Consider the following 69,085-nt stretch of genomic DNA (forward strand, 5'->3'; position numbering starts at 1 on the left):
AGCGGGACTGGTGCCTGCTCTGTAAGTGCTTCCACCACAGCTCAGACGAACCAATCTCCAAACTCCTTGGAGCAGGACGAGAGCTCGCAGAGCCCTTGTAGTGCTCCTTTTTGGGGCGGGGTGGGGGGGTAGCTCAGGACAGCTACAGAAATCGGGCACCCTGACGAGCAAAACACCTGAGCTGTTCGGATTGGGTTTGGTTGGGAAGGTTTTGCTGAAAAATACAGATTTGTCTGTTACAGGGCAATAGCGTATGAAGTGAAACAGAGCTCGTCCTGGGTATGGCCAGCAGACTCCATGACGGGGTGTATGGAGGTGTCCGTTCCCCAGCAGGATGGGGAAGGGCCGGCAGGCTCTGTGCGTTTTCAAACCCCATTTCAGTCTGGGCATCACTTGCTGGGAGAGGCATCAGTGTTTTCCTGCCATCTGGCAAACCTTCTCCGTGCAACTGGATTTTCCTCCTCCTCAGCACCCCCCACACCACCCGGCAGCTCCTCTGTCAGCCACAACTTTCTCCCCTCCGGTGGCGGCAGCTGCTGCTGGGAGCTGCGGAAGAGCCGAGCGAGGTTTTCCCACTGCTCCCAGGGGCTGGTCCCGGCGTGCAGGCAGCCTTTCCCCATGAGTCAGCGGCACCTGCCTGCTGCAGGTTTGTTTCGACACCTCTCCCCAGCCCGTCCTTCGCCCCAGCGCTGAGGCAGCGCTCTGCCTGCGATGCTGCCTGCACCTTCACCGCATTTTCGGGTACCGCAGCCGCTCCCCTGCCGCCCCGCGGTGCCGGGAAGCCGAAAGCCATGGGTCTGCAGGGCCGGGGCCATCAACATCCCCACCAGAGAGCCTGGACGCCATGATGGTGGCCATGACCAGTAGCAAGAGGCATGTCTGTCCCAGGAGGCGAGCGATGGGCTGCCGGCAAGTGGGGGGCTGCTGACTCAGAGCCCTGCCTGGGGCTCCCATCACACATCACGAGTACTGTCCCCATGGGAAGAGACCAAGGTCCCCACCTAACCCTCGGAGCAGCAGCTGCAGCAGCGGAGGAGGGGATATCGCCAAGCCACAAATTTTATTGCCTGTTGTTCCCATAAACTCCAAGCTGAGTTTCTCAAACGCTTTGAGTTTATGATGTTTAGTGTGTGTCAGACCTGGTTCTCATACTGTCCCAGGTAGTTTGCTGTGTCTAAGATGACTCAGGACTTCAATAGAGTTCAGTATTTAATTCTCAATGAAGTAATCCGTTTCTGTAGCTACTCCAGAGCTCTTTCTGCCTCCCAAGGATGATTCATCCAAGGAGAAAAGGTGCTGCGCCTGCCCTGAGAAGTAAATGCAAAAAGCACCTGCGGAAAACCTGTGCTTTTCCAAAGAGTTTAAAGCAACTGTTCATGCCAAAAAGCCCCCGGCAGGACACACGTCCCATGTTATCCACCAGAGAGGCCCTACAGGCACGCTGCAGGGGAATGCTTTGCCCTCAATCAAATATTTTCCTTATTAGAACTGCAGTTATCGGGTATAAAGTTTGACCAGTCAATACACCTACTTTCTTGCAGAATTAGCACCACTTGGTTTATTTTAAAAGGCTTTTGTTTTGCTCTGGAAAGCCTTTAAAAATGCAAGGCTTTCTGAAATCACCACTGGTTGAAGCGTCGTCTGCATTACAGCTCGCACCGAGGTCTGGCTCTGCTCTGCTGCAAGGCTTTGTCTGCCTTGTGAATTCCCAGGGAAAGATCCGGGATCCAGCCTGCGGCATCCCTGCGACACCGCTTCTGGCTGCCACCGTGATGGGAATGGTGGCCGCTGACGAGCATCGAGGACGCGGCCACCCTTGGAGGCCATGCCCCTTCAGCCCATCCCGAGCTGTGCCGGCTGCTGGTGCCTTCCCCAGCTGCAGGACCCAGGTGCAGTCGATGCCCCGGGCAGCAGCTGTGGGGGCTTTCCTTCCTTTCCAGGGGGGTGCCTGCTGATTTAACCCAGCTGCTGGGGCTGTAGGGCTGCTGGGAGAGGGGCAGAGGCACTTGAGCAGCATGAGAGGAAGAGGAGTCCCTGTGTGAGCAGTGGGGAGGGTCCTGTTCCCATTCTGGCAGCGAGGTGAGATCCCACAACCCCTCCTGGGCACTGCTGTGAGCAGCAGCGAGCAAGCCCTGCAGTCCCTGTGGAGAGCTGCAGTTTGTTGAGCACCCTTTCCCACACGGGTACAGGCAAGGAACAGAAGAATTGTGGTAGGTCCCCCTTTGCAATGTTTGCTTGCTTTTCTCAGGGAGATGTTTTGTTGCCCCCCTCCACTGACTCCAGTGTTCATAGGAGGCTGTGCTTTGTAAGAGACAGAGCCAAAACTGACCCTAGCAACTATCTGTGTGAACGTCTTTAGGTGCTACTGAGCCAAACCAGCTCCTATATAAAGAAGCAACAAACTGGAAAGAAAGGAGCTTATTGTAAGACACTCTCTAGCTCTGAAGTTTGCTGTTATTTCCACCACTGCTGTAGTCCTGACAGCTCACACCTGCGATGCCAAGGGGAAGGTGGCCCTGGTGCGCATGTGCCTTTTGTAGGGTACCACAGTGTTTTTTCTCTAGGCCTGTTGCAAATGGGGCAGGTCTAGCGTAAGGAGTGCCGTTATTAGTTGGTGCTGTGTCAGAGGGGTGATGGGGACAAGCAGCGGTTTGTTCTGAGCACCTCACCTTCGCGCGCTAGAGAAGGGGCAGTGGGGCAGAGAAACCCTAATTATCGCTTCTCCTCTGTTCTCCAAGGAACTGTCTGGGGACACCTGAGGTTCCAGCATTTTTGGTCACCTTGCTGGCTAATGCTGCTTTCTCACCCACTTGCAGCCCTGGCTCTCCCAGCCAGGTGGAGCAGCACCCTGCCACGCAGCCCCTCCTCGGCAGAGGAGCCCTGGGCGCCTGGCTGGGGGGCGCAGTGCTGCTGAGCACCTGGCAGCCCCAGGGCAGGCACAAGCAAGTCCCATAATCTCTTGAGATGCCTGGAAGTAACTCGCATACTGATGATTTTAAAAAAAAAAAAATAAAAGAAGGCAAGCAATTATTAAAAAATATATCTTTATTTTTTTCAGTTTATCAGCTATTTAAATAATCCAGATAAAATATGTTTTATTGCACATTAAAGAACCTTTCTGGATTCTCACTGTCCTATATAAAATAAGCTTATGTAGAGAAAGGAAAAGACAGACATTCTTACTTAGACACACACACACTCTCAATCGCTCTTGCTCTACAAAAACCCTAAGCAGCCAACCTGGTGTAGGCTATATTCATCCTCAACGTCTATACAGTGTGCTCTGGGCAGCTAAGAATTGGCTACGGCAGGAAAGAGGCAGGCGCAGGACTGGGGGCAAGGGGAGAGGTGTTGTCACCGCAGCTGGGTGCCCCTGAGGTCTCCCCACAGGCAGCCTCTGCGGTGCAGGGAGGGACCGGCATGGTGCAAGTGGCACGGCTCAGTGCACTAGAGGCAAAATGCGGGTGTTGAGGCAGCACGGTGGAATGGAGGGGGTGTAAGCGAGGTGGAGGACGTACCGGTGGGGGAGAGGTACCCTCTGGCCACCTCCCTGCAGGGCTGTGTGTGGTGCCCAAGGCAGCTCCAGCCGCTGCTGCAGCCTCGCGTGGCTCCGGCCCTTCCCTGGGCCCTGCCAGCTCCAGGGTGGTGAACTGGGCACCTGCAGGAGGGAAGTCCTTGCCTGGGGTTGAGCAGGAAAAGAGCAGCCACCTCCCTTTGAGGCTTCTGGGAAGTCACGTGGGGCCGAGGCCATGCGCTGCTTAACGAGCTCCTCTGAGGTTATGTTTAATGGAAGGCTTGAGCGATGTAAAATGAAACAAGCTTGCAGAGCGTGCAGCTCATTATTGCAATTCGAATTAGATTTCATGCCCTTTTCAGATGATTCTTTTGGGATGACTTACATTTTCCTACTTAAGCTCTGTAATGACTTCCTCTACAAGCACATCTATAGCTATCCTAACTTTCCACCTCAGAACAAAGAGCTCCTCAGGCCACCTTTGGAATCAAAATTCAAGTTGAGAGCTTTCTTTTTATCCTTTTTGTGCTCTTCCCAAATCTCTGTCATTCCCCTTCCTACAAATGTCATGCTGTGTTCCTGAAAGCCCTGGGTTTTTCCCACAAGTCAAGCCACACAGCAGAGAGCAATTAGCATTAATACTCAATGTGGCATCAATCTTCTGCTGTGGAGTAATTCCTGCCCACTTGCAATGGGGTGTGTGCAGTTGGTTGCTAATGTATGCCTCTGTCTGGCAAGACATCCCAGCTCAGCGCCACATCCTGCTCCAGCCGTCTCCTGCAATGATTAACTTGAGAACTGATGTTGCTTGAAGTTCCTAATGTCTCTGAGCCCTTGGCTTTTGTGTCTGAGCTTTGCTCAGAGAAGCTTTGACTGCAAGTTCAATCCCTGAATAAGGGTCTGACTCAACAGCCCTTCAGTGCTCGTTTGGATGCGTGCCTTTCACCCCTGGACGCGTGGGCCCAGCACCCACCTCTTATTTTGGCACCTGGATGGGTGGATAAATAAGCATCAGTGTTGCCCAACCTCTAGTGTATCGGGCAGCTGCTCTGTGAAGGCAGTCTCTAGCCGCAAAGTGCTGTAATTAGGGGGGGGAGTCCTGGGTAAGGGGTTGTCCTGGGGCAGCGGCAGGCGGAGGGCGGTGTTGAAGGTGGGCAGGTCCTCATCGATGCAGACTGGGTTATCGTGGCCCTGCCTCTCCAGATCGCCAGCCTCCGGTGGCTTCCCCGACCGGTCCCTTTTTCGGTCATTCCACCATTTCTTTGCCTTTTGCCATTGGCGCCGCATTACGATGGAAAGGGAATCAATGAAGAAGACCTCGACGATCTCAATGACGCAAACGACTGAGCAGCTCATCCAAAGGCCCAGCTGGCCTCCGAAGTTGGAAAGAAGAATGACAAGCTGGAAGAGAAGACAGCACAAGGTTATCGGCTCCTGCGGACACTGGACGTGCATCCACAGCACCGTTATGGCATGCAGGGAGGCTGCCCCAAGCTGGGGCACCCAGGGTTTGCTGTGAGCGCTACCAAATGCAGTGGGCCCTTCCTCTGCTGCTCAGAGCTGCGCTGACTGCAGGCAGCCCAGATTGAGATGGGACAATTTGAAAAGCGGCGCCAGATAAAAGGGCTGCAAAGAGCAGGACTGGGTGCCCTGGGGTGCATCATCCGTGGATGGTTTCCTGCCCCTGCCTGGATGGGACCACTCCCCCAGCCAGATGAAAACTTCCAGCCTGTCTGGGAGGAAGAGCCGCGTCTTCCTGGGGCTGACCGGGGAACTGCTGCGCTCACGTACCGTGTTGGCAGGATTCTCCGAAATGAATCTCTCGTTCAGGTCTTTGTAAAACACCATGAGGTTTGCGAGGTCCGTCCTGAGAGGAGAAACCGAAGGCAAGCTGAGGTTTAGTAAAACAATAACATGAAACATACTGAAAAACTATGCAAATAACCAGTTGGACCAGTAGGGTTGGGCTGCTCTAAGGGAACTTTTTTCCCAATTGCCATCATTAGGGCTGCTGAGATTATATCGGAGCTTGAGGTGCAAGCTAGCAATGGACTTACTTGTTCAGTTTCTTATTGATTTTTTGCCCTTTGTCCCAAGAGAGAACTCGAAGCATCCAGTCCTGGAAAAAATACAGAAAATACTGCTATAGCTGTGTGCGCTTCTGTAGAAACCCCCTGGAAAGGGAGCTCATGCTCCACACCTCCTCAGACCAGCTTGGGTGCCAAAACCGAATGTGAATGATGGGCCAGCTGTCCCTGAGGGGATGTCGCAGTTCACAAGCCAAATTTTAGTTTAATGGTCAACTCCTGGAGGGGAAGCCCTGACCTGGACACTACAGACTGAGCCTCTGGGAGGAGCGCCATTGAAGTGCTAGCTAATACCCCAGGGGCCCCCTGCTTCTGCACTGAACCTCTGGGCTTATTTAATGCCTTGTTGTGCCGTGCCGCAGGCAGGGCTGAGCGCAACTAGGAACTGACCTCTGACACGGTGGATGGCCACTGGGCGATGCTGGTGGTGAGCGCCCACTCCTTGAAGCTGGAGAGAAAAGCAGGCTGTCAATTGTGAGCTCCAACTCCCACGCACACACAGCATTTTACCTCTGGTTGTGGGTAGGACTTACCTGCAGGCGTCTTTGCAGATTTGCTGGCAGCCCAGCTGCTCCTTCACAAACTTTTCGTGCAGTCTGTAGTAGCAGTACACTGCAAGAAAGGAGCAGGACAATGAGTATGAGAAGCCAGGAAGAAAAACAATGACTTTTTGCTACCTGTGCTGGAGTGGGGTTTCTGGAGTGCAGGTGGCCTTTGTGGCCATCACCTTCGTGGTGGGGATAAAAAGATTTACCCTATAAATATTGCAAAATACTCTTGAGAAGTGGCTCTCACTTGCTATAGGCGTGAATAATTGCCTCACCTGGTCAAGTCCTCCACTCAACACTTCAGTGGTGTGGTGTGTGCAAATGACAAGCAATTAGGAAAACTGTCAGAAACAAGTCAATCTAAACAAGAGAGGCAGTTTCAGGCTCTGCGGTATGGGGTCTTAAGTAGTCTAAGGGAGATTCGCCTCTTCCTAGCATGCTGTCTGGCTTGGATGGGTGCTGGGTGCAGGTAGGGCTGTGCCAACTGGGGACGGTGCTGTGGAGGGATGTGGCTGGCAGTGGGTGGTTGAGGCGCGTGCAGTGCAGGAGGTGTTTGAATACTTACTCCAGTTGGGGTTTTTCTTGTAGTTGCAGTACTCCGCCCCGGCAGGTAAGGGCTGTGCGTACTGGGCACAGCCACATGAGTCCACCATGGCCTTCTGAAAGCAGGAGTGCAGGCAAATCTGGGGGACATAAACAAAGAGCTGGTGTCTAAGAAGCACAGGCCACTGTGCTTCTGCAACGCTAAGGTTCAGGCTCCAATGCACCTAAAACCATCCTCTGTTTATGACAGTAGCAATAGGATGGGAATCCCATTTCCCTGGGCCTTCAGGCTCTGTTGCTAGTGAATACAAATACAGGCAGAAAGTGTCATGGAGGGTTTAGGGTCCAGTGCAAGAAATAAGAATAAAATCCTCTCTGAGGGGGGGTTCTGTGAATGTGCCCATTTCCCCTATAGCCATCAAAAGCTTCAGTGTTGCAGTTGCTCCTTCTATAGCTAAGGAGGCTTTTGATGTGCCATGGCACATGGTCCATGAATCAACAACTAGGTGTGAGAAGTGACTCACTGGTGAACATGGTCACAGCTTTGACCAAATTTTGTTGGTACATATTTGGAGACCTGAAGTTGCAAGGATTAATAGGGCAGTAGAGACAGTGTTTTGTGCTAAAACACTTAATCGGTTTGAACAAGCAGGAACTGAACTTCTCTTTTGGAAATCTCACTCGTCAAGCCTTTTGGTCCCAGTCCCAGCCCTTGTTAGTCCCAGTTTCGGTGAAGTACTGTTATTAAAAACCTGACATAATGCCTGTGTGATCCTACCTGGCAATACATCACAGCAGGTTTCGGGTATAATACCCCATAAAATAAAAATCCAGCTTAGGCACAGGCTTTGCAGTAGGCAGCAGCTAATACAATTATAATTCAAGGGGAGAGTGCCAGAACAACTGACACTCTCCAAGAGGACCCAATTACAAAAACCATGTAAAATTAGTGGAAACTTACTCTGCAAACAAACATCCTGCTATCTGGATACTGATTAGATGGTATCTGTTATTCTTGGAGTCCTAAAGGTCACAATTTCTGGCTTCAAGGGTTACTAAGCTGCAACATTTACTTGGCCAATATTTTCCAGTCTCACATTGCTTGAAAATTGCCTAATGAGCTAATGTTCTCTCTTTATCTAACAGGGTGCCTAAGGGAACTTCAAACATGAACCACTTAGGAATAAAACTTGGATTTTAAAAAGTGCTGTGGCATTTTACATCAGTGGTTAAAAGCAGCAACCCTGTGCCTGGACTGCTCAAAATCTCAGATTCTGAACTACGCGATATCGTAGAGCTTTTTATAAAGGTAGCTTTCAAGCAACTGATAAAAACAAATGAAACGTATTTACCTGGAGTGAGTAGCTCTTGTTGTAGAGATTTTCTACTGGTATGTCAGCACCAGTCTCCGTACAGTCACTGTAGGGTTTGCTCAGCTTGCGAGACCGAGTCTGAGAACCAGAAAAGAACAAATCTTGTTTTTTGGAGTTCACAGAGAAATCAAAGTATTAGGCGGCAGTTCATCAAGATTCTGAAACTGTAAGTGATGGGGCAGGTTTGAACAGCATGTTTACCTTTTGCCATCTCAAGTGATTTGTCAGTCACTTGTCAAAACAAGGGCTTTTTTTGTTTTTAATATCCATTTCCCAAAGCACTGCTCCGGCTGGATTATCTGCTCTCTTCCTTGAAAACCTCTGCAGGAACGCAGAGATGGTGTAATTGTAACAGTGAGGACTTTTCAAAGCAGAGTAACTTGTGCATATGTTTTCTATCATTACCAAGTCCTAGAGGCTATGCATCATTTATCCTGGATGTGTGTTTGTGTTTTGAGGGAAGGGGGGTTGTTGGTTGGGGATTTTTGGGGATGTTTTTCTTTCTGAAGACCAACACCTTCCCGAGCTGTTGTTGCACTGGCCGCTCCTGTTCCGTGGGTAAAACAGCACTTCAGGCTCTGCTAGTGCTCAGCACCTCTCTAAAATCACTTTAAATCAAATGTTTATATCTCCTTCAGGACTTTTTCCAGGTACTGCTTTGACCCTTCCTCTCCGATGAATGCTAACACCTTTTCCTGTTCTGCAATCTCTGTCTGGAGAAAAGAGCTCTGAAATGCCAAGTGCTGCGCCTGCAAGGTCTGCTGAAACCAGGGCTGGGAGCCCCCAAATTCACTAGACCTGATTCCAGATACGTTGGCTGCTTCCTGCAGACTGCCTTACCCGGCTCAGCCCTAAACCCTGACTATCTTTCTGCAGTAATTATCCACTTTATAACAAAGAAAATGGCCTGAAACCACAAGAAACATGATCCATTTAAGTATCCATTCACCTATCTTTCTCTACAGAGTTTAAAATTAGGGGCTGATCCTACAAAGGATCAATTTAGTAGGAACCTGAGAAACGCCTGCTTACCTTTAAGACACTGACTACAAATCTAGAGGTTACTGAGGTCAAACCTGATAGCGAGCATTACCATTTTTGTCTGCAGCAATGGAAGGCTACGGGCATTTACGGTGCACGTCAGCTCTCTTAGAAAGATGCTCAAATCTCTCTTTGGAGGGAACGCAGAAATAACATGATTTCAATATTAGAGATGGATTACTTCTGAAAACTGAATGAAATCAGCTTTTAATATGCTTTTAACTTCTGCAGACAACCTAATGCCAGGACACCTGCCCCTGTCTGCTGCTGTATCTTCTAGCAGATGATAGATCCTTTCTATAGATTTTTTTGTTGTTGTTGTTGTTGTTGTAGCTTATACTCCTACAAAAGCTTACTTGTTCATTCAGGTACCGAAATAATTTCCAAACTAAATATTTAACTAAAGCACTGAAACTCCTACCAAGCAATGCCTTGTTTGCATTCCAAACATCTTGGAATATTTTTGGAGGCGGGGGGGGGGAAGTCCTAGTACACAGCAGAAATACATAAGCGATAACCTAGACACTGACGTTTGCATTTGGAAAACAGCAACTGCCACGCTCAAGCCTGTAGCTTGAGCCTGTCCACTGTGTCCTCCTGAATATATTTGGATGTGGGTACAAGGACTGATGCAGCACCTCGGTGGTGCAGTCCTGCCAGATAATCGTAACTCCCCCTCCACAGGGTCTCTGGAGTCTTCCGTTACTGGCAGTACAGTGATCACCAGCTTTTGTTTTGAGCCTAGAAATTGTGTCCGGCTTCTATTTTGGCTGGTACATTAGGATGCAATCAGATTGCTTCCTCATGCCAAATCTTTTAAACATAGCCACCGAGATAAGCTCAGTCTTGTTTTTTATACTATGTGCAACAGTCCAAATCTACTGTGCCAGGAAAATATTACATTAAATATTGAGACTCTGCCTGCAGTGACTTTCTCCTGCACAGTGTAATAGTTATAAAGGAAATAGTCTTGTGAGACTTTTGCCTCCTTTACACCGTTCTGGTTCTGATACCTTCTCCTCGCTTTTTGTTTGCCAGGTAGCATTTATCCCCACTGGTTAGACCAAGCAGTTGTTGCCACAGCTTTCCAGACAGCTGGAAGATAGTTAACTATTTGCGCATTTTAAAAACCGTCAGTCCTGTTTTTAATGTCTTTTCTAATGCGTGGACTATCTAGATCTGGCACACCCAGCCAGGGCAGATAAGCAGGCTGGCTGATACATTTGACCCAACCATCAGTGAAGAAAAGGCAGAACTAAAACGCTCACTTAACAGCCCATCCAGATGAAAGAGGAAAGTCTGGCTTGCCAGATGGCACTGCTTTCACTTCTCTACCACGGAAAGGAGCCCCTTGGGTCAAAAGCCTCCCCTGCACTACACTAATTGGGGAAATCTGGAGCTTCAGCCCTCCCTGCCCCTGCTGACAGCAAAGGCAAGACACTTCACTGAGCTACCAAAGGCAGAGTCACTGCCCACAAGGTTTTCTTTACAGCGGGGATAGCAAGAAACCCAGCAAAACGACTTACACCCACAAAACAGTTAAATGGGTTGCTCTGCAGCCGTCTCTATGGACCTGACCCTAACGCGGGTTACCCGCAGCTCAAGCTCGTTCTCTTCCACCCCCGGAACCTGCGTGGGATGCAAACCCGTCTGCTTATTGCTAAAGTGAAACAGGTCACTTGACAACACGTTTCTGTGGTTTGGATTTTGCTGTGAAAACAAAACAAAGAAATCCCCTGGAAAGCCAAGGGGTTGGAGAACAAACAAAATCCCGGTAGCCGTTTGGTTTATGAAGACCTGATTTTCCTACAGTCTCCGTGCAAAAGGAAACTTTGTTGAGAGAAGCGCTACCACAGGATTTTCCTCGGAATGCTTCAGCTGCTCGTGTGAGGTATTAGATGCCCTCCAGCTACTGGCTACGTTCAAACATCCCATCGGTTCACATTTACATCTGTTTCAAGGAAAAGGCACCCTGCAACTGGAAACAAGATTGCTGTCACTCACAAAGTGCATCCCTATGGAGGTGGCTGCTGCAGTCTCAATTTCTGTGCCGATGTCTTCAATGAAGGGATATTCGTTTTGGTCATGGACGATGATCTTGGCTCCTGTTGATGTCACCAGGAAGGGGTTGTAGTCTGCTTCATCTATATACAGAACAACTTGCAATCCTGAAGAACAGAGGCCAAGGCAGGAGCAGAGTTACACCAGAACCCAGAGACATTTTTTTTCTGGTTAGGAAGGGCAACACAGTTTACTTAATATTATCTGGCCTGAAGCAGAACTCTAACAACCAAGCAAAGCCTTTGCAGTGCTAGACTGAGACACTTGCAGCAAGTAATGTCCCTCCACAGCCCCAAGTACAGCAAACAAATAATGTCTTGGTAGAACGAGGCTGAAACTTACTTTAAAAAGTTATATAACTGGGAAACAGTAATTTCAGATGGAAAACATTAGTGATGCAATGATATTATCTTTGTATTCTCTGGCAATAGTTTGCACTAGTTCAAACAAGCATTTCCCCAATCAGCTTGCACATCTAGAGCCAACACATCAATCACCCTCCAGTAGGATCCAGTTCGCTGAACCGCTTGTTATCTAACAGTTCCTCTGCAAACTCGGTTTCCTTACCGTACTCGCTGCCTCCAGTCGAGGTGCTCAGGATCGTCCCGTTCTCTCCACTGTTGAAGGTATAGCAATTGCCATGCAGCGGATGATGGAAACGAGTGAAGTGCCTGAAAGAAAGAAAATATTGTTACATTGCCCTCTGCAGTTTTAACTGACTGTGGGAGAAAATCAACAGATTTAGGCTTTTTGTTTTGGCACAGACATAGCAAGACTGGATTTTTTTTTTTTTTTTTTGGCAAGCAATTTATTTTGCTGAAAAGTGTGGGTCTTTTTCTTGAAACTGCATCATATATGATCTGGTTTAATAGCATCGGAAAATTAAAAGTTTAGGAGGCTTTCATGTGGGAATGGGGGCTGAGGGGGTGGAGAAGCGGATTTATAGAACTAGCAGGAAGGTGGCAGTGGAGGGGACGGAGTCCTCTTTCATTCAACAGCCAAGCGTCTAAAGGAACACAAATCTTCATTTTTCAGAAAAGATGTCATAGCCACCGTCATGCAGGGGAGGCTGAGGACACACCCTCGTGATTCAAGCCCATTCATGTCTTTCCTGTGAACATCTCCTCCCACTTCAGCAAATGCCTTCATTCCAAGAAAAGATGTTATTTATGCATTTGCAGGATTACAGACCCAAGCAAAATGCCTTCAGTAACGATTCAGCGATACCTGCTAAATTCAGAGTTAGAGCGCAGCTTGCTTTGCGCATGGCAGTGGGGAAATCGCTAAACCTGTGTACAAGTGCAATCTCATCCCCACAACTGTCATCCGCAGTAGGAAGGGATGTCACTCCTGCTACCAGGACACACAAGAATTTCACTGCCACAATCATAAGCAGGTAGATTTGATCTGCCAAAAACCATGGGTTTATCTGAAGTGTGGACAGCAGAAACACTAAGATGAATTAAATTAAAGAGCGTAATTAGAGTTCATGAAGATGCAAATATTTGCTTCCATTTAAAAATGGAAACGGTTCCTGCTGGAATTCAGCAAATACCAAATATTCAATGCCTATGTATCATGTACTTGGAAATAAGCTGTTAAACTGGCAGGTATTTTCTGTGCACTGACCTTTTGTCACAAGATAGGCCATCAAAGAAACATGTCAGCAGAAGGTCATCGGCAGAATAACTCAATTTCTCTTTAGTCTCCAGGGGAATTTGTGCCATGATGTTCATGTAATGCAGCTTGTACCATTCTTGGATAGCATTAACACCAGAACTGAATGTATAAAGTGCACACTCACTGCTGTTGTTTGCATCGCACTGATAATTACAAAGGGGAAAAAGCGTTTCAGATGAAATGAAATTATGTATTCTACAAGGTATGTGTGATACTGTTTCTCTTCCACAGTAATAAGCAGGTATGAAGTTATAGTGGCAGCAAGGGGACAGAAGGGCATCAAAGACTTTTCATTCAGGGCTAAGAGATACGATCTAATGTTTCAGGCCCAAAGGAAAGGTCATGGAGGGCACCAAGTCTATTTGAGTAGACTTCAGGAAGGCACTTCTCTTCCAGAGAGCTGGAGATGAATCTGCAGGCAGCCACGGAGGCATGGCAGAATGGGCAAAAGAGCAGAGGGAGCGTTATTCACTCTAAAGCCACCTAAGCAAGCAATAAAACTGGCCGGAGGGATACCAACCCAAAACACCCCTTTACTGCCCCACAAGGAACTTGCTGGCCAAGGAAGAGTGACACTCACCAGCTGAAAGCCGATGATATCATTTGAGTCCCCGGAGTTCACTATGGACGAATCCTTGTGAAAGACACTGCCCTCTATTTTCCTCTTCTGGCCACTGCGAAGGTCAGTCGCTGTCTTAGAGAAGTCCTCAAACTTCAGCAGAGGGATCTGTTTGAAGAAGTCACTCCCAGTGCTGTTCCCCTCATCCACAGACCGGCGCACCTTGGACTTGCCCTCTGAAAATCCGTAGAAAGTCTCCAAAGCTTTTTTTGTCTCTTTGTCCAATTCAGATAAATAGTCTTTCATGGAACTGTACCTGCATTAGAGACAATGTGATAGAAAGTGACATCTCATCTCACCTCACCACCTAGATGCCGAGTTTTGCTCGCTGCGCTGTGAATCTCATCGCTCAGGGCAGAATTCTTTGTCGCAGACTCACATTGATCTCTCTTTCTATCACATCAGTTTACATTGGAGTGGGCAAATACAGCTATAACCTCGGAGAGATCTCAGAGCAAGGACCATCAGAAGCAAGGCAGACTGAACTACTGAGAAAGCCCTCACAGACTCCCAAGCTCCTTGAAGGTTGTGTTAGCAAGCCCGAGGAGGCACAGCATATGGAAATACAACTTCTGCACCTGTGCCAAGAGACACGGGAGAGCTGGATCTCTGGCACGGACTGGGGTGGGTAGCTGGCAGCAGAACACACATCAACGTAAAGTGTAATTTGGCAGGAGAAAAAGTATTGACGATTGATAATGTCAAAGCAGCCTATAAGGGAAGAAAGGGGCCACAGAGGAGTGACAAATATTCCCTGACCGTTCTTCAGGAGACAGCGTTGTTTATAATCCTGGAACTTCAGTCTTAGGAAAAAGGGAATTTGAAGAGAACCACAGAGCCAACCAAGGACTGTCTGGAGCAGAAAACTAGATCGACCGAGTCTAGCTCAGCAGGCAGCAAGCGGAGGGTGTGATTATAATCCACATGTGTCTGAAGAGCATCAGCACAGAGGTGGATACGTTACTCAAAGTGCCGTAGAGGGGAAACCCCTACTTGGGAAAGACTGCTGCTGACTAAAGCCTGGGAAGGGATTTGGTGCTGGGCTGGTGAGGGGATGATGAACTCGCCAGGAGTCCCTGGTGGCTGGTGACCACCCTGTCCTCCCCGCCAACACCCGCTGGCCGCCCGGCACCCCGTGCCTTACTTGTAGGGGTTGATGTTGCAGATGGTGACGGCGGGGAAGGGCAGCTTCTGGAACTGGACGGTGACAGAGACCGAGGCGCTGTAGTAGTTCATGAGGAGCTCGGCGCACTGCCAGAGGATCAGCCCCACGGCGCTGAGGGTCAGCAGGATCCAGATGAACCTGCGCAGGCGGCCGCGGGAGACCACGATGCGGCGGCAGCCGTGGGTGTTGGTGTTGAGGCAGTACCACCGCATCAGCTCGCTCAGCGTCGGCGCCTGCGGGCCCTTCACCGGCAGCGTCCTCTTGATGCGGGCCGTGATCTTCTTCCCGGGGGCCATGGCACCGGCGGCACCTGCGGAGGGACAGACAGACCGGGCGCATGAGCTGGGGTCCCGGCGCCCTCCCTCCGCCTCACCGCCGGAACTGCCACCGCCCGCCCCCGCGCTGACAGGGCCCCGGCGCCGCGAACCGGCATGTCGTCGTCCTCCCCCCTCCTCCCCGCCTCACCTCGGTCGCCCTCCGGGTCCGGCGGGGCCATGCTGCGTTCCCGGCCCCGGCGCCGCTGCCGATGGCGCGGCGGGCGGCCGCCCCGCCACCTACCCCAGCCGGCCTCCCGCCCCGCCCCTCCCCGCCGCCCGCCCACCGCCCCCGCTCCGCAGCCGTGCAGCGCCGCCCCACGGCGGGGCTGACAGGAGCGGTGGGGCCGGCCGGGCACCCCCCGCCTCCCCGGGGTAGAGTCCTGCGGGAGCCCCGTGGGTGGCAGGGCGCGGTGCCAGCCCGCTGGCCGTGCCACGGGAGGGGACGGGACAGTGGCGGGGCGGGGTCCCGGCCGCCCCCCCTCCGCCCCGCTGCCAGCAACAAAGATGGCGGCGCAGTGGCGGCGCCTGCCCGCCGCTAAGGTGGCGGCGCGGTCAGGTGACCGCCCGCCCCGCCCCGCCCGCTGCATGGCGGCGCCGTGAGGCCGGCGAGCCGCGGCGGCTGCGGCCCGGCGGGCGGGCGGGATGCGGCGGCCGGCGGGCTGAGCTGAGCGGCCGGGCGGGCGAAGGAGGGGGGTGGGATGCGCGCTGCGCCGCGCAGCCATGTCGCGGGTGAGCGGCCCCGGGCCGGCCGGCAGCGCCAAGGAGAAGCGCTCCTTCAGCAAGCGGCTCTTCCGCGGGCGAGCGGCGGGCGGTGGCGCGGGCTCGGCCCCGTCCCCCGCCGCCGCCCCGGCCCCTTCCCCGTCCGGGCGGTCGCTCGGCGGGTTCATGAGCCGAGTGCTGAAGACCCTCTCCACCCTCTCGCACTACAGCAGCGAGCCAGAGCCCCGCGGCCCGCACGCCCCGCGCCTGCCCCCACCGCAGGCTGCCGGCGGCCTGGGCAGCTGCTTCCCACCGGGCCCGCCGCACAGTCCCGAGCCCCCGCCGCGGCCCGCCGGCGGCCCGGAGGCCGTGCCCGGCGTGGCGGGGCTGCGCAACCACGGCAACACCTGCTTCATGAACGCCATCCTGCAGTGCCTCAGCAACACCGAGCTCTTCGCCGAGTTCCTGGCGCTGGAGCAGTTCCGCGGTGGGCAGACCCCCGCCGCCGCCGCCGACGGCCCGCCACCCGCCCCCGGCGAGGTCACCGAGCAGCTGGCGCAGCTGGTGCGGGCGCTCTGGACGCTGGAGTACACCCCGCAGCACAGCCGCGACTTCAAGGTGAGCAGGGCGGCCGGGCCTCTTGGAGCCCTGGCTGCCGGCGGCGATGGCCGCCTCATCTCTTTGAGGTGGGAAGGCCGAGCGCGAGGCAGCCACACTGACCAGGCCTTGTCCACCCGGGAGCAGCATGGAACCAGCCCTCGAGTGCCCTTCCTCCTCCGTGTGGGGACAGCACGGCACCTCAGTGTCCCTTGCCTGGCCGCTGCGCTTGGGGCTGGCCTCCGTGCATCACACTGGCCATGGTGTGGGGCCTTGTTGCTGGTCCGAGCGCTCACACGGCGTGAAAAGGCCTCGCCAGCTGCGCACTGGTAGCTCTGGAGAGCTGCTCCGCCATCCTTCAGGAGAGGCAGACCCCCAGCCACACGTAGTCTGGCCGAGTGACGGCCTTGCGTGTCCTCACCATGGCGGCCACCCCTCGGCTCTGCAGTTGTCCCTGGGGTGAGCACCTGTAGTTGGGATACTGCCGCTCTGTCTTTCCTGACGGTGTTGAAAGCTGGCTAATGCCTCTGCTGCTTTTTACTGGTGAAAGTGTCCATTTTGCTGTTTCATACCTCTGCCGTGCTGCATTTAGAAAAGTTGCGACTAATTGTTGTTGCGACGCTGGAGCTGGGAGTGTGCACAGGAGGAGGAGGAGGAGGATGCTGTTGAGAGGTGCGATTCCCAGCCTCCCCGAGCACATGGGAGTTTGGGTTGATTTAGGGAGCGCGTTGCAGGAGTACAGGATTGTAACCTTCTGCTCGTACTAGGTGGTGGGTAATAACGTGGCATTCTCCGTGCTGGAGCCCTCGCACCGTGGTTTGATCCGACAGTGCTGTCTTCTGCACTGCCCTGCTGCCAGCAGCGCGCCCACCCTGGGAGCTGTTGTAGCAGAGCGCATGGCTGTTGCACCTATGGTTTAAAAACGGTCTTGCAATGCTTTTGGATGAAATAAGACACAACTGTTTTAAAAGTGCTCCAGGCCTACCTCGCTTCTTGAAACAGTAAGGGTGTTGTGAAGTTTTGTTGTAATGGTGATTCCCTGGCGTATAAAACTGCTTGACTGCGTGAAAGAATGAGGGGGTAGGTGGTAGCTTCCACACCATTAACTTGAAGACCTTTGCTTTAGGGGAATTTTTCTTGCAGAGTGAGCTGGAGAGGGGATGCATAGATGCATGAAAATTCAGCAAGAATGTAGTTCACACGTTCTCTGTCTTCAGATGGGGTGCAGCAGCAGGTAGAGACTGTGGGTACCAACGTCTTCTCTCCCTAAGCGTCTGTTGGCTGGTGGGATGTCAGGGAGGCTCCTCTGAGGTGTCAGCGGTCTTTGGCACCCTCAGTTGTTTGGGCTGACACACAACCAGCACCTCCTCCCTTTGCTTCTCCTGTTTCCAGGCAGCTGCATCCGCCCTCACCGCAGCCGTATGGGGGTATTCTGTGGGGAGCCCGGCTGTTTGCCTGTGGAGCGAAGGCGCCTGCCCTCTCTCGAGGATGCCTGGCACTGGGTAGGGACCGTGTGTGACTCTGGTGTTTTCAGAAGTGTTTATTGATGGAGGAGCGCTTGGAAGCTGATCTGCTCAGCTGCCGTTTCCATGCATCCAGCACTGGCAGTAGCACTGGGCACTCGCCTTTATCGAAAGCCTTCACCGCTCTAGAGGCGTTCTGGCAGGAGAAGAAATTGTGGATTTCTTCTGAGTAATAAGAGAAATAAAAGGTTGGGAAAGCAGAATTATTGTTTGCCAGTGTAAGTGATAAAATCAAAGGGGAAAGCAGACCACTTTCTAGGACAAGAAATGCTGTTTATGCAGGCCTGCAGTAGAAGCGTTCAGATAAGAGTGACAGAAGGAGGAAGAGAAACAGGTCTGTAGATTAAATTAAGGCCATGTTCCAAATTAGTTTGGTTTTTTTTTTTTAGAGTGGAACTTTCTTTGCTTATTTGCAGGCGTCATTAACGGTAAGCGAATGCTTTTCTACTTGTTGATGTAGCAGGAGCCCATCAATCTTCTACCTGCCAGATCCCCTGGAGGTTTTTAAAAAGCATCTGGCTGTGGGGGATCTTGTCCCCGTAGGTCCTGTTCACTGCTGCACAATGTCAACAGCCCGTGTCTTCCTCCGAAGGACTTTGTCATTATGTCAAGTACTTGGCTGTTTCCTTACAGGGGTCAATTACTTTTAATAGTAAATTAACGCCTCTAAAGACAGTTAAGTAGCCTGAACCTGCTATTAAATTCAGTGTTCTTAATTAAAACTTTCTTCAGCAGCAGATTTGCACAGTTAATTTAAAGATGTAAACAACAGGCTTAGATTTGAGAAAGGTGAAGATTGGTGTTTTCACTCTGGAAACTGCTGTTTCTCCCCCAGACAAGCTTGTTTTGGGTAGGGGGTGGAATGTTCCCTGTCTTCATTGCTTTGTTTTTTTTTTTAAGGGTGAAAAGTGTTTTCACGAGAGTCATTTTGCACTTTCACTTCAACAGTAATAGCTATTGATAATAATATTTATTTGGTAGTCAGAAAGTGCTTTAGCCGGCATGCTTAGAAATCCATGTATGTTGGGTTTTTTTGACTTTTTCTCCTCTTTTGGCACTGAATATAATTGAACAAAGACACTTCCTGATTCCTAAACACTTATCTGCAGGCGCTAAGCGTATTTTAGGATAAAGGATAATACTTATCCTCTTGCTCATTCTTATATCTGTAGGCTTTTTTCTTGGGGCAGAGGAAATTCTTTTCTAAGGCAGGGTCTCTCTGAGTCCTTGTGGACAGAGGCCTTTGAGGCTGTGAGTCTCTAGATGCTCTTTACCCTTAGCTGGTTTTTCTTGGTAGTATTTTCTCCCTTTTTTGGTTGGTCTTCAGGAAGTAACCCATCCCACGGGTTCATGAATCATGTAGTCCTGCTGCTGAAAACAAGCAAAATGCAATTAAAACAAGTGCTTTGTATAAAATGGTTTGTCTTGTAATTGCAGGGCCGAGAAAGAGCCTTGCAAGAGAGCTAATACACGGGGAGGGGAGGTGAAGTGCTCGCCCGGCCAGCAGCTAGTAAATTGTTTCTGATCAGATCTACTTGAAACACAAGGATCTCTGCCAGTTTCTGCGTTTTAAACCTGACATTTCTCTCTGCTGTGAGAATTTTTTTTTTTTAATAATCTTTTCTTCCCAGTCTGCAGCGTGGGTCTGTGCAGAGCGCTCTCTAAAGCGTTTGTGGTGGCTTATCCTCAGGGCAAGGATCTGCTGTGGGAAGGGCACCAAGGAAGACTTGGGGAGCACTTGTTCTCTGTGATTGAAGCGCAGTGGAAGTTGCGTGTGAAGCTGTGCGTGTCCTCTGCTATTCCTGCTACTGGGGTGTTCGCTGCCCGGGGCTCGTCCTTTGTGTTCTGCGGCTGAGCTAGCAGGAGGCAATGGCAGTGGGGAGCCACATCTTCATGAAGAGCAGGAGGGGTAGAAGGCTGTAGCGGTAGAAGGTCAGGGAAAGAATGGACTGGGATGTGGAAGCAGAGGGGTTTGGTTCCTTGGGTAGCAGCCCTGGGGCTGGGAGCAGAAGGGAGCCCATGCAAGCCCTTCCCGGGGAGATGATACAGGAGCACAGTGGCGGAGGTGATGGATGTTGGTTTTTTTTATCTCAAGCTTTGGATGACTTTCCCATTTGTGCTCATTTGCAGCTTGTTTTAACAATCCTTTTCTTCTGATTGCTCAGTGGTTTTTATTTTCCTGCCTAAACAGAGCTGCTGCTTTCATAACAGGGGCCAATATTGCAGCTTGTGCTTCCTCTTTCCCCTTTGTGATGGTGTGACAATGGTGACAAACATCTATTGTATAAGCAGTAGCTGTGCCTTGGCTTGTTTTTTTGCAGGGAGCTGTCCCGTTCTGCCTGCAAAGTTCCTGGGAGTGTCAGACAGTGGGGACAGAGCACCCTTTGTAATGGGGAACTGGTCTGTGACACTCGGAGGTGATGATGGGGGTCTTAAGCAAGAAGGGTTTTTATTTAAACTAATTGGGCTTGAAAAATTGTATGTACTTGTCCAAATCCTCTACCTTTGCTTTCCTCGGAGTTCTGGTCTCCTGTGGATGATTGGATGTTTTCTGTTTTGAGGCTTTTTTCGTAGCTAAGCCAGTTGCACACTGAAGCATGTCCAGTGTTTAACAAGACCCTTTGTGTGCTAGAACTGCATTGATTTATCTTTTTTTTTCCCTACAAGATGAAGACTGCCTTATTTTTATGACCTGCAGTGTGTACAGCAAATACAGTAAAATCATAAGAACTGGATCAAGTTGGATTATCAGAATTAGATCTGAACCCAGAATGAGTTTCTGTTAGTAGAGCAGGGATTATTGTGCCAGGTTAATAGTGGTGCTTCCATTTATCTTTAAACCTGTGTTTAGTGTAAGGTTTCATAGTAGCTGTGTCTAACTCTTACAGTTTCAAGGTGCTTGTGTTTTGGAAATGCAGTTGGTGTAAACACTGCAGTTGGGACAAGCAATCTGTCAACTGTGTTGGTCACTTCTTTGTGAATTAATAAATAACTCCTCTGAGTTAGGAAGGAACTCCTGCAAAGTGTTGACACAGTATCTTAGCCTCCTGTTGTAGATTAAATGACAGCAGTTCTCAGCGTGGGGTTGCTTGGTGCAGTTTGGGTGTTGGAAACCTTCAGGCCCGCACCCAGAGCTGTTAGCCACGAGCTCTTCCACTCGCTAGAGCCCTCGTGCTTTGCTAATGGGGTCAGTTATAAGTGAAATGGAATCCCCTGGATCATGTTTAATTATCTTGCTCTCTGCCTAGTGCAGCAATCAGTTATTTTATTCTGGACAGTGTGAACTGCTTATTCCTAAAATATTTCTGTGGAGAGCCAACTGTCCTCCCTTTACACAAAGAGATGGAAGAATGGGACATGAAAGAAGAAGTGCAAGACCCTTCACGCTTCCCTCCTGGTCCTTCATCTCTTCGTTCCTGGTGTTTCGGTTCCTTCATTCATCTAAAAAGGCTTTGAGTAGGGCCCCGTAACGTGGGATCTTGAAGTGCTTGTTCCAGTTCAGGCCAGGTGATGCCTGGACTCCCAGTGATGCCATTGCAGTGGGGAGACTGGTCCTAGAGCTGCTCTGGGATTTGGAATTGACACACTGGACTTGAAACAAAAAGCCAGTTATAAATCTTCTACATCATTATTATGATATTTCTTGACATTATGGGAACGTGTTTCTCTCTTCTTCACTCGGATCGCGAAGGTATTTGGCAGTCTTTCCAAGTTAAGCTTTTCTTTTTTTAATGTTAATGATCAGTAAGATGCAAGTCCATTATTGTGAGTGGGTTTTTTTTTTTGTTTTACTTTTTTCTTTGTTTGTATTTCCTTACACTTGAAGAGTATTTTTCTTTACTCCCTCCCCATCCCCCTCACATAAACCCCCTGTGAAAGGTTTCCTGCAGCAAAATCCTGGTTGCCTTAAAGCAGCAGTCTGATTTACCTGTCAAATCCAAAGATTTTTCTGTGGATTTCTGGGTTATACTTCAACCTTCTGTTGCACTTATTCAGAGCGAAGGCTGGGGAGCGGAGAGCCGAGCTGCAGAGCCCAAAGGTCGAACGCTGGTTTGTGTATGGTTTTCTGCTGGAGAGAGAAGCAGAAGTGGTACAGCTGCTCATCTCCAGGAGTCCAGGAGATGAGGGGAAGGAAGGGCGAGGGGAGGCAGGGAGGAGACTCCAGTGTAGAGCAGCTCCATGGCCCTGCTGCGAGGTGGCCCTGGGGCCTGACGGCTGGATGGACCCTCTGTGGGGCTGGAAGGGTGATTGTGCATCGTTGCCAAAATGTGTTCTCTGTCTTCTGAGCTCTGAGGTCCTTATTTCCACACTGCCTCCACAGAAGCACAAATGGTGAAAGTATGAAAACCATGTCATGTCTGGCAACTTGTGGAAGGGGTGAGGGAATGCTTGTTCTTGGGCAGCTTAATTGGATCTGTGCGTTGCTCCGTGCCCTGTTTCGCATGCTGGCATTTATAAATGGCCACGCTTGATTGCGAGTAAACCCATTTCGTGCTTCCATCTGAACGCGTGACTGCTGCAAAGCACTGCTTTAATGAACTCTTTTGCATATGGTTCTGTCAGTGAAATTAATTTTGTTTTGCAGCATCCTTGAAGTGCATGGGGAGGCTCGTGTGAGCAGTAGTGATCAGATCCCCGTCTCGGGGGCTTGTACTCTAACTTGGGACCGGAGGCAAAACCTGGAGAGAGCGGGAGAGGCGGGAGCGTACAGCTGGAGCACAAGCTCCTTGGGCTCCTGAGCCCAGCCCTGGAGTCTGTCCACTACGCCAGCATTTCTTGACGTTACTGAACTGCTTCACACTTGTGGCATTCCCTCCTCCTTAATCCCTCGCTCTTTTGAATCCCACCTATCGCTCTACTAGTGTAGCAAGAAAACAAAGTCGGTTTGTAGAACAAAATCGTATTTCTGCTGTTCATAAGGATGAATTCTGTCGGCAGACAGCACCAACTCCCAGCAGTGCCTTCTGACAGATGCCTGGGAAGGAGCGTGCCTGTTTGGGAACACAGCACCCAATGCCCCAGCTTTCCGGGTCCCTTTCCTATGTGGAAGAGGTGGTTGGGCAGTGCTGGCCCCGGCTGCATGCCCTCTGCCCGCTCCCGCTGTGCTCCCCGTGTTGGGGAGCTGCCAGTGGCTCTGCCTGCCGGTGCCTGCCTGGAGGAGGGAATGCTGCATGTGCACACAGCAATCCTGGAAGGTGTCGTCTTGACAAACTTCACTCTCTCCTTACGTGTTGAAGAAAGGTGGTTAATCAGGATTAACTAAGGCTTTAGCCTGGAAGGGTGAGAGTAGCTGCTAGCGCAGGACAGATGTCAGGCAGGGGCAGGTGGGGTAATGCTTCTTGTCTGGGCTTGTTAAACGCAGTGGAGAATCCCCTCTGGTCCTGGCATGCTGCACTCTGCTGTTCTCCTCTTGTTTTTACTTTTTGAAGTGTTACAATAACTGGCGGTGCTTTTTTTCCCCTCTGCGGGAGGCAAGGGCCTGGCTGTGTGGGCACCGTTCTGTGCTGGCCCTGGGGACGGCTGGCTGCCCGCAGAGCCACCATGTTCTCCCACGGGGTGCTTCCTCCGGAGCCCCAGCGCCTTGTCCTCAGTGCGGGATGGGAGACAGACGGGTGAACCCCAGGCTGGTGCTGAACTTGGGGGGCTGTGACCCAGCTGTCCCTACGTGCACAGGGAGATGCTGCAGAGGTTTTCTGCCTCCGGCTCCTGGCAGTAAGGGTGGGTTGCTGGCTGTGCCACTCTGCTGCCTGAAGGCAGCTGGCATCGCTGCTAGCCTCCGAGGAGGAGGAAGGCTCGTTGCACTCAGTTGCCCTGGTTTTCTTTTTTTCTGCTGTGTGTAGCCTGCAGCAGCTGAGCCAATGTGTCCCGAGTGCTGGAAGCCGTGCAGGTCTGTTGGCGGCAGCCAGTGGCAGAGCCCTGGCTAGGAAAGAGCATAATGGTCCCTGCTGGCAGCATCTCTGCTGGCACTTTCACCTGGGCAAAGGGTTGCTGCTAGCCTTGGCTTTGTCCCCAGCCTGGGAAAGAATGGAAGGTCTGAACTGCACACTTTCCCCAGAAAAGGACATCTCACTTCAGAGAGGGGAATTTGCTGTTTCTGTGTGTGAGCGGAGAGAACAATTTACGTAAATGCTCTTCATGAGATGTCTGCTGTAGAAGTTGCTCAAACGCATCTATGGGTTTAAAAAAAAATAATCTGGTTGAACAGAACTTGATGATGTTCAATGAAAGATGAAGAATAGCCTTTCTTTCCTGCTCACGTGTGTCATTGTGTCAGGTCTCTAATGAGCTGGCTTCATCCGTTCATGTACAAAAACCTTTCCACAGCTGCTTCCTACCAGCGGCACACTAGAAAGTAGCAGACTGACATTTTCCCTTTAGTTGTCTTTGTGATCTCGAACAATAACAGCAGCAAAGGAGAGGCCAGTAGTTCAGCTATGTTTGGATTTATTTATTGCATCTATTTAGAGCAATACATGAATGATTATTAAACTTTCAGTGGGCTGATAAAAATGATAATGCGTCTTTGCCGTAAATCTGCTTTATAGATGGACAGGGACTTGTTTGGTTATAGGGTGCTTGCATTAGGGGATTAGATAAGTGTATGCAATCGATATGAAATGATGATTTTTTTTCCCCTTATCTCTTTTGATGGTGCCACTTCCATTCAGGGTGCCTGTGTGCTGGTGCTTGCACGTCTCGGGTAAAGCAAGATTCATTCCTCCTCCTGCCAAACTCATAGGGGCTGAGCTGAGGAGGGAGGCTGGAGGTGCACGTTCTGTGTTGTCATGGAAAGGTGTTGGGAGGGAGCTTCAGAGTCCGTACTCGCTCCTGGTGTCTCACATCCGAAACAGCTGCACTAAAACCTTTCTTGACCCGCTCTTAATACCCTCTGGTGATGGACAGAGTCTGTTCAGATGCACCACCTATACTTAACAGAGCCAGATTAGGGGCAGAGGATTAAAGGCTATGGGGGGTTGGTTAATGTGGTGTTTTTAATGTGTCTTTATGTGTTTTTTTTCAACAAAGTGTTTCTTAACTCTGTGTCTGCAACCAGTTGCAGTTGCTTTTGCATTACTGCAGTGGGTTGAGCATAAGCAGGACCAGCAAAACGGCATTTTGTCCTCTCTTACTTGATGAGCAAAAGGGGAAAGTTTGAGGTTATGTTTTGCCTTGTACCTGTCCTTGTGTAATCTTTCAGCAGCCTGGATGCAGCCTGGGTGGCTAAGCAGGTATCTTGGGGAGGGCCTGTTGCAGTTGTGGCCTCATTTAAACTGAGGTGGCTGCCTGAGCTGCCCAGATGTCACCTGGATTGCACTGTCACAGACTAAGTCAAACCACCTTAGCCTTGCAGTGCCCCACAGCAAGGGCAGGAGACCTGCTGCCCCTGGATGGCAGCTGGTGAGCTGGAAGGGGAGTCCCAGAGAATAAATCCAAAGAGGTTCAGCTAGGACAATGCTTAAAGATGAGATGCTTGCTTGCTTTGTCTTGCTGACCACCAAATGTTATTGGAGCTGCTCAGGAGTTGCCAGGCTTGCCAAGACGTTTCAGTCCCCCATCTACTGCACAGGGCTGTAGGGTCCCCACTGCTTGATCCTACAGCCCACTGCCCTCAGCTGGAGCGAGGGGGCTGGCTTTGGAGACAGGGAATGGTGTGGGGCTGTATTTGATTGCTGAGCCATCTAGTTGAGTTGAGACTGTGCTTTAGGAGTTTCTGTTATTTTTCTCAAATTGTTAAATTGTTTATTCGAGTCAGTGCCTTTATCTCTCGCTTGGGTTTAATTATATTCCTTAATACTGACTGTTACGCACTGCGTGTCTGTTGCTCCTCCTTTACGCCTTGCCATCTTGGATTGCTTCGCTGCCCCAGTATCTTGCAGTGTACTGGGAGGAAGGCACATAACATTTCAGAGAGCGGCAGATGCAGAGGTTTAAGTAATAACAAACACACTTGTAGCAGCGATGGCAGGAAGCATGAGTAACGCTGGGAACACGCTGCTATTGCTGGAGTGTTTTTGTAGCAGAGCCTCTTGTGAGGGAATTGCGTCTGATATTTTGTAGTGCTTCCTGAATCACTTCCAACATCTTGTGATCTGTCTCCACAGGCAGCTCTTTATCCTTGGTCCACTCAGGATGCAAGAGTGTTGAGGAAACCAGAACAGCTATCATGGAGATACTTTGGAGACGGGGAATGACACAGATACAGCCCAAGACACGTGGCTGTTGCAAATCCCCGGGGTTCTCTCTGCTGCGGGGTGTTACAGGCTTGCGCAGCTCGCTGTAGGACAGCACATCACCAGGAATGCACATCAGTAAAAGCCAGCGGGGGTCTAGACTGGAGTAATGTGCTGGTGACACTGGGAGAGAGGCGATAAGAAACACTAGCCTGGATTCCTGAAGTCCTTACTTATGTCTGTTTCCATACAGAACCCCCCCAGGCCCCCTTTTTTACTTGAAATACCAGATTCATTTCCTCCTAGCGATACTAAAGACCCTTTTATCCTCAACTCTGTCTAGACTAGGACTTAAAGTGCGGTGGTAGCACCTGTTGGCTAACTTCACTAAAACAAACTAGACCAGATTAAGCAGCCGGCTCATAGCACGCTGACTGAAAAGTGTTAATGCTAGCCTGATGATTTCATACCTTTTTATATCTTAGTGCAGAGAGCACCATACGCTGCTGTGGGGGGTGTTGTGGAGGGTGTGTGTGTGTGTTTCAGCACCTCTCTTTCTTTTGGCCCTCTTTGGTCAACTCACTGCTGAGGAGAATGGGCTTGGTCTTGCTGTGATTTGCGCTGCTTTTGGAGCCCTCCTCCCTCAGTGACAGTACTGGCCATTGTCATCTTGGCATGCTGAGCTGGATGCAGGAGGGAATGGGAAGGATGAATAAGGCCATTAAAAGTCAAGCGTGTTATTGCAGAGGCACGGGTAGCAGTTCTAGAGAAAATATGTAGTGAGATAGCCACTTAAGACTGGGTGAAAATCTCTGCTTCTCACTTCAGTGATTGATTTTCAGTTTGGAACTTGACACAGTAATTTAAGGGCTAAATTTAATTTTCAGTAAAATTTTTTTGAATAAAGATAATGTTTGCAAAGGAAGTCTATGCAGGCATGTCTTAAATTCTTCCCTACACCTTTGTCTGGGTGTGTTCAGCTAAACACGCTGCTGTGAATAGCAGCCTTCTCTCCTTGCTACGGATGTTTTGGATATTTTGGAATATTAATTCTGCCTGATGCTCCATGACCCACTACATCCTGTCAGCAGTGTCTGACTGTTAGCTGGGCCCATGGATTCAAGTCATGGTGTTGTGGGGCTGGAAGGGTGATGGGCTCTGATGCCCCAGCTCGAGGCAGGACCTGGGCCTGAGACCTGCTGCTGGGCTCTCTGGGTATCCAGCAGCGAGGAGCTGCCTTGTGAGCACCCTAAGATGGGTCAGCCTGGAGCTTTCTTAAAAATAAAAGAATGCATGGTGCTCTGATCAAGAAACTAGTGTTCTGTCAATCTAATGGGAGAAGTGTAAGACCATGAATTGCAATAAAGTTAGTGGAAGTGGGACCCTGCACCGTGGTTTTCAGCTGAAGGATGTTTAGTGATGTGAAGGAAGGATCTGGTTACGAGAGCATCCATGATCTAGGCTAGTCAGTGTCAGCTGGTGGAATGACAAGGTTGTGTGTTTAGGTGTGACTTGGGGACAGTGGGTTTCTAGCACAGCTAAACTAGGCTTCCTTAGGTTGTTGCCATCTTGTCCTGATGTCTGCTGGGTGAATGTCAAGTGTTTAGGCATCGGACCAGGATCTGCAAGTATGTTGGCTGTATTTTCATGGGTTAGTGTTACAGTTCATAAATTGGTGCAACACCAATAATTCACTAGACTTTCTGCTGAAGGAGGGCAAGAGGTATCAGGCTAATGCCTGAAAGAGGCTTAAGATCGTTTTTAGACTGTGTTTTGTCACTATTTTCCTGCCAGTTGATCTTGTTTTGCTCAGCGGGAACTAGGAACAGAGAGAAGACTGTTTGGTGCCCTCTAATCTTTGAGTCCCTGTAGAATGCTCCCCTGCAGGAGCATCCCAAGCTGACGTTACGTTGAGCACTGAGCAGCGGTGTGCTGGCTGGCACCTGTATGGTGCAGAGGTGAGCGTTTGCCATGGACCACTCACTTGTTTAAAACTGTGTTTACATATTTTATGTGGGAGGGTGCTGGTCCCTGCGCAGGCAAGGGCAGTAAATCTGTTGTCAGAAAGGGCTTGCACATATGTAATAAGAGCAGATTATTTCTGTTTTCTCTTATTTTGCTGTCTTGAGGCAGGTGGACAGATTATAGAGGATAGAGAATATATGTTTATCAGTCCTTTTCTGTCTTTTTTATCACCTCCTCCCCCAGCTTCTGGTGACCCCATTTTCTAGAGGGATAAAGCAAGCAGCCCAACCTCATTTCTCAAATCTGTTGCAAAGTCTGATTAGAGAAATGGAGGAGCTCCGGTACTTGTGCGCGTGTGCAGCCTGCCCGACCCCCTCGGGGCGGCCGCTCTGCCGCAACCTCCCCGTGGGGTTCTGGCCCGGCAGGTACAGTCTGGTCTCTGCTGGTGCCACTGCCCCTTTTTGGGGACCCTGATAAGTACCGTGGAAGCACTTTCTGTCTCTCCGCAGGTGTCCCAAAGGACGTAGGTGCAGCACTGCTAACATGGCACATCCCAAACAGGATTGCTTTTCCTGGTAGCACGCAGCATGGGATGGTTGGGGAATTGCTGTGCGATTGCAAAGAAAAGCCTGGTATTGACTTTATGGTTAAAATCAGTGGAGTGGGAGCGTGGGGGTGGCTGACCCGTGACCACGTGTTTGATGAAGGTCCTGCTTGTTTCATGAGTGGCAGGAGGAGCAGGCTGGCTTTCCCGGCTGCAGCTTGACGCCTCCTTGGAGACGCAGAACATGCTGGCTTTTCGACAGCAGCAGTGGTGTCTGCTGCTCAGAAAGGAGCCCTGGCTCAGCTGTTGGGTCAGCCCACCACGGCATGTTACTCCAGAGACTATTCCCACTGAACGCTGGCTTCTATCCTCCAGAGCCTGTGCCATGTTCCCTGGTGTGCAGTGATGATTGCTGGCCGGCCGTTCGGGTGGTGTTGTGGAGGTACAAGTGAGATCAAGGAGCTGGAGCAGAGAAAGTATTTCCTGGATGTTGGTTGTTGTAAAGGAACAGCCTTGCCCTAGTAAACCCTGGTGTGGGGTCCCAGCGGCTTTTCAAGGAGGAGGAGGAGATGTTGTCCCAGGGAAGGGGCACATGTGGCCCGGCTGGAGGCTCAGTGCAAACTTCAGCATTATAAAAGGTGTCTGCAGAGCTGCAGGGCAAGGATAAATCTGCAAAGAGCAGATTTTGGTTGCTGGTGAGCTTCAAGCCCTTCCTGTTTGTGTCCGGAAGAAAAACAGGTTTGAGCAAATCCCTTGGGTGTGCTGGTGTCCTTCTGAGACGGCTTTTCTGGAAATTCAGGAGTAAATTAGATGCATTTCCCAGGCTCTTACGTGTATCCAAAGTAGCGCCGGTTGTGCACATTGCACCTGTGACTGAGTCCTGCCTTGTCTGGAATTCCCTGGTCCAGCAGCACCCGTCGGGTACCGCACTGCTGTGGCTTTTGTTGCTCTGTGACGCTTCGGTTCCTTGTGCTTGCTCCAGCTGGAGGGAAAGCTGCACCCCTGGCTGGGACGGTCCTTCATAACTGTGTACAACCCCAGTGCGAACTGCGCTTTTCCTCCTGCTCGGTGGTCTGCCCTAAGCAAGTTTTCTGTTTTGGTAGTGGCGATAGGAGAGGGTATGTAGGATGAGCAAGTTGTGCCTAGTGGATACTTGATACCTAGTGGAGAAAATTACATAGTGACCGCACTGCTTATGTGCTTCAGAGGGTGTCTGATGCAAAGTAAGTTTTCCCTTCTGGCGTATTATTGGAATGATCAGTTTGTAGAAGCATCTGCAGTTTTGATGTACTGATCTTGGCTGATTCCTGGAATTGGATACTTATATTAGCGTTGAGCATTCTGCGTCTAGGTTTTGGGAAATTTATTACCTCACCAAAGCAGGAATGAGCTAGACAGCATGAGTGGGCGTTAGGAGACTTGTTTTGCTTAAGCTTAAATACTTGTTTTGAAGTAATAAATAGATGATAAATAGATTTTAAATATATAGATTATATAGGTTTATCTTAAATAAATATAATTGATATTAATAGATAAATAATAGATATCTTAAATATCTATTATATCTACCTGAAATAAGAGATATCTTAAATAGATTTTGGGAATTGAACGGTTTCAGATTCTGTGGTATGTGGACAGGTATGATTAAAAATACCCTTTGCTCTGTGTTAGCATGGGAAATACTGCCTGTCATTGTCGGTGGATTGAAGTGAGCTTGCCTTGCTCTTGACTTATGTGAAAGTATTGCAGGTTGATTGTTTTGGTGTTCATCTCATCTAATGAGTCCCAAGTTTGCTATGAACATTTCTGTTTAAATGCTGATGCAGTTCCTCCATAACCACTGCCATAACCCCTCTGGTCTGTTCTCAGAGCAGGGGGCAGTTTCTCTGCCCAGCAAGGCATCAGCTTATTCTCTAACTCGAGGCGTGCAGAGCGTCCCGCACACGAGGGTACATCCTGGCCTGTCCCCAGGTGCTATGGGGAGGCAGTGCCCATCCAGAGCTGTCGGCAGGCCCCGGTTTTGAGTGCGGTGTCAGCTCTGCCAGTCTGATTGTGTGGGCTTGGTAAAGGGAAAAGCTCGATTCTTGTGCTTTTGCTGGACACTGTCTCTGTCTCTCTGCAGAACATTGTGTCCAAGAACGCTATGCAGTACCGTGGGAATGCCCAGCACGATGCGCAGGAGTTCCTGCTTTGGCTTCTAGACAGAGTCCACGAAGATCTGAACAATGTAGTGAATTACAGCGGCATGCCTCCACTCAAGGTAAGGTATTTTGCTGGGAGCCAGCGTGGGAGAGTAGCTGTAAGTTTGCATGCAGTCTTTCTTTTTAAATTATTTCTCCCCGTTGGCTTCTCAAATCTGATACTTGGTATGGAACAAAAACTTGGGTTAAAATACTGTTTGTTTCTGGCCCTGTGAATGTAACTAGCTGTTTCACGAATCCCTGGCCAGGTGTTCCCCAATACAGTCACTTGTGAATGGTCACATCCTCCTCTGAAAGAGCTGGAAGGCATTCCAGGGGAGGGACTGCCAGGCACATCATCTGGTGGGAGATCCCTGCCTTTCCTTGGGCTGCCCTAGCTGCTGCATTCCTGCATAACCACTCGTGTGAGCAGAGCACGCTTGTTATTTAAAATTATTGTGACCTTTTTCTGGTGGTTTTGGGCAAGGGGGGCACGAATTCAGCTAGGAATACTGGAGTCATCTCTGGTGCACCTCCACGCCTGGGTGTGCTTCTAGGGTTTATTCTTCTCTTTTAGCCACCGCTGGAGGATGACGTGCTGCTCGAGGGACCCGCCTTTCCAATCAGTAGTACTTTTGTGCAGGAACTCTTTCAAGCCCAGTACAGGTATATTTTGTAAATTTTGAGGCATTATTGCATGTATCGGTGACCCCAGTACAATTCTACCCTGATGCTAGCTCCCAGTACAGTTGAGACTGGTGTCACTGTGTTAACAGCTATTTCTGAATTACTTCTGAATGAAATCTGAACTAAGATCTTGCTCCAGAGGAGAGAGAGAATTTCACTACTTTGAATTTGGTATATTCTGTGAAAATCTGCAGTATGTACCACCTCTTCACCTGCCGTGACGCATCCTGAAAGCAAGTCAGTGCTCAGTGGAGCAAAGACGCAGGACAACTCAGTGCTGTTTACCCTGGCTGTTCAGAGGCAAGAGCCTGTGGCAAGATCTGGAGGTGCCTGGAGGTTGCTGGGGAGTTACGGATCCCAGGTGTCTTGTAGAGTTCCTGTTATCTGGCACATGGGAATTCTGAGCTGAATCTCTCACTGTCCCTTCAGGGCTTTCCCATGAGTTTCCCATACTTCCTGGGAAGCAAGCTTTCTAATTTCAGAACTAATCCGAGAAAAGAGGCTAATTTCCAGTGCTCCTCAATGAAGATACCTCGACGGTATCTGTGTTGCTATAAGAATTTTAATTGCTGGGCTTTCTCCCCAATATTTGCCAAGGCTTTCTTTGCAAAGGAGAAATCTTAAGCCTGGTATAAAACACAAAGCCAGTGTAAGGTGCAGGTTAATTCTGACTGTGAGAGGTGTGTTGTCTGGATTTTTCCCCTTCTGGGTAAGAGAGATCTGTACACCTGCAGTGCTGATTGTTGCCGTCTCTTTCCCATCACTTCCTCTCTTCTCAAAGAGAAGCCCATTCCGGGTCTTCCATGTTGGAGCTACTGTTAGTGAATTATTAATTTTGCAGTGACGTTTATTAAAAGCAAAATTCAGGGAGTGGAGTGAAGCTTTTTCCTGGCATGCCCTGTAATGAACTTTGAGACTAATTACTTTAAAAGGATCTAGAAATCAGGAGGCTATCATTTACAGCAGCTATGTCTATACAGCCTCTGTGAGAGCCGCTCCGAACGGAGAAGGAAGAGCAGAAAGGGGCAGCCAGGTTGATAGGCAAAGGCTGTTATTTGTGATTTGATGATTTATCCATTCCTGATGAAATGAAGTGTAACTCTGTCCTATTATTGATATTTGTACTAGGTCCTCTCTGACGTGCCCTCATTGCCAGAAGCAGAGTAACACCTTTGACCCTTTTCTCTGCATCTCTCTGCCGATTCCTTTGCCTCACACACGGTACGTAACTGTCTTGAACTTAACATTGGCTGTTTCCCATGCATATGGTGTTGTTTAATTTGGTACAGAAGGAAGAGGAGATGTCAGCAAAATCTCTACGGTAAGTCTTTAAAAAAGATAGAAAGGACCATATGGGGCTTAAATTTTTTGCTTTGCAGGTAAATTAGAAAATGGAGCCTTTTACTTCTTTCAGAATGGCCTTCCGCCCCCACCCTTAACTTCCTGTAGAATTAATTTTTGAGAGAAAAAAATATCTTTGATTCAGGTAACCAAAATATTTTGCTTCTGACTTAATTTATAGCATTTTAAAATTAAAAAGGGGAAAAGGATGAAAGACTTTTTTTTTTTTAACCTTTTTTCTACTTTCTTTAGAACAGTCTCACTGATTGCTCCGACTTCAAAAAATGAAGTTAAAAGCCTTCCTGCAAAATGTTTTGGGTTTTTTTTGAAAGACAGCTGTTGCCAATAAAGAAAAAAAAGCCACAGGCAGAAAAAAAAAATCCAGATAAAAAGTTCAGAGCAAAGATAGAGGTGCACAGCAAAACCACCCGTTGTATAAATAAGCAGCTCCTTCACCTGATGTTTTGGATGCAGAAAACTTGTTAGGGGTTCAAGAAGCAATGGAACAAAGTGATGAAAGGACATATTTAATATGACTCGCATTTGGTTCAGCCACCACCTAGTGGAGGCTGAGTGGGCTTCCCAGGGAAGGGTCCCCGGTAGCCAGCTGCCCTGCTCTTCTCTTCCTGAGGGAGTACTTGTGGCTGCTGGTGGAGGCAGGATTGAGTGTTGAGAGGCAACTTGGAGCAGCTGTTCCCAGCAGTAGCTCTCCAAGTGCTTTAAGGTACTGCCTCGGACTGTCCTAAGCTGCATTCCAGGATCCTCGTAAGAAAATTATGATTGCCTTGTCATAGAGAGTTTTATTTTTAACTTTGTGGGACTTTTTTGAAATGACGTTCTGCTTGTGGGAGCAACTTACCCCAGTCCATGTGGTAAGAAAGGAGTCTTTGGAAATCAAACATACTGGCCTGGCTGTGGCTGAGCGAACTCCAGGGCGAGGTGGATCCAGACTGCTGGGAGGGCCCTGTAGCTTATGGGCAGGCTGGGTGCACCCAGGTTGGGCTGACTCTGTTCAGGGTACTGCCAAGAAGGGCTCAGCCCAGCGCCAGCAGTGCCTCCTGTGCTCTCCACAGGCCGCTCTACGTCACCGTGGTGTACCAGGGGAAGTGCTCGCACTGCATGCGGATCGGAGTGGCGGTGCCCATCTCTGGAACGGTGGCCAGGCTGCGGGAGGCTGTCTCATCAGAGACCAAGATACCCACGGAGCAGGTAACGGGCCGATCTTGTCACCCACATGCCCTGCCTTCAGCAGGAGGAAATGCGGAGGCTTTCATCCCATGTTGCATATGAAGAATTGAAATTTGCTGCCCATGGTTGAATGGGGGAAGCAGGGTAATGGTAATCTGGATCATGCTTTTCCCTGTGCATTGGCATTTTGAAACTTGGTGACGGTGGGACAGCCATCAGTGGGATGTGCAGACCTTCTGCCTGATCACACGGCAGTTAGTGCATGCAGGCAGTGAGGGAACCATCGGGCACCTGTGGGGAATTCCTCCGTAGGGAGAACTTCGGAAAAGCTGTTGGATCCCACAAAAACCTCTCCATGTGCTGCCTTTACCCCAGCTTCTCTTTTATGGAAGTCCTTTTCCCTGTTCCTTGCTCTGGCCAATGCCAGAACGTTTTGAGGAATGCCGTCCCGTAGCAGGAAGATCCAAGTTGAGAGATGGAGCAGCTCAGCTGGACCAGGCACGGGTGGTTTAATGGGTTCTGGTTTGCTTCTGCTGACTCTAGATCGTGCTGACGGAGATGTACTATGATGGGTTTCATCGTTCCTTCTGCGATACTGATGACCTGGACACCATTCATGAAAGCGACTGTATATTTGCCTTTGAGACCCCAGAGATATTTAGGCCTGAGGGTATCCTTAGCCAGAGAGGTAAGTCAATAACTCTGCTTAATGTCTACCTCGGGTGACTAGGTGATGGAGGCTTGTTTTGGAAAAGGATATACTTGAGAATAAAAGTCCCAAAAGTAGTTTATGTTTTGGTGTATTGATTTCAACTCTGACTTTGTCCAGACTCATTCCAGCAGACATAATGGTGTTGTCAGCCGGGAGGTTATCAAGAAGCAATGTACGCTCCTTTCTTCCTCTTCCCGAGGCTGATTCTGCAGGCCAGGCTGGCTTAATGTGAAATCTGTTGTCAAGCTTAATTTAAAGACCTGCTAGGGACCAGATGAAGCCACTGAAATTGTGTTATTTAAAATCAGATTGCCAGTGATGAATAAACAGTCTCAGGAATGAACAAACACTTTCTCTTTCAAAGCTCAAAAACCTCAGCTTCTCTGCATCTCCCTCTCAGTGAAAGAGAATAATTGCGTCCTGGGTAGACAGAGCGTAATCAAAGGCAAATTTTATTATTGGAAGTAACAAGCAGGGTTTCTGTCACTTTAGCTTTTCTTTCGGGCAGACAAAGCTATGAGTGCTTGTACAAATTACTGTGAAAAATCAGTTAGGTGAGCACTTGCATATAATTTCTTTCTGTAAAGAAATAGTCACTATGAAAAGTAATTGCTCTTTGAAGCCTTCATGCAACTAATAAAAATGATCTTGATTCCGTATTGACCTGCTCCTCTGCAGCTGAAGGAGACTTTCTTCAGGGCGCTAAAGGCAAATGACGTAACAAAATGTTTCCTTTCTCCTAATTTTTCAGGAATACATGTGAACAATAACCTGAATAACTTGAAATGTGGCACTGAGCACTCCCGAACAATATCTTACTCTCAAGGAACAGTGAAGTCTGGAAAACTGGAACAGTCCTCTACTAAACCAGCAGCAAATGACAAGATTGTCTTGCTGGTGTGTAACAGGGCGTGCACTGGACAGCAGAGCAAAAGGTGACTGGCAGCTTCGCGGTCAGAGTTACTCTTCTGGCTGCTTCCTTGATTGACCTGGGTTTTACTCACCATGTAGTGAAAGCACAAGGTGAAGGAGCGACAGATTGCGTGTCTAGTTTGCGTTAGGTGCTAAAGAATCATGTTGATCAAAAAAAATTAATGAATGCAGCAAAATATTCCTAAATTGGGTGAACTTCAAATAGTCCTGTGTTACTGGAAAGCGATGAATGCAGACCAGTGGGAAGGACATACCGCCTCTCTATAGAGCTGCCTGGTTTCGTTGAGCAGCAAGCACGTCTGCCTGGATCCTGTCACGGGTGGAAATTTTTAATTGGAGTGCAAACAGGGCATGGGAGGGAAGTGAGAAATGACCATGGCAAAGGCATTTGTACCAACCACAGGCTGAGAACTCTCTCAGCTGCTTTGTTTCACAAAAAGTTGTCCTAGCCGGGTGACAATTGCAAAGTTCTGCAGCCTGAAGCAAGTGGCTTGAGCTCGGAGCAGGACTGCAGCCCGTTGAAAAGGGCCCTCTGCATGGGCAGCCATAACAGTTTTCTTCAAAGTTAAGCACCTCTCCTCTGGGGACGAGTTTTTAAATGCCTTGTTTCTGGGGAGGTTCACCCAAAGCATGCCGAGCTCTGTAGGCGCTGAGCTGGGTGTCAGAATTTGGGGATCTGATTGCTGAACAGAATAATCTTTTTAATTTCTCCCTCAAATGCTACTCCTTCCTGTAGGTTTGGCTTGCCCTTTGTGTTGCATTTGGAAAAAACAATTGCTTGGGATATTCTACAGAAGGAAATTTTGGAGAAGATGCAGTATTTCCTGCGGCCTGCAGCCTGCATGCAGGTGAGGCAAATGGCTCATCTGTTTTGAGAGACTTCCAGCTCTGTGTGACAGGAACTACAGGGGAAGCCAGTTACTTGGAGCGGTAAAGGTGCCGCATGTGCTGAACTGATGGCTTCCCAATATTTCTTTGTGCAATAATGTCCAAGTCTGATATTTTACCTCTTTGGTGCTTTTGTCTATTTGCTGAAAGGTACAGGTAAGATCAGACTAATCAGGTGAAGAAATTGCATGCTTTACTTCCTTACCCTAAGAGGTACTTGACAGGTTAGTGCTGCTGTCTGCACTGGAAATCCACTGCTCGGTGGTGTTGGCCTAAAAGAAAAGCTGAAACATTTGCTAAGTGACTGTGTGTTTCTGATGAGAACCCCTTCTGAGAGCAGAAGCATGAAGAGGGGTGTCTTCTCTGGTCACTGTAGAGGAGTTGTTTCGTACAAAGCCTCAGTTGCTGTACCTCACCCCTCTTGTTAGCTGCTTGGTGTAGGCATATTTGAGATGTTGTGCATTTGCTTTCTCATGTAAAACACATGTTCTAGGATAAAGTACTTGTCAGCCGGTGCTGAGAGCTGGTTTGCACATAGGTAAGTTGGTTTTGAGCTATTGAGGTGCCTTCCACTCTCTTTTTTGCAGGTTTGCCCATTCAGCTTGCGAGTGGTCAGTGTTGTGGGCATAACGTACTTGCTACCTCAGGAGGAGCGACCCCTCTGCCATCCAACAGTGGAAAGGTGAGTTGGTCCTCGTTCCCAGGAGTGGTGAGAGGTTTGTCAGCTGGGAACTCAGTGTGTAGCCATGCAGAAAGGGACAGTCTTGGTGTCCAATGGGAACCAATGTACTTAAGTAAATGCAGTTTGCCAGCTTTGGCATGTTCCTGAGAATCACAGAATGGTTCGGCTTGGAAAGGACCTTAAAGACCATCTAGTTCCAACCCCCCTGCCCTGGGCAGAGACACCTCCCACTAGACCAGGTTGCTCCAAGCCCCGTCCAGCCTGGCCTTGAACACTTCCAGGGAAGGGTAATCCACAGCCTCCCTGGGCAACCTGTTGCAGTGCCTTGTCACCGCCACAGTAAAGAATTTCTTCCTAATATCCAATTTAAATCAATCAAAATCTTTCTAATATCCAATCTAAATTTGCTGTATGGATTCCTTTTACTCCTTTGCTAACTCGAGCTGTGTGGGAGTGGAGGAAGGATGAAGGGCTAGTGGAGAAAAGTTCTGCATGTAAAAGATAACATAGGCTTCAGATTGAAAGGTGGTCTAACTTCTCTCTGCTTCTCTCTCCAGGGCATTGAAGTCATGTGGACAGGGGGGAACTGCTCATGTGAAATTAGTGGTAGAATGGGACAAAGAAACTAAAGATTAGTAAGTATGAAGTAGAAAGCCCTAAAGTGTGTTCACCTTGAACGTGATGCTTGCGACTTGCTTGCGGGAATTGCGCATCCTTCAGCAAACATGACACCCCTCAGAAACTCCACCTCATGCCGTGGCCCCTGTCCGCAGGGACAGACTGGGACTGGGTGCCCTGGACTTGCTCTGGGGTGGAGTCCTTTTCTCTGTAGCCAGCGTTTTGCATTATGGAGCAGGCATCTCGGCTGTGGCTCCTTCTCCCACAAATCGTATTTGTGTGAGAAAGTTTGTGGGCAGCGAGTAGCTTTTTCTCTCTTGAGATAAACTGGAGTGGGTGCCCACTGAAGCTGTTTAACCTTGTGTTCAGCTGTGTTGCCCTGGCGGGATCTCTTGCCAGTCAGCTCTCACTTACCTGTAATGGGACAAATGCAGGAAAAAGCTGCTGATTGTACCTTCAGAATGGCTCCTCAGCAGCGTGGGGAGCGAGTGGATGTGCTGGTAAATGTGTTGTCTCCCTGATGCAGCTTGTTTGTGAATACAGAAGAGGAGTATATTCCAGACTCTGAAAGTGTCCGCCAGCAGAGAGAGCTTCATCATCAACCTCAGATCTGCACTTTATCTCAGTGTTTCCAACTGTACACCAAAGAGGAACAGGTAGGGACAAGACTGTATAGCAGCCAGGACTCGGAAGATCTTGCTGGTCCACGTGCTGCCTGAACTCCCATACTCAGCAGAGTAGCTGTTTTCTGCAAACACTGATTTATTGAGACAGGAGAATAAATTTGTAACACAACACTAGTTACCAGTACTGCTGACAGAGCTTCTCTGCAGTGAGGAGAGAGCTGTGGGAGTACTACTCTTGGGGTTTTTTTTGCCTCCTAAATGTTGATATGAGAACTTAGTCCTCTGTTCTGCAGTTTCCTCCCTGTGAAATAGCAATGTCTTTTTCTGGCGTACATTATAAAGGGTTAGAACAACACGGCTTCTTCATGGGAATTTACTGCTCTGTCTTGGAGCATTTGTGTGTTTCCAAGCCTGACCAGTGCTGGGGTGGGCTCAAGGCAGCCCCCGCTGAGTGGAGCCCCCCAAATGGCAGTGCAGTGACTGTGGAGCTCAGTTCTCCGGAAGCGTGGCTCAGCTTCTCCTCCTCTAGCTGAGCTCGTGGTGTGAGGATGTTGAAGTGGCAGGAGAGATGGTGTGCCACAGGGCAGACTAGAGATGGGTCTGATCTGACCCTTGCCTGGAACATGGAAGTGATCTGTATTTCTTTGCCAGAGGTCTCTAATCTGCTGTATAAAGGACTGTGGACCTGTGATTGAGCTTTAATAATTTTGGAGCCGCTCTTGTCACTTCTTTCAGAGGTGAGGGCTAAGTTGTTTAACACCTTAAAGCTCCATGGCTTCTAAGTTTTCTGAACACTGGGCTGTGGAGGGAAGCACATGTCGTGTTTGTGTCTTTGAAAATACGCTTTCTCCTTGGAGGACAATGAAAATCTCTGCAGTTTTTAAGTCTGTGCCATTGGGACATAGGGAGGAAAAGAGTTTCCAGAGCGGAGCGAGGTGTCAGAGATGAAATTTGAAGTACACCTGTCTTCCTTCTGTTGTGATTCTTTCTTTGCTGATGGTTTTCTTGTGAGAATACCGAGGCTGCCAAGCCTGCCTGCTTTTTGCTTTTGTTTGTTCTTGTCCCCCACTTCAAAGTGATAGGCGTTTGTAGGGTGGAAATAGCTTCTCTGCACAGCAGCACTAGCTGAGTTCTGTCTTGCAGCGGGAAGTGCCTCCTGCATGAGGCACAAGTGTCTCTCTGCTTGCCAGTATTTGAAAAGCAGCATTGGGAACCCTGAATCTCCAATGAGCTTGATAATTGTTGGAGGTACTTGGGGTGCAGGGGTCAGGGTCTGGCCTGGGGCAGCAGAGGAATGGTGGCATAGTGAAAGATGCCTTAGAATTTGAAAACTAATACCCACTCGTGCCTCTTCCTTGTAGCTTGCCCCAGATGATGCATGGCGATGCCCACACTGCAAGCAGCTGCAGCAGGGTAGCATCACACTGAGCCTCTGGACCTTACCTGATGTTCTCATCATACATCTCAAAAGGTTTAGACAGGTAAGGATGTCTGCAGTGATGCTGGAGGACTCCTTCAGCCAGGGAGTGACCTGACTAGACCACCTTTTCTGAAGCATCTGTTCTGCCCTATGCGTTCCTCTCCTGGGTTTTTGTTTTCCCCAAGCATGGTGTCACTGCAGCTCATACTATTCTATGTTTACACAGGAAGGAGACCGAAGGATGAAACTTCAGAACATGGTTAAATTCCCCCTGAGTGGCTTGGACATGACTCCTCATGTTGTTAAACGCAGTCAGAGCAGTTGGAGTCTGCCATCTCACTGGTCACCCTGGAGGAGACCTTATGGTCTCGGAAGGGATCCTGAGGATTATATCTATGACTTGTATGCTGTCTGCAATCATCATGGCACCATGCAAGGGGGACACTATACAGGCAAGTAGCCCGTAATGTTATGTGTGTTGAATTGTTTCAGAAAGAAAACAGTTGTATTTTTCTATTGAATGTCCATAACTTCTTCACCTTTCTTGACAAAAGGACCTAACCCAACTAACCAGGGCTGGCTGTGTAATACCAAAGGGGTAATTTCTATGACTTTGAGGAATGCAGCAATGCCTGTTGACCCCAAATGTCTTACTGTACGTTTCTTTGTCTGCTATTTCTTTTTTTTTACATTACTCTTCAGAGTAACGTGACTGGCCTTTCGCGTTTCAAAAATGCTTCTGGCCACTCAACGCAGAACTTCTGTCATTGCAAGAGGCTGTTATACATATGAAGTATTTGCACGTTGCCTATGTGCACAGCCGGTTTATGAACTCCTCTTTGCTTGTTCCAGAGCAGACAGAGATAAACAAAGTTTCTTGATGGTTCTTAGGATCTGTATGACTTCACACAGCAGCCCAGAAAACGCGTGTATCTGGTTTTGCCCTCTGATGTGTGTCTCTGGGCTGTTTTGTCCTGGGTGGGCTCAGTCAGGAGATTCACTGATGGAGGCAGACTGCCACAAGTAACAGAACGTAAAGTGAATGGAGCCACCCCAAATGGTATTCTGTTCTGAGCAGTAATGTTGGACAAAGAAAATATTGAAATGTGAGCTGTTTATTGTATTCTGGTGGCCTCAGGCCCCCATCTTGCCAGTCAGACTGGAAGAGGATGTGTTACATGAATAAATTTGTTCCTTTTATTCTCCTCTGAGTCCATCATAGCAGATAAGGTCATGTTTAAGTTATCATACGGCAAACTTCAGAGTAGTAGGAGTGAGGAAAGTCTAATAGTAATGTATTTTCTCTCAGCATATTGCAAAAACTCGGTTGATGGCCAGTGGTACTGCTTTGATGACAGTGAAGTTCAGCAGCTTGCTGAAAACGAAGTCTGCAAGCAGACAGCTTATATTCTTTTCTATCAGAGACGCACAGCAATCCCATCGTGGTCTGCTAATAGCTCTGTGGCAGGTAAGCCCTGATGGCGTTGTCAAGGGGTGGTTGTAGTTTGTATTTCATGGATAGTTTGCCCTTCTGAAGAATTTTCTGCCCAGCTGTGCTTAAGCCCTGCCTCTCTGTCCCAGAACTCAGTGAGCCTTGTCTCAGTCTGCTGCTCTGTATCAAAGGCCGTGTGAAACTCCCACATCTTCTGTTAAGGTTAATTATGGCAAATAGGCTGTGGAGATGGAGGAACCCCCCTCCATCCCCTTGGGAAGTTCAGCACAGAGCGGCTTGCGTCAAAACCATAACATAAAAATGTATCGAGCTCATTCCCACCGGCAGTGCTGTTGGTCTCAGGTAGGCAGCCAGCAGCTGAAGCTGTTGGTTGAATCCGGAGTGATGGGGACAGATGCAGGCTTGGTAACTTGCCTTTGGAAAGGAAAGGATTTGCACTGCATTCTTGTGGCAGCTCGAGGACTGCCCTCTACATGCATGCTGTGCTGATTCTTTTGATTCGCAGCATACTGGGACAGGCATGATTCTGTCTTTCACTTATGACCATGAATATTTCATAAGAGTAAAGACTTACTCTCTCAGCGGTATCTGGATGCTGTGGCAGCTCCAGACTCCAGGTGTTTGTCAAAGCCAGTGCAATATGTACCTGACTCTCAGTGGCCTTCCAAGGTTTCACATGTTCTGCAGTTACATGGTACTGGCCTGATATCTGTGCCTGATTCCTTGCAGGCTCCACAAGCTCCTCTCTCTGTGAGCACTGGGTCAGCCGTCTTCCTGGTAGCAAGCAGCCCAGCATTGCTTCGGCAGCGTCATCGCGGCGCACGTCTCTGGCTTCGCTCTCAGAATCAGTAGAGCTGACTGGGGAAAGGAGTGAAGATGATGGTGTGTATCAGCACTGTTGTGTGTGTGGGATACTGGGCCACTAGTCTTTCTGTTATAAGATCCCTACTAAAATAGCTGCAAAACACATAGTTACAAGGGACAGTTACTCTAGCAGCTGGGGGAGGCAGACACTGTGTTGGTAGGAGCAGGTGGGTTCTGGCACAGATGAGCTTTTCTCTGATACGAAAGCATGGAGAAGAGCAGGGCAGGAACCTTAAGGAGCCTTTCAGCAAAAGGAAATGCCATCTACGAAACCTTTCATTCAAGAACTTTTTGTGCTTGTATTTTTTCTGGGTTTCACTACAGCACATTTGCAGGGAGGCTGACATATCGCTACAGCTTAACATAGGTACTAATTGTCTGCTGCAGCACTGCAGGCTGTTCCCAGGGAGGTGAGAAGATACACACATTCACTTGTGTGTGCAGATAACAGTGCAGTTCCTAGCTTTGCCTGGGTCTTCCACCTCCTGCCTTATAACTTTTGAAAATGTGGAGCTTCAGGGGTCAGTCTGAGCATTTTGAAGTGGGCAGGGAGATGTCCCTGCAGCAGTGTTGTGATAACTGTCAGATCCAGCCATGGTAGTCACATTTCTAAAATGCTTATTGTTGTACTTTGTGTTTATAAATACAAATATACTGCTTTATCTAAAGAGGTAGGAATCCTACTTTGCTTTTTACAGGATGGTATGGGAAAATGTTCTTTGATACAGAAGAACGTATTTCTGGGAGCACAGTTGTTGTTGGCAAACTCATTGCTAGTTTCAAGGACTTCCAAGGTGCAAAACCTGTGTTTGGTCTCCTGCTGCTCAGGCATGAGAGGAAAATCTGGATTTTCAGTTAGAAGCTTCAGAGAGTTACTTCTGGGTGACCATTAGCAAATGACAGTTGTTGAATGCCTTATTCAGCTTTTATGCAAGAAGCTGTGCGTGCGGCAGGCATGAAGAGATAGGTATTCAATGTGGCGTAGGTGGGCTGTCTGACTCTCTTGGGAAAATAGCATCTGTGGATGGATGGGATAAACCGATTGCTGGCTTGGCTTTCATACTGAGGGTGTTGCTTTCTTTCTCTGCAGGAGGATTTTCAACTCGGCCCTTTGTAAGGAGTGTCCAGCGTCAAAGCTTGTCATCTAGATCTTCTGTCACCAGCCCACTGGCAGTGAGTGAAAACGGTGTCAGGCCCTCATGGTCACTCTCCGCAAAACTGCAGTTGCGCTCCAACTCTCCATCCCGCTTCTCTGGAGATTCCCCTGTACATACCTCTGCTTCCACCCTGGAGAAGATTGGGGAGGCTGCTGATGATAAAGTCTCCACCTCTTGCTTCGGCAGCCTGAGGAATCTCTCTAGCAGCTACTTGGAGCCCTGTGATGGCGGTCGGCGAGAGCACAGGACGGCTCGCAGAGCCCCCTTGGCTGTCATGGAAGGGGCATTCAGGGAAGAGTCTGTTTTAAGGACATCTAGCTCAGATCTTTCAGATGGGTATGTTAAAAGCTCTGTGCAGCCAGACAGGAATCGCCCTGCTTTGGACCCCTTTGATAATAACAATCAAATTGCCTTTGTTGATCAGAGTGATTCTGTGGATAGCTCTCCGGTCAAGGAGGTGAAAGCCCCCAATGGGACAGGGCTGTCTGCAGAAAAGGCAGATGGCACCCCTAAGAAGGTTCACAGCTCCAAGGGAGTTTCTGAGCCAGACAAAAGTTTGAGGAAGGGAAGGACAGTCTTATCTACCCAAGAGACCAAAGTCTCTCGCTCTTCTCCTCCTCCACTAAGGAGTTCCCAGAAAGTTTCCCGGTCTAGAAGTAAGATGGACTCCTCTAGGGCCAGTGGGCGACACGGGTCTCCTGCTCCCACTCAGGCTAGGAAGGACCATAGCACGAAGCCCCTTGAGGTGTCTGTCCCATCAGCTCAACAGAAGCAAAAGTCAGGTTCTCCATCCTCCACAGCTGCCAAGAAAACCCCATCAGGCTCATTGACTAAGGGCTCTTCTGCTGGGAAGAGCCGGACTTCAGACCGAAGCCTCAGCAGAGAGGGCTCTAAGATAAGTCTGGGGTCGGATAAAACAAGCGTTACCAGCAGTTCAAGAACGAGCTCCCCACGGATAAGCCACTCTAGGAGTGACAGCAGGGCAGTAGACAGCAAACACGTGCGGAGTTCCTCTATGGCCAACCTGCGGTCTCCAAATGTTGGTGTGCGTTCTGGTTTGAAGAGGGACAGCAAGTCAGAAGAGAAAGGATTGTCTTTCTTTAAATCAGCCTTAAGGCAGAAGGAGACCCGGAGGTCAGCAGACCTGGGAAAGACAACGATGCTCTCAAAAAAGACAGGGAGTAGCAGTTCCAAGTCAGGCAGTAAAAATGTGCTGGAAGACAAATCGGAGAAAGGTGTTGTCCCACCAGCCCCTCAAACCAATGCCAACGTTACTGCAAAAGAAAAACTTGTCCCAAAAGATGCCACACCCAACAAACATTCTCTGCTACCCAGTCGCAAGTCCAAGTCTTCCCAGCTAGATCCCGGAGTCCAGTCTCCTCCTTCCAGTGGCAAACAGTCTGCTGACAAGCCACTGAAAAAATTACCTTCCAGCATGCAGGTGTCTGTACGGCCTTCTCTGGAACCTCAGTGAAATGCTGCAATCCAGGTGTCTTTTCTTCTGCTGAGAAGCTAATTTATTCTGAGCTCTTGTTTTTTTGTTCATGTGCCTAATGTATGTTTTGAGGAGAAGTTAACTGCAAGTTGTTAAAAGCGCCTTTTGATTCTGCCATCAAACCAAATAGCCACAGGCAGCCAGCACTGATGCAAGTAGTCTAGCTGGAGTCATTGTTGAACATGAATGCAGCTGTCCCATAGCACTTGTACAGGAGTCTCTTTATAGAAAATGCAACAACTTTCTTCAGATTCAAGGTTTGAAATCTGAAACCCAGTTGTACTGACACTAGTGTGCTTTGTAGAGCTGTGAACTGATATTCCTTTGGTCTTGTTCTGAGCAGGCTGTGTCCACGTTGGTGTATGGCCTTGTTCTGAGCTATGGAGGGTGCGAAGGAAACTGGAGAGACTGCCGCTTCTTTATGCTCTCTCTCAACCCTCTCTCCCTGCTCCCCTCCATTTTTCAAGCTTTCTAAAGGGCAATATTTCAACACTAATGTTGTTTCTCAGGTATATACTCAGCCAGTATAGGAGGGACTAGCATTAGTGGATGGACAGAAAGGTACCTGTGTGTCCATGCGTACGTGTGTCTGTGTAATAGATTTCATTTTTGCATTCCAACCGCAGAATTTTTTTCTTTTTGTGAAATGTAATCTGCATTTTTTTTTGTTGCTGTATCTATGAAAGAGTTTTACTCTGTCCATGCCTAAGATGACCTCCACCCTGTCCTCTTTAATTGCTTTGTCTCTTCTGAAACACTACTAAGCAACAGAAGAAATCACTAAGCAGCAGCCGCTTGCCAGCTCGTACCTGTGGAAGTGCTAGGCGGGAGATGGTTGCAGTGCCGTAGGAGAGCTGTCTTCATGCACCCGAATGGCAGTGATGCTGTTAGGACCCCTGTTCAAACTCCTGAGAAGAAGTGTTTCCTAATGTGCTCAGATGCTTAATCGTAGTGGTGTGAATATAGCATCCGTTATTTATAGGAGTAACGTTTAGATAAGCCAAGTGTCGTCTTGTCTTCTCTGCCCTTTCTGAGCATGCTTTGAACAAGCCTCTTCGTGCGGGTTGGAGGGGCTGTACCAAAATACCGTGGAGCAGTTTTCACATTCTCCAGAGCGCTGCTACGTTCTTCCCTTCGGCATGCTTCTCACCTTCCCGGCGGGTCTGGCTACCACATGTCTCTTAGCGAAATGATCCCTATTCTTGTTTGGATGGCGGTCTCTATCAGGGTTAAAACACTACATCTAGTGATGTCTTTGTTTACATGCCTTTCTTACAGGGGAGATTGCTCAAGTTCCTTAAGATTCCTCTTAAAACTCTTAAAAGGTGGATTCCTCAAATCCTTTTATATGCGTGTGGTGTAATTTTTTTTTTACTCTCATGAGTTTTTATTAATGTGCTGCATATCCTTTACGTACAGCAGCAGTCTGTTGTGTATGTCACGACATGCAGCAGCTGGGCAGTGTGCTGGGCACGCTTGTCTTCTGAATGAGGTCTTTGCCTGTCGTATAGTTGTGGGTGGTAAAGCTTCTCCAGGCTTAGCTTGTGGAGAGACATATTTGTACATCTTTTCTGTCACCGTAACAAATAGCCCTCAAATAAGTAGCGACTCTGATTTAGTCTGTTCCACCTCCTCGGATGTGCTGATGACCCTGCAAGAAGCCTTGCCCCCAGGTCTGCTGGGCACATTGCTGCTCTGTGATCACCTTTTCTGCTCTACTCACCACACATCCGCAGCCAGCTTTGGGGAAGAGGTATTTTGGGGGTAGCTGACACCTTGGAGAAAAGGCCGCGCGTGTGTGTGGAGCTGGGCCGGGGGTGCCACAGAGCGCTGGTCAGTGTGTGATGGTGAACCCACCTGCAGTATAACCCTTGCTCTGTCCCAGTGATCTTTTGCAGTACTTCCCTTCACGCCACCCAGAAGCAGTGCCAGTAGCCTGCATGTTTTAACAATATGCTGGACTCTGTGCCCTGAAATGTGTTTTTAAACCTGAACATAACCATCTTCTTGATGCATTTCTTCTCCTGGGTATTGTTCAGTCTCATTTATTGCAGCAACAAGAAGCAAAGATTGCATTACTTGCTTCTTAAATGTATGACTGGGATTATTCTTGGATTATTTTTTGTTATATCCAGCAGAGCAGATAAGACTTGCTTCACATTGTAGTACTTAAATTACTCCCTGAAATGCTGATGTTGAAGTATTTGTTTAAGGTTTTATCTGTATTAAGGTCTTGCACTGTGGTGACTCTTCGCTTGTAACAACTCTTCTAGCAAGAATGTAATTCTGGGAGCTAGCGCTAACTTGGCGTGGTGTCTTTTAATAGACAGAACCTAGTTTTCTGTGCGTTGTACCATGGGACATTTGTGAAAGATTATTTTTATCAAATCACATTTTCTTTTCATGCCATTGTTCACTGAAGAAGTTTAAACTGGAAGCTAGTGTATGGTTTCTGAGGTGATTTTGCTCCTGCATTGCATGCCTGGACTGGAGGAAATTTTGAAGCCATGTCCAAATTGGTGTTTTAGCTCATCGCCAGTTCAATACATTTGTGTTCGGGGCATGAGAATGGTCATTAGAGCTCCCATTTGAAGAAAATGGGAGTGGGGGGTCCTGCTGCCAAGTGTTCCAGTAACAGATGTTAAAAGCAGTCAAACCTCTGCAATCCCTTTCTAAAACTGCGTGTGGGTTATTGCAGGCCCTACGGAAAGTGGTTTGTGGAAAAGCAACATCAGTCTTCTCTCCCTGCTTTAAAGCAGGCTTATTTCTTAGCCCTTTCATGCATAGGAACTCCTGTCCATGTGTATTGTGTTGTCCAGATGTAAGGATGTGGCACTAAGGAACACTGCAGAGAGGGATCTTCCAAGTCCTAGATGCCAACACCACCTTGGCTTTGTGTATTGATCCTTAAAGCAGTGGAGGCTGGAGGCTGTTCTGAAGCAGCCATTCATACGCGGTCAGCTCTTTTCTTAAAATTCGTGTTTGGCTTTAGAAGCACTTGTGCCTGTGGAAGACGTAGGTTCTGCCATCTCCGAAGGTCATTGCTGGCCAGGGATCTTCACCTTCCCCTGGGTGGTGGCATGTGGGGCCTGGAGTGGGATGAGAATGGCTGCTGTCTGGGTTTGCTCTGCTGGTCACGCACAGCTACGGTGCCTGTGGAATGGCCTGTGGTGTGGCTGCCTGTGGGGTGAGCTGTCCTGCCTTGGGGGTGGTGGAGTTTGGGACCCCAGAGCTGATGGTCTGGAAGCAAAGGTTTAGAGGGCAGCCTCATGCTGGTGAGAAGTGCCTTGAAAGGCCGAGGTCCAGCACTGTCCCAGTCCTCACGCGGCCGCATAAGCTCCAAGGGAAAGCAGGCTTCGAGCCCTCTGAAGGGTTTTATGATGTGATTCCAATCAACTTTGGGTTGAACTCGCCTGCATTGGCCACGTGTAACTCGTATTTCACATCACATCTCTAGTCTGACGCTTGCTCCTGTTCCTGGAACCAGCCCTCTGGGCTCAGGAAAGCAGCGCCTTCATTCCAGTGCTAGATTCCTGCTGGAGTCACCTAAAGAAATTATTTTTACCCTTTTTGGGCTGCGTCTTTTGGATAGTGTTTAGTAGTATACAAATTATAAGCACATTTTCAATGACGTGTGTTAAAGAGGCACCTTTTATTTGTATTAATCACATTTGATAGACAATTTGGTGCCTGCAGTTCTCTGTAACTTGTAAGTGTCTCACTTTGGGTGTATAAATTGTTAACCCTTTCAAACTTATCAGATATGGCTAAATAAAAAAAAAAAAAAGACGCTTAGGATAGAAAATTAGCAGCTTAATTACAGTACACTTATTCCACTGTAAGTGCCCTCATCTCTCTTAGCTGCAGGGTTGTTTGCTTTCCAAAGCTAAAACTTGAGCATGATCAACCATTTTTTTTTCTTTTTTTTTTCTTCTCAGTAATAAAGGCAGTTTTGCATGGCAGTTCTCTCGCTGTACCCAAATGCATGCACTTACTAACTATGCAAGCATCTAATACAAACCATAGACCGTGCTTTCAGTCTCAGAAGCTGCTAGGTAGACTCCGGAGCACTGCTTTGAATCTGGACTTCTGTTTCTCGGTGCAGCTGCCTGTCAGCGCGTAGGAGCATGTCCCTGGGTTCCTGCTTTGTTTGCACATCTTTGATTCTTTCCTTTGCAGAATTCTGCATTACTGACAAGGCTGGAGTGTAGCATAACGTCAAAGGGATCTGAAATGTTGAAATGAGAACAAACTGGTTTTCTGTATTGTATTGTATTTTTTTTTTTTTTTTATAACAGGGAAAACCCGATCAGTGTTCTGTATGTAGCCTGCCATTTTCCATGTAACTTTAATGACATGTTCTATGTTGTGAGAAGAGGCAGTCACCTGTAGCCGTACGAGCACTCAAAAAAAAAAAAAAAAGGAGTTTTTGTTGAATTTCTGTGCTAATGGAGCAGTTTCCAGTTGTCAGTGTGCTGCTTGTACTGGTAACGGGGCTTCTGCCTGCCTTCCTGGGAAGAGCCATGCTGGACCCCAGCTGCCCACAGGGGTGGCTGCACTTCCCGTTCATGCTCCCAAACCGTGGTGGTGGTTGCGTTTCTGAGCTGTGCTCCCGTTCGACTGCAGATCCCACCGAGGCCGTTGTACGCACAGTGTGGGGCCGGCCAGGGTTGCGGCTGGCGCGGGGGCAGCTGGCGAGGTCTCACCGACAGCACGTTTGATTAGCAAGAAGTGTTGGCCCCGGGATTCCTCCGGGGCTGCCTGGCCGTGTCCCTGCGAGATGCCACCTCGCAGCAGCGCTTAGAGCAGCTGGGCTCAGCAGGGGCTGGGTGTCGGGCGGGTTCTTGGCCCCACTCCTCCCATGGGTTCTCTGCCCATCCCCCTTGGTCAGCCGGCATAGAGAGGGTTTGGAAACGACATTCCAAATAATTTTACTGTTACCTTTTTTTTTTTTGTATCTTTGTCATTTGCCTACTAATCCAAAAATAATTTGGCAGTATCTAATGTTATCTGTGGAGGGAACTGAAATTTAGTTTTAATCTGTGGTGAGATGAAAGAACTACATGGTTTTCTTAATAAAAGCACCGTAAAGCATTTACTATTAGGAGCTTTATTTTGTAGAATAAAAGTACCTCTGAAGACTTGTACAATATCTATATTAGGTCTAAAGGTTTAGGGAGTCTTCTATTTTTTTAAAGGCGATAGCACTCAATTTATCTGCAAATAGTGTTTTTTAAAAGACACAGATTAAAACTAAGTGTGAACACAAATTCCGTTTCACTCTAGGCCCTGCAGCACAAACGCGTTGCAAGAAAGTTAGCGTTAGGTTTGTATGGCATTTGTGCAGTGCAATAAGAAACCATTTTTAGGTGCTACATTGCCTTGGGTAGGGTGACACAAGGGAATACAGGCTACAAGTGGCTAGATTATTTTCTTGTGGCCTTCCAAGTATTTAATTTGTACAGATTTGCTCACCAACTGTGCCTCACCATTGGTTAAAATTGAATTTTAAGTCCTGTTGCAAATGCAGTCTTCTGGACACGATGTCAGATTTTACACTGGAATATCTACAGTTCTAAAAACTGCATGTCACATCACTGTACACTGATACTGGGACGTGGGGCTTGCCCACACCTTTGATATTCTCTTCTGTATTTTAATGTTTTTGAACTGTACAGTAATCTGGAAAGCAGGCTGTCTTTACTTGGGATTGAACATTGTACCATAAATTTTAAATTATTTGAGGACAAGTGCATGAGACTGTGTCAATGCCTTTTATTATTTATTTGTATGTTTTATTATTCAAGGTGTATGCACTTTTAATATGCAGAATTTATATTTTTATGTTAAAAATCATTTTCTTTCAGAAAGAAGAGTTTGAATATGAGGAATTGGAATTAAGTGCAAAAAGGGGAATATGTAATAAAATACAATAAATTTATTACTAGGCATCCTGCTGGAGTTGAGCATTTTTCCAGGTCTGCATTGTCACCTGCCGAGGTGGCAGTGGCTGCTCCGGCCTGGCCGTGGTCCCCGCTCTGCTGGTGGGACGCGCCGCCCTGCCTGCTGTCCTGCCGCAGGAGGGGAGCATCTCTCGGGGCAGGGTCGGTGGCTGCCTGGGGTAACCACGGGGGGCTTCGCCACCGGCTCTAACCACCCAGCTGTGGTGGCATGGGAGGGGGGCACGGGCTCAGTAACTTCCCTCCGCATCCCCCTCTCCACTCCTCTTGAGAAACGAAAACCTGGAGGTGTGTTTTGGGGCCTGTGTACTGGGCAGGGGGAGACATGGGCTCCTCCTTACCCTCCAGTGTTGGCCCTGATGCTTCTCTCTCCACAGACCACCAGCCCAGTCCTGCTGGTGCTCGGCTGGGGTCCCTGCTGCTGGCACGTCCCGAGAGTGGGCTGCAGGATCTGGACCGGAGCCTTCTGTCCTGGTGAGTTTGGTCCGTGAGCGCCATGGGCAGGGGGATGTGATCTGGCTCCTCTTTAGGGTTCGGGGACTCATTTCTGGCCAGGCAGAGTTGGGAGTGTTCCCCGCCCTGGCCATGCCTTGTGTCTGGGCTCAGCCTCCCTGTCCCTGTCCCTAAAGCCCCGTGGAAAGCTCAGGACTCCACTCAAAGGCTGTGGTTGCCCTGGCTCCTTTCTGCTTGTGGATCTCTGAACATGACTTCCCCGCGCTGGTGGGTGCAAGGCTCTGGTGGGAGCATCCCCATGTCCCCTCTCATGTGCCGTACTGGTGCTGGCTGCACTCCAGCTTGCTCCTTGTCCCCAGGCTGCTGTAGTGATGCAGCGTGCAGTACCACTGCTTGAGGTTTGGTTCAATATTAGCCTTCTTTAATGGTTCTTTATTGAACTGAGGCTTAGACTGTGCAAGAGTGATAGTAACTGAGTGTTTAATTGTGTGCTCCTCTAGCTCTGCATCCTAATTAAATATTGTTTTTCATTTAGCAGGATGTACAGCAGTGGCTCTCTGGCCGTGGAGGAGAGCGTGGAATGCAGATGGGCTGCTCCTGCCGCCTTGGCTGGGTGAGGAGGATGAAGCAAGGTAGGAGGAAGATGGTCCTTGCCTCCCAGCTGCTGAAGGGAGGACATCTCTGTCTGCAGGGGTGTCTGCGTCATCTGCAGGTGACACCCTTGGCTGGGTGAGCTGCTCAGGCACAGCTGGGAAACCATCCCTGTGGCTGCTGGGCTGCCTGAGCTCCGATTTGGAGGGTGAATGTGGTGTGAAACGCTTCAGTAATCCAGCGTGTCATATTGTCTCAAGAACAGGAGGGAAAAATGGAAGACATTGTGGTTGGCTCTGCCCACGGCCATTTCTACCGTGGACTCTGATCTTCCCGCTTGAGTGAGCCATCAGATCAGTGCAGCAGGGGCTGGTGCTTGTGCATCACAAACTTCCCCTTTAAATGCAGTTTTTGATTCTTAAGGTTGGTTTTTTTTTTCCCCCTCTTCTCTCTCCTCCACTCTCCTGTGTGCATACTTTTGTCTTCCCATTCTTTGAGATGCAGCATCACGTATGTGCCCATACGTGCAGAGCTCCAGCCAGAGGGTTGGAGGCTTGGAGGATTGCTGGGGCTGCTCTGGTCTGGGCGGGCAGGTCCTGTCGGCCGAGAGCATGGCTGGGGCAAGGCAGGCTGGCACACGTGCTGTCCTGTCCGGGCTCCCATCCTTGGCTGTGGGGCTCTTCCAGGGGCTTGCAGAGGGATGACTCTCATGGACTCTTACTGTGCAGTCGTGGCTGGCTGCGGCTGTTCAGTTGTCATCTTTGCTATATTGCTGGAACAAATGCCCAGCTCTGCAGGGCGTGGGGCGGGATGGTCGGGCATTTCCCCTTCATTGGGTTTGTTTGGAAGCTGCTGCTTGTGGGGCTGATCTACTCCAGAGGTCAGCAAGGGCAGTGGTGGGTGGGGATAAGGTGGAGAGTCTCTTCTCCTGTATTCTGGGGTGAGGCACTATTTTGCAATATACTTTTGGTGTGAAGAAGAGCCTCAGCCCAGCCTCCTTAAGCTCCCAATAGCTGCTTTTTCCCTACAAATCTTGTGACAATATTCTATAGCCCTGGGATAGGAAGGCAACCTCTCCAGCCCTGGGGACAGCAGTAAGCTTCACGGCACACTGGTAATCTCCGGCTCTCTGGACAGAACGGAGAAAGGGCAGCTTTGCCCCAGAGCGCTGGCTGGACCAGAGAGGAGCCACTGTCCTTTCAAACGGATCCGGCAGGATCATGCCATAGGGCTCTTCCCTGCCCCGCTGAGCTGGCGGGAGCCTGACTGGGAGCCCAGCACCTTCCGTGCTCCTTTAGCGGAGCTCCAGCTAAAGGGAAAAATATGCATATAAGGGACCGTTCTGCCTTTCTCCTGATTGTGCTGAGCTTTGTTAAATGACAGCGCTGGTGCCTGTGATTGCCGTGGTTTTCCAGCAGCCAGTGCTAGAACCACGGCCCAGCTCCGGGAGCTGCAGAGCTACGGCCCCAGGGGTCCCCGGCTGCACATCCCTGGGGTGTGGGGGCACCGCTGACTGCTTTCAGAGTGGGATGGGGGGGTATTGCATCCGCCCCTATGCCTGTAGGGGAGGGCAATGGGCTCTGCCGCTCCTGCCCCAGCCTGCGGGGACACGGGTCCCTGGGGGCTGTTACAGCCAGTTCTACTCCCTGCTGCAGCCTGGGACCTGCCTCCTCTCCTGGCCGGTGAGTTTCCCAGCTCAGGACGTGGGACATACGCTGCTCCCTGCCTGTCTGCGGTCCCCTGGCTCTGACTGCCAAGCTCGAGTCTGTTTTCGGCACAGCAGCTGGCCCGTATCCCCAGCAGAGAGCACGGTGGCTCCTCGAGGGGAGCCTGGCTTTTCCTGGGGCAGGACCGGTCCCAGTACTGTTTTCCAGTTTGCCAGCCCTCCCCTGCTGTGGGGCTGGGGGATGTGACTGGGGGCTCTGGGCTTCGTCTTGCCCATCGGGCGGCCGCAGGGCACAGGGAGGTGGGCAGGATGCTGTCGGCACAGGGCATTGTCTCGGGCACCAGCGAGCTTTGAAGTGACCCCTGGGTGTCACTCGTGAATCCCTCCTTGGTCCCCAAATCACAAATATATCATAGCTGTTGCTGATCTCCTGTTGCCCAGCTGCAATTATAGAAATATTGAGGCTAGTCTGTTTACCAAGAGCCATGCTGTGTTACCCCTTGCCCCAGCATGTCCCTGGGACCTGGAGGGACACGTGGACACCACCAGCCCACGCTGTGCGACCGCACGAGCAGCTTTTGTCCATGTTTCTGCCCATCCTGCTGGGAATGGTGAGAAGGAGCCGAGCCCCCCGGGGTGGCCCACGGGTGTTGTGTGGAAGAGCTGATGGCTGTGCTGGGCAGTCACGGCGTACGAGACCCATCCTTTATTGCATACCAGAGAGAGTAATTACTTCATGTCTTGTATGGAAATGGGGATGACAGATGTCATATTAAATCATAGGGTCATCACTTATTTATAGGTGATTACATTAAAGAGATATTAATATAGCCAAAGGCTTTGCAAAATTAGAGTTAATATATTTTTGTTTATTATATTTGCCAATATTTCTCCAATCCAGCCAGGGTTTTATGGCCACTTATTAAATAGAGAGCTTGCCGCAGTTCCCTTAGCCTAGCTGGGAGGGTGGCGAGAGGACAATTGGAAAGCACTTGAGAACTTTGATCTGCGAGTGATTAAATTTTATTGCCTCCTTATTTATGAGGGTCCGACGGCAGGTGCTCCGTGCGCTGTGAAATGAGGCGAGGGCAGGTTAGGACTCGCGCCGTTATTAAATGTGGGTCAGCAGGGGAGGCTGCGTCTGGGAGCGGGGCTGGGGCTCGCAGATGTTCGGGTCCCCGGCTGGGATTATCACTGTGCTAAACCAGGATTAGATTATTGCAAAACGAAGCGGGGATTTCTGACACCCCCGGGGGCAGGCGGGGGTGTCCCCGGGGAGCGCTGGCCATGGCTTTCTGCCTTGTCCCCATATCCCTGGAGCCCGGTCTTGGGGACAGCGAGGTACCTGTCCTGCAGGGCTGCAGCTTGCCTGCCGCGGGTTTGGGGGACATCAGTGTCCCCCTAGCAGGTGTGCAAACCAGAGGAGCCAAGAAAACCAGTTGTCTGTGCGAGGACGGCTGCTGGCTCTGCCGATCGCGGCGGCTGAGGGTGCGGAGGATGGATGTGCGAGGAGCTGCCTGCTCCCTGCCTGCAGCAGCTGCTGTCTGTTGGGATATTTATTAACACCCAGCTGCCTCCCAGAGCCAGAGCAAAACCCAATCTTTTGAGGCCGTCAATAAATTATAACATATTAGGCACTGTCATCCGTACCCCTGGACTCTTAAATTTTGTTCTAATTAGAGTATCGCTTTTCCTTTCTCAGCACTTTTTCCCCTCTGCTGGGTATCGATCCTTTCTCTGTGGGGATCTGACCAACTGTTGACAATTTATGGTAACATAAAACTGGTACCTCTTATAGCAAAAACCCAGCTTTTAATAAAAACTGCTGACACCGGCCTCTCGCTAGCAGCCTAACCTGATTACCAAATGGATTTAGCAGTTCAGGCTGTGCTGATGCCCGGGTCGTTTTGCACATAGGGATTTTTACTGTAACACTTAACAAGTTTTCAATTGTCATAATATTTCGTAAATACATGTGTACCTAATTGAAAGCTTGGAGGCCAGTAGGAAGTCCTGGGAGCCTTGCCTGACTGGGTGATGCTCACAGTGTCTATCTGATGGTTACTGGGGGCAGATGTTGGGCTGTAGGGTTGGGTTGCTGATGAAATCGCTCTTTCCATTGCCAGGGGGAAACTTATGTGCAGTTTTTTGTCCTGTGCAGAGGAGAGCCTGATGATTTTTGGGAGCTGTGGTGCCCTCCTGTTAACACCCGACCTCAGGGAGAGGATGCGCTCCTTGACGTGCCAGCCCTTGGTCCTCGGGAGCTTGCTGTGCCCTCGTGGTTGCAGAAGTGGTGGCTCCCTCTCCCCTGTTTTGCACCTCCGAAGCCTCTGCAGGGGTTTGCAAAGGCTGAACGCCCTGGGCCACCGGCTGCCCAGGTGGGGGGCTCGGTCCCTGTGACTGTGCGGTGCTAGTCCTGCCACCTCTTTAACTGGAGATGTTTAAATCGGGAAAACGAGCACATCGTTGGCTGCTGGAGCAATTTATCAAGGCACCACATGGCCCTTTTTCCACATCCAGTGAAAAAAAAAAATAAAAAAATAAGAAACTGCATGTCTAACATAATGACCTGAATTTCTTAATAAACGAACGCAGTGTAGGTGGCTGTATGTTTCCACTTGGTCTCAGCCAAACGGTGATAAATTGGTCCTTCCTGAAGGTATTGAATATTTCTCAAACTATTCATCAGCCCCACGACAAATTCCTCTGTCGGCCCTTGCTGACATCCGATTTTAAACACCTCTTCCAGGCCCCGGTGCAGAGGAGTGGCTGCTTGGGAAGCAGGGACCTTATCATTTTTTAATGCACTGCAGTTCCTGGGCTTATGGAATATTTATAACCAACTCTTTATTTACCAAACAAGCCCGAGCGCTTGCAGGAACCCCTGATGGGGGCGGATAACCCGGGCATCTCCTGTGCCCCTTCCCTCGGGGCTGAGGGTCCTGCTGGGGTGTATGTCCCCAGATGCCACAGGACCTGCGTCCCTAGCATGGCTCTGGCTGGAGGCCCTGCCTGGAGCTTGGTTTCGTTGCTGTGGGTGGTGAGAAGCTGGTGGGCAGAGACCGGGGGATGGCAGGGACAGGGAGTGCTGCTGTCAGCAGAGAGCTTTGACGCTGGGGAGCCTCCGGACCCTTTCGCTTGTCCTTGCTCCAGCTCCCGCGGCCCCTTTGCTGCTCTCCTCTGTTGATGAACACTGGTGGCTGGTTGTGGCTTCCCAGACCCGTTGCAGACGGTGTCCCCGCAGGCTTGTCCATGGTGGGATCCCCTGGAGCTGGCAGCTGTCACGCTCTCCTGGGAGCAGGCAGAGCTCTGGCAGCCCAGCTCCTGCTCCAGGGCCGCGTCGCTCCCTGGGCATCCCATTACTCCCAGCCCTCCCGTGCTTTCCCTCTCAGCTCAGCCTGGGGCTGAAAGCAGCATCTCTGTCTAACACATCGCTATCAGCTTGTTCTGCTGGGTGTCACCAATACGTAACATCTGCTCTCCCTGCCATTCACTTCCGTCTAATTCTTTTTTTATTGAAATGAGTTTAAATTGTCTGAGAATATATTAGATTACTCTTTCCCTGCGGTTAGCACACTTGTATAGATGTGAATAAACTGCACAGTTAGCAACGCTCGCACGCGCTCTCGCTCCCTTTTTTAATCTAAAAGAAGCTGGTTCCCTGGAGAACTGGTGCCTTTCCTAATGACCTTAATGAGTTTCCATAGCTGGGGTCAGATTATCTAGAAAGGCGGTAATGGCGGGGCCGGGAGGTGGTTCTCCCTCCACCGCTGCGTCTCTCCGATAGCTTTGTACTCCAGACTGTAAATAAAGCAGAGTTTGATAGCTCTGCCTGGGTCTGTGATGAATACATTTTCTCCTTTAATAGGCAGAAGTGTGTGTGTTGCAAAGCAATTCATGAAGCCCATATGACAGTCTTTAAGAATTTTAATATTTTGCAAATGATTTATCATTGGTAACGAGCAGATGATATACTCCACTTCAAGGGTATGGATTATCTATTAAAGTCCACGCGTAAAAGGCATCTGCAGATGACATACTGCTGCAGAAAACGGAAAGTACAACTTATCTTTTGTTTTACAGGAGGGGTCAACAGCTTCTGCCACAGCTCAGGAGATAACCGGCCTCCCCGCTCGCTGCTCTAATGATGTCGGTAAATATCTGCCACGGTGGGGGTCCGGTGCTGTGCCGGCACCCATCCTGCCCCCGCGCCGCCTTGGGAGGCTTCAGCCCACGGAGCTCACTCGGTGGCTGGCTGGGAGCGGAGGCTGGTGCTGATTCACTCCCGCCACCGGATGGGTTTATGGGCTGCGATATCATCTCTCGGGGCTCGCTCTGCTCCGAGGAGCGCGCCAGTCCACTTTATTTATTGGTGAAGCAATTCATACGGTGGGGCCGGTCGCACCGCGCGCTGTCGGGGCCGCCACGGGCACGCGTGGAGCTGCCTCCGTGGGTGCCAGCCCTGCGGGAGCCTGCCCGGCCGGGGGGGTCGCGGGGCTCCGTCCCTCCCGGGGGGGCTGCGGAGGGGCTGCCCCCGCCGTGCTCCCCGCGTACCGTGCTGGGGATGTTGTGTGTGTACACGCGTGTCTCGTTGCCGCTGGGAGGTGCCCGTGGCCCGGGCTGCCTGCAGCTCCGGCCCCCCCATCGCTCGGGGATGCGCAGCGCCCGGCCCTGGGTAGCCGGGGCTAGCAAAGCCGCAGCGGGGGCTAATGCCAGCCTGGGGATGTGCTAGTGCCAGCCTGCACCCCTGCTGGAAGAGGCCTGGCTCTGCTTTTGTCTGGGGGGGGCACAGCAATCTCACCGGTACTATCTGCATGGGGATGGAGAGCTGCCACCCCCCCATTTGGAAAAGAGCAGGTGGGGGCTTCGGGGCTTAAAGCTCACCCTGGGTGCCCCTTGGAGCCAAGAGCAGAACTGCGAGCAGGTGGTAAGACGCTGTCGTGGTGTGACGCCATCGCGGTGCGATGCTGCATGCTGTGACGCGTGGTGTGATGCTGCACCCAGCCCCGCGCCCCGGCTGCTCCCTTCTGCAGAGGACCTACAGTGTGGGGTGTCCCCCGTGGGTGCACAGGGCATCCCCTGCAAAGCCAAAGCAGCAGAAGGTGCCGTGCCGCATGGTTTCACCAAGACCTGTTGCACCCCTCACCCTTCGTGTCCCGGTGGGCTTGGTGGTCCCAAGGCAGGTGCTGGCTGCAGGACACATAGCTCTTTGCACACCTCAGCGCCGACTTTGACCCTCTTTCCCACATTTTGCAGTCAGTGCTGCCCATCCCAGCATGGCATGGGTGAGCTCTGGGGCCAAGTGGGGACTGGTGGGTGGTGATGGCAGCAGGATGTGTCCCCTGGGTGCTGGACACCTCCTGTGTGTGCCCCTCGCTTTGCTGCTTGGGCGGCCACAGTGGCTCGGTGGTCACAGGCGGAGGCAAGGGGGGACCCTCGCTGCCGTATGGTGGCTGCCGTTGGTGCGGGGAGGGCGCGTGTGCCGCCCCATTGCTGCGCCGGCTTCGTTACAGCGAGATTAATGCTGGTTATTGGGTTGGGAGTTTTATCACCTGAATGTTTCCTCTTAGCTCCTGAAAGCAACTTCAGCCCAGATTTATTACTCAGCAAATAAATAAAAGTAGAGGTTTATTTTGCCTCCTTGTTCATCAGAAAGGAATGAAAATGTAAGCAAAATATTAAAAATAAAATAGACTCAGTTTTACTTTAATTGACCTTTGATTTTTAACTTAATACCTTCCCCATGTTGCTGCTTCAACCTTTAATTTCTCTTGGTGAAGTGGCTGTGTTCAATGATTCATTCTGTCCCGAGGCAAAGCACACACTGTAATTGGTTTTTAACTTCCTGGAATGTCAAAGCCAGGATTGAAATTTTACGTATCACACCACCAATTCAATACTGGCTTTAATAATAATGTTGCAGAAAGGAAGGCAGATTTACAGCTGTAGAAAAATGTAATCAAATTTTGAGCCAGAATGCAATAAGTCCAAATGCTAGTTTTCATTTGGAAGCTTGTTAGATAAATGCGGTATCACCTGAGCGGTTCCCAGCTCGTTCCTGCCGCTCCCTGCCACATCCAGCGTCGCTGGCAGATGTGGGCAGCTGCAGGAGCTGCTGCCTGTGGCGCTGCCCTGGGGGGGGGCAAGGTGCAGCCCCGGGCGCAGGATGGGCCTTGGATATGGGGCACGTGGGGCGGCTGTGTGAGTACGGGGTGCCCTTCATCGGTCCCTGGTCCTGCAGCCCGGGGAGGGCGCGGGTGGGAGCCGCTCGTGATGGCGTCTGTCCCGAGTGTCCACCCCGGGTCAGAGCTGTGCTGCACCGGCCCGTGCCCGGGCGATGCTGTGGTACCCACCGTGGAGCCGCTGCTGCCCGTCTGCTCTGCCAGCCGGGGTGCTTCGGGGTGGGGGGGGACACCCCTAATACACTGCAAATGCCAAATAAGTAATCGATTTTGGCCAATTAATGTCTGATAAAAACTAATAACCCTTCTTTCCCTTTCTTATTCCCGAATGACCTCCAGCAATCCATTAGTTTAACAAATGATATGCGAGTGTTCAGCATGGCTAATGACTCTGGATTAAACCCAGTGACACCTAATTCATCAGTGCGCTCCTGCACCGCAGTGCCCATTACGCCCTTGCTCTCGTCCATCACCGCCGGCTCCTCGCAGCACCAGCCGGTGTGCTCCTGGCACCCTTGCATGGAGGCGGCCCTGGGGATGTTGCACGCCCGGCGCTGCGTCCCCTTGTCCTCTGCTCGCTCCATCCGGAGCCCCCTGAGCTGGGCTGGACCCTGCTTCAGCCAGCAGCCTGGGGCGGCCGCCCTGCACTGCTCTTGGGGAGCTGGGACTTCAGGAAATGCCTTCTCGGGGTTCGGGGACCCGGCTTGTGCCAGCATGGCCGAGCATCCCCGTGCCCATCGGCCGCAGGCTCCACGCATCTCCCCGCTCCACTGCCCGTGCTGCTGCTTGCAGCTCCGCTGTCCCAGCTCTCTACTTATGCTGTCCTAAAAAGCTAACTAAGCTGAAATTATTTTCCTTCCTTAGAAGAGCCTTTAAATAATGTATCGCCCTCACTTGCTGTTGCTGAATGTTTTAAAAATCCAAGGGACCTCTCCTTCCCGCTCATGTATTTGCATCTGTTTGTCGCGGGGCCATGAATTACCCTTGTCTGGGGTCATTAGAAATTCCCTTTCAAGGCTGCTGCCCTGGCAGCCTCACCGCAGCCGACGTGCCGGGACGCTGGGCACTGCCTGCACCGCAGCGGGAGGTGGGTGCAGAGCGGCGCTGGGCAAAGGAGCGGCCGCTGCCGGGCCAGTGGGCGAGCAGCAGCCTGGCCACCTTGCCGCTGGCAGGAGCACCGAGCTGCAGGTTGCTGCCGGCCCGAGGGGCTGGTCACTGGCATCGGGCACCCACTGTCCCTGGCACATCGCACAGCAGTGACAGCTCGGGGGCACCGACATGTGGCGTGTTCATGTGCAGTTGTACCCAAAGTGTCTTGCTATCGTGCTGCCGGAGGGCTGCTCGGTGGCCTGGCAACCCCCAGGAATAGCCGCCCTAGAGCTGCAGGAGCTGCTGGCCATCAGCTCAATTTTGGCGTTGTGCATCACGCTACATTTCCCGTGTCAGAGAGGCAAAGCACAGCACCGACGCCGTTTTGGAGCGGGGACCACCATCCCCCCGGCTGGGGGAGCGGCTGGGGGAGGGTGATATCCAAGGGGGATCACGGGCACAGCTGAGACGGGGCTGGCAGGGCCCTCGTCCCTTCCCCTCACCTCTCTGAAGGCAGATGGATGCTGGATGTCCACTGGTGAGGGCAGCACCCGGAGGCCCCAGCCTGCTCCCGTGGGGATGTACCCACAGCAGGGCTCAGAGGGGTGGCCGAGGGCACATCTGTACACCCTGACTGCATCCCCCGCAGGGAGCGGGAGCCCGGGCTGAAATCCAGCCCCAGCCACTCCAGAGGAGCCGTTTCCCACCCACCTGGGTGCCCGCGGTCCTGGCTGGCCACGCAGCTCCCCGTCCTGCCTTCAAATGACAGCAAGTCGCAATTAAATTCGAACCACTGAAAACAGAGCCCCTAAAAACATCCTCCAAAGAACTGTACCTCCTGGGAAATGGCGATAAGAAGTTGCTGAAGGAAGGATAATTAAATTAGGGGAACTGTCAGCCAAACAGAGACGTCCTGTCCGGAGCGGCGAGGGAAATGTTTTCCTTTCTGTGCCGGTGTTGGGTGGATTCTCTTGTACTCCGCAAGGTCTAAAATATTATAATCAAAATTAGTGCAAGCATTTATCAGTCTGTCAGGGCTCCAGTGCTCACGTCCCAATGTGTGATGTTGTTGGGGCCGATGCTCTTGGTCCGTTGGAGGGGGATCACTTATTTGAGCCACTTTCCTGGCTGGCTGAGCGGCCGAACTCATTTACAACCTGAATTTCACAGGAAATTAAGCTCTCCCAAAAGGCCTGAAGAAGATATGAAACTGGGTAAATGTTAAACCTGTTAGAAATTCCTCCCATAAAGTTTCTCCTGGATACATTCCCCTTTTTCCCTGAAGTGAGAAAATTTTGAAGCATGTTTCCATAAAGTGCGGGCGCTCCCAGGGGATGCTGCCCGAGCGGTGCAGTTCAGTCTTGGCAGAGCCGTGGGGCAGGAGCTGCCACTTGGTCTGGTTTTAAGACCCTCCAGGGGCAGGGACAGGGGTGGGGGCAGGACCCCAGCAGTGCTTTGGGGACCGCAGAGCCCGGGCTGTGCTGGGGACAGGCTCCCCAGGGATTTGGAGATGGGGACAGGCTCCCCAGGGATTTGGAGATGGGGACAGGGATGGGGGGGTGGGTTGTCCTCACCTGCACGTGGGGAGCCAGCCTGCCGCGCCGCCACATCAAACGCCGAGGCGAGGCACTGTATAAATATTACATCAAACTCCTGAGGTTGCTTTTCATGTCGGACCATCGCCTGCCAGCTGAACCCTCTGACTGCGCTATTCGGGTACGTGAGCAGCAATTAGTTGGGGTGGCAAAGGGCTGCCGAGCGGAGGTGCGGCCGGGGAGGAGGAGTTGCGTGCGGTCCTGCCTGCCGCCCGCGGGCGAGGAATCCTCTCCCCGCTGCGGCTGGAAGGACGCTGCCGTGCGGGGCAGCAGTGTTTTCCGAGAGAGGGGAGCTGCCGGGGTGCAAGACCTCCCCTGCGGCTCCTGGTCCCGCCGCTCCGCACCAGCACCCGCAGTACGGGCACCGTGGGGCAGAGGTTGGCAAAGCGCTGCTGCCCAGGCCTGACGCCATGGTGATGGGTGCCTGGAGCAAGCCAGCGGGGTGGTCTGCACAGCTCGGCATTGTGCTGTGCTGGCACAGGCTGAGACACAGCTCTTCCTGGCCGCCTGCGTCTCTGCCGGGATGCTCGGCACCGAGGGCTTCCAGTGTGGCATTGGCTTAAGAGCCTGTCCATTGGCCTTCATCCCAAAGGGCAATGAGGCTGGTGAGGGGTCTGGAGTGCAGGTCTCATGAGGAGCAGCTGAGGGAGCTGGGGGTGTTCAGCCCGGAGAAAAGGAGGTCGAGGGGAGACCCCATCGCTCTCTACAACTACCTGAAAGGAGGGGGTAGAGAGGTGGGGGTCAGTTCTTCTCCCAAGTAGCAGGCAATGGGACAAGAGGAAATGGCCTCAAGTTGTGCCAGGGGAGGTTTAAACTGCATATTAGGAAAAAATTTTATACTGAAAGGGTTATTAAGCATTGGAACAGGCTGCCCAGGGAAGTGGTGGAATGGCCATCCCTGGAAGTATTTAAAAGATGGGGAAACGTGGTGCGGAGGGACACGGTTTAGTGGTGGTTTTGTCAGTGTTAGGTTGATGGTTGGACTCAATGATCTGAAAGGTCCTTTCCAACCTAGAGGATTCTGTGATAAATACTGGCCCGGGGGGCAATGAGTATTGCCCCAGGAGGTGCTGCAGGAGGAGAGGACCAGGCGAGGCTGTGGGCCGTGGAAAGTGAGAAGAAATAAATGCCAAAGGGACAGTGTGAAGCTGGTGCACAGCATTCCCAGGGTCGCAGGTAACAGGCTGGGGATGCGATGCGGCCGCAGGAGGATTTTCCTTCCCGCCGGACAGGCTGTCCTCCCTGCGTGGGGTTGGCACAAACCCAGCGTGACGTGTGATGCCGTTGGAAGGCGGCGCAGCACGCGGAGCTGCTGTTTCTTCTGTGCCAGCGGTGAATCACAGGGAGCGTTTCTCAGCCTTCAATTAGCCTCAGCTTGAAATCTTTGCCCTTCTCCAAGGCCATCTCCTGAGCTGCGGGAGGGATTCGGGAGCTGCCACCGGAGCCTTCACTCAGGCTGGCAGGGACCAGGGGCAGCTCTGCCCGGCAGGACACCATGAGCACCCGTGCTGGAGGGGTCGGATGGCAGGAGATGCTGGCTCAGCTGGGGAGTGAGGGCTGGGGAACAGCAGCCGGGCTGCGACCGGGCACTGCCGGCCCCTTCCCACCCGCACCACTACCCCCAGGCCCGCCCGGCGGGGGGAGTGATGGGTTTGGGAGGTCCCAGTGGGGTGATGATGCTTTCTGGGGAACTTGCATCCTCCCAAGCCAGAGAGCACCAATATCTTTCCGCTTGCTGGAGCTGGAGCTGGCTCGGGCACCGGCTCTTTCTGCCAGCCTGGTGCCTTCTCCGGCTGCTGCTGATGTTCAGGCTGGGGTTGGGAATACAATGAAGAACAGCGTAATATATGGAAATGAATCCCCAAACTCATACTGTGTCTGTTTTGCATGATTGGTTTCTATTAAATTACTGCTGTGCAAACACACTGGCAGAGCCTGGTGGGTTCGTGCGTTCTAGAGAGCGGGAGTCTCCGCGCCAGCTGCTCCGAGACGTGTCTCCGCTGGCGCTCGTGCGATTGTCCTCTCGTTCCCTCCTTCACAGGATATTACTTTCTGTGATGATTCAGCTTCGAGCCTTTCATTCGCTTTAAGGGATCGTTTAATATTTAAATACTTGTCACCAGAGCTGGAGGCTCCGAGCATGGACGGCGGGGACTCTCCTCCTCCTGTCAGCCCTCATTACACCAATGGAGCCGCGCATGGGTGCTGGTTGGGGACCGGCCCGAGCCCTGGCTAGTCCCTTGATGGCAGCGAAAGCAGTGCTCTTAATTACCAAAAGCCCATTTTCAATTCTGTTTCTTCTCTTACTTTGTCTTTTAATCCTAATTGCAAATAATCTTAGATGTCAGTGTGAGGAGCAGAGGAGCTAATACGATGCGACGGTCCAATCATCTCTGCTGCCGCTCACTGGTTTGGCTGCAGTTCGTGCTGGGAGTCCCTGGTGGGGAGCCAGCCCCTGCTGGGAGCCAGCCCCCTCTCCCAGCCCCTGCTGGGAGACCTGATCTGGCCATCGAGTCCCCTCTCCACTGGCTGCCCGGGGGGTGGCCAGGGTGGCCGTCCATCCGAGGCTGTGGCTGAAGGGGGGGTGCATTCCCAAGCGAACCACAGATCTTCCATGAGCTGATGATCCTCTGCCCATCAGCATGGGTGGGGCTGCGTTCACCAGGAGACGTGGGAGTCCTTGGGCAACCCTGGAGGATGCGCAGCTTGACCAGGGTCTGGTGTTCCCTCCCCATGCTTGTGGCTGGGGACAGCTCTGAGCCGAGGCAACGCTCGTGGTCCCACTCTCCCCACTGTGAGGGCCTCCCAGCCCCGAGCCCAGCCAGGATCCTCCCCTGCCATCCCGGTGCCATGGGGCGCAGCTGGGTTGAAGTCCTCTCTCGGGGCACCCTCTCGTCCCCCCAGACCCCAGCGCCCACCCTGACCTGCAACTTGGCTCTGCCCGGCAGCATCGTCCTGGCCATGGCTGCAGGAGAGCCACAGCCTGATCCTGGACTCCTTCCCCAGAGCAGATCCCCGGGCACATGGGCTCGGGATCGGGAGCCGAACGGAACTTGCAGAGCCGCAGGGACAAGAGGGAAGGCGGGAGCTGCTCGCCAGAATGACATCTGTCTCCACCACACTGGTTTCCGTGCTCACTGATTTAGGGAATGGTAGCAAATGAGCCTACTTTGCAGAAATTGAGGAAAATCCCGCTTTGTAAATATTTTTTCATGAGGTTTGCAACATTCTGTGTTGATCTGATGCATTTCACCCAACTCTGCGAAAGACTGAGCTACTGAAAAATAAACCAAATGTCTTCGGAAGGTACTAGAAAACAGTAGGGACTTGACATGGCTCCCCCCACTTATGCCAGCACCCAGCGGGACAGGCAGGGCACCGGCGATAACCTGATGGCGTCGGTGCAGCGGCCACTCTGCTGCTGGTTAATGACATCAGGTCCTGCTGTGATGGCCCTGGGGCTCACAGAGGAACCAGCATGGCCCCTGGAGCAGAGGGCTTCGGAGCGGTGGTGGCTGTTTGCAGGTGGGAGTCTGAGCGGCTGAGGGTAAAAGCTCCCGGCCCAATTCACAGAATCATAGAATTGTCAGGGGTGGAATGGACCTTAAAGATATCTCGTTTCACTCCCCTGCCCTGGGCAGGGACACCTCCCACCAGACCAGGTGGCTCCAAGCCCCGTCCAGCCTGGCCTTGAACACCTCCAGGGATGGGGCAGCCACAGCTTCTCTGGGCAACCTGGGCCAGGGGCTCACCACCCTCATGATGAAAAATTTCTTCCTGATATCCAATCTAAGTCTACCCTCTTCCAGTTTGAAGCCATTACCCCTTGTCCTATCACTACATGCACTTCCAAAAAGGCCCTCTCCAGCTTTCTCGTAGGCCCCCCGTTTAGGTACTGGAAGGGGCTCTAAGGTCTCCCCGGAGCCTTCTCTTCTCCAGGCTGAACAACCTCAACTCTCTCAGCCTGTTTTCATAGGAGAGGTGCTCCAGCCCTCTGAGCATCTTCACAGAAAAAAAACCTGAACAGCCCCAAAGACCGTCAGGAGAAGGATGAGAAGGGCTTCTCAGTCTTGTAGGCTTCCACCCGCCAGCTCCTGCGGCCCACCCCATCACCTGGACACGTACCCCATGGCTCCCGCTGCCCCTGCTGCTGCCCCGCTCCTCCTTCTCCTGCGGAGGGGCTCCTTCACGAGCCGTGATGGCCAGCTGCACGCTCCCGCCGGGACGAGCTCTCCGGGCTTGTGGCTCGTTCCTGCCGGCCAGCAGCCAGCGGCGGCAGCGGGACTGCAACAACTCCTCCGATTTCAGCAAAGCTCTTTCCTGTGAGAGTTTGCCAAAGAGCCCCCAGCCTAATTGGTGCGATTGCCAGCGCTGCGGCTAATTCTGGTGTTTTACAGCACCAGGGCTGCGTTTCCTATTGATTTCATAGGTTGCTAATGGTCTTTTTCGTACAATAAGAGGCTTTTGTGGGAAGAACTTAATCCAGCCCTATCGCGGGGTGAAATTGCACAGCTTACTGCTTAGATTTCCAGGACGTGATCTGCTTTAATAGCAGAAGGAGTTTTATCTAATACATTTGATGCTGCAATATTTTTATGGCACGACAGGTCCTAATTGAGCTATGTTTCTGTACCGGCAGCGCGGGGGGAGGAGGTGGAAGCTCTCATGGCACGTGGTGGCTCATGAGGACCTTTGTGGTGTGACCGTCACCTTCACCAGCTGCTGTACCGAGCCCCGGCGCTGCCACGAATGAACTTTTTTAAGGTGAGGCTGGTGCTGAGGATGGCGGAGACGTGGAACTTTGTTTTCCCTAGGGTTATTTATTTTTTCTTTCCTCTCTCTGGCGTTGCTGCTCCTGCCGCCGTGTGGTGAGTGCTGCTTGCTGTTGGGTCAGGGGCCGGGGGTGTGCAGACCCTTGTGCTAGGAGGGGATGGTAGGGGCTAGGGTGACAGTGAATGGTGACAGCGAACGGTGACAGCAAGTAGTGCCACCATGAGCACGGGGTGACGGGCATTTCTTGGGGGAAGGGGTGGCCAGGTCCTCGGCACTGCAGGACATGCTCTCCCATAGGACAGGGCAGGCAGGGCGTGCTGGCACCGCCATGCAGACGCAACGGGCACAAACTTGAACGTAGGAAGTTCCACCTAAACATGAGGAGGAACTTCTTTACCCTGAGGGTGGCAGAGCCCTGGCACAGGCTGCCCAGGGAGGTGGTGGAGTCTCTGTCTCTGGAGACATTCCAAACCCGCCTGGACGCGTTCCTGTGCCACCTGCTCTGGGTGACCCTGCTCTGGCAGGGGTTGGACTAGATGATCTCCAGAGGTCCCTTCCAACCCCTGCCATGCTGTGATTCTCTGCTCCCCCCAGGATGCAGGAGGTGCTCGTGCTCTCCCACGACGCAGGGCATGCTCGCCCTGCCACGCGTGTCGGTGTGTGCTGGCCCAGACCTATTCCAGCCGCCTTTGAAGCTGTCGAGCCCACGTCCTCCCGGGTTCGCAGTGGCTGAGAGCAGAGCTCCAGGGGCAACACGCACAGAGGGGGTGGAGCTGTGCTTCTGCCTTTGAATTATGTGTGCAGGAGATAGCTAAATGGATTGTGACGGCCAGGATCAAAGGTTAGGAAATTTCTCTGTGTATCTTACGTAAATGAGGACTAATGAGGTTTTCATGATTACCTTTAATTAGCTTTTCCACAAGTAGTGGTGATTTATATGGTGTGAGCCCGGACAGATGACACACGCGGATACACTTGCAGTGGAGCACCTTCATTAAAACGTTTTTTAAAAATGAATCTGCGATATGCAAATTACCTATTAAATGCTCAAGAAAAATATTTTAAGGGGGGAAAAAAGGCACAAGCAAAACGCCAGCTCCACAAGACCTCCGGGGCTGCGGTGTGCCTTGGCGGCAGGCTGGGCTGTGGGGGACACTGCTGTCCTTGTGGCTGTCCCTGGTGGCCTGGGGTGGCCCTGTGCGGAGCAGCTGTGCCCAGTCCCTGGCGCAGGGAATTCTCTCCATGGAGGGCCTGTGGTCCCAGGGGATTTCTGCAGAGGATGCTTGATCAAGATCAGCGGTGGCCATGAGTGCTAGGCGTCCCCTTGTCCCTTGAGCCGTCTCGCTAGCCGGTGGCTTCGGGCTCCGGCAGCATCACCTCCTGCTCCGCTGCAGGCTGGGGAGACATGGAGAGGATGCTGAGCCCCCAGCCTGCCCGCGGACAGGTTCTCGGAGCCGTCCCGAGCGCTGTGGAGTTACCGGCGGCGCTGGGCAGACCCTGCACCTCCATGGCCTCCCCCAGCCTCAGCCGCTGCCCTGAGCCTCCCCTGCTGCCTCTCATGGCAAACAGGGCTGCAGGGCTGGCGGCGGTCAGGCGGCAGCGTGCCCTCCCTTTTTTCCAACTCAAACAACATGGGGAGATTTCCACTGCCAATAAAAGACAAGAAATCACCGTTTCTTTTCATTGCAGAGAGAAACTGGGAAATGTGGCATCCAGAAGCTGGAACCTGTGCAGGAGGTGGTGAGAATGAAGGGAAACGAGCAGGGACACGTCCGGAGTTTGGCGAACCAGGCTGAGATGGGAGAGCAGCAGCGGTGGGTGCCGGGTGGGCAGCGAGTGCACCCCATGGTGTCGGTGCTGGGTGCTACTAAGGGGTCCTGCAGCAGCCTGTCCTCAAAGCCCAAAAAAGGGGCTTTTGGGGAGAAATAGATTTAAACTGGAGCCAGCAGCAGCTCCCCTTGGAGCTCTGCTCCTGATCCTGAAGAGCAGGAGAATATTGTTGGGTGGGAGAACGCATTGTACCAAGAGACAGCGGAGTGAGCAGGTGAGATGGCTTGGACAACTATGTCCAATTAGCCTGACATT

At 50.9% G+C, this 69,085-nt stretch overlaps 2 protein-coding genes across 3 annotated transcripts; one reads left to right on the top strand and one right to left on the bottom strand.

Annotated features, from left to right (window-relative positions):
- Positions 1–3,027: 3,027 nt before the first annotated feature.
- Positions 3,028–15,219, bottom strand: SCNN1G (sodium channel epithelial 1 subunit gamma). The gene is made up of 13 exons (XM_054212656.1): positions 15,097–15,219; positions 14,611–14,941; positions 13,428–13,722; positions 12,797–12,990; positions 11,735–11,838; positions 11,111–11,274; positions 8,045–8,143; positions 6,715–6,832; positions 6,135–6,213; positions 5,992–6,049; positions 5,572–5,633; positions 5,306–5,381; positions 3,028–4,915 (listed from the first exon to the last, which is right to left on the bottom strand). Exons 1-13 carry the CDS (start codon positions 15,125–15,127, stop codon positions 4,526–4,528), a joined length of 2,001 nt encoding a protein of 666 aa, XP_054068631.1. The 5' UTR covers positions 15,128–15,219; the 3' UTR covers positions 3,028–4,525.
- Positions 15,220–15,630: 411 nt separating this feature from the next.
- Positions 15,631–50,444, top strand: USP31 (ubiquitin specific peptidase 31). Of its 2 annotated transcripts, none has more exons than XM_054212151.1 (16): positions 15,631–16,265; positions 30,570–30,707; positions 31,205–31,293; positions 32,443–32,535; positions 33,729–33,864; positions 34,387–34,531; positions 35,307–35,490; positions 36,225–36,336; positions 36,964–37,058; positions 37,616–37,693; positions 38,203–38,332; positions 39,664–39,783; positions 39,949–40,174; positions 41,032–41,190; positions 41,905–42,057; positions 43,130–50,444. In XM_054212151.1, the coding sequence occupies exons 1-16, from the start codon at positions 15,669–15,671 to the stop codon at positions 44,668–44,670; spliced, it is 3,996 nt and encodes a 1,331-aa protein (XP_054068126.1). In that variant the 5' UTR covers positions 15,631–15,668; the 3' UTR covers positions 44,671–50,444. The 2 variants fall into 2 exon arrangements, with proteins under 2 accessions (XP_054068126.1, XP_054068127.1); XM_054212152.1 differs by lacking the exon at positions 15,631–16,265 and adding an exon at positions 31,509–31,614 and having other exon boundaries at positions 30,573–30,707.
- Positions 50,445–69,085: the final 18,641 nt, after the last annotated feature.

This window comes from Rissa tridactyla, chromosome 8, assembly GCF_028500815.1.
Source record: "Rissa tridactyla isolate bRisTri1 chromosome 8, bRisTri1.patW.cur.20221130, whole genome shotgun sequence".
NCBI classification, from domain to species: Eukaryota; Metazoa; Chordata; class Aves; order Charadriiformes; family Laridae; genus Rissa; species Rissa tridactyla.

What these genes read in the sequence shown, in the direction of transcription:
- SCNN1G (XM_054212656.1), bottom strand. Translation starts at nt 15,127, where the DNA reads ATGGCCCCGCCGGACCCGGAGGGCGACCGAG. An exon ending in CCTCCATAGGGATGCACTTT is followed by an intron (nt 8,144 to 11,110) that starts GTGAGTGACAGC and finishes TCTGGTTCTCAG; the next exon opens with ACTCGGTCTCGCAAGCTGAG. An exon ending in ATCTGCAAAGACGCCTGCAG is followed by an intron (nt 6,050 to 6,134) that starts GTAAGTCCTACC and finishes TTTTCTCTCCAG; the next exon opens with CTTCAAGGAGTGGGCGCTCA.
- USP31 (XM_054212151.1), top strand. Translation starts at nt 15,669, where the DNA reads ATGTCGCGGGTGAGCGGCCCCGGGCCGGCCGGCAGCGCCAAGGAGAAG. An exon ending in CTCTTTCAAGCCCAGTACAG is followed by an intron (nt 31,294 to 32,442) that starts GTATATTTTGTA and finishes TATTTGTACTAG; the next exon opens with GTCCTCTCTGACGTGCCCTC. An exon ending in GGGTATCCTTAGCCAGAGAG is followed by an intron (nt 34,532 to 35,306) that starts GTAAGTCAATAA and finishes CTAATTTTTCAG; the next exon opens with GAATACATGTGAACAATAAC.